This window comes from Aegilops tauschii, chromosome 3 (assembly GCF_002575655.3).
Source record: "Aegilops tauschii subsp. strangulata cultivar AL8/78 chromosome 3, Aet v6.0, whole genome shotgun sequence".
Taxonomy (NCBI): domain Eukaryota; kingdom Viridiplantae; phylum Streptophyta; class Magnoliopsida; order Poales; family Poaceae; genus Aegilops; species Aegilops tauschii.
Genome location: NC_053037.3, coordinates 165,046,410 through 165,118,498, shown reverse-complemented (window position 1 = coordinate 165,118,498; position 72,089 = coordinate 165,046,410). Strand labels below are relative to the sequence as shown.

General features: G+C 43.4%; 2 protein-coding genes across 54 annotated transcripts; both read left to right on the top strand.

The window, feature by feature from the left end:
* The first annotated feature begins 31,551 nt into the window (after positions 1-31,551).
* Positions 31,552-37,527, top strand: LOC109749518 (uncharacterized). Of its 50 annotated transcripts, none has more exons than XR_012204580.1 (13): positions 31,559-32,161; positions 32,252-32,398; positions 32,867-32,892; positions 33,351-33,432; positions 33,631-33,681; positions 33,764-33,793; positions 34,042-34,233; positions 34,327-34,406; positions 35,033-35,116; positions 35,653-35,766; positions 36,311-36,399; positions 36,483-36,542; positions 36,793-37,527. XR_012204580.1 is itself a non-coding variant. In XM_073510221.1 (12 exons), exons 9-12 carry the CDS (start codon positions 35,747-35,749, stop codon positions 37,188-37,190), a joined length of 249 nt encoding a protein of 82 aa, XP_073366322.1. In that variant the 5' UTR covers positions 31,559-32,161; positions 32,252-32,398; positions 32,867-32,892; positions 33,344-33,432; positions 33,631-33,681; positions 34,042-34,233; positions 34,327-34,406; positions 35,033-35,116; positions 35,653-35,746; the 3' UTR covers positions 37,191-37,527. The 50 variants fall into 49 exon arrangements, 9 of the variants coding, with proteins under 9 accessions (XP_073366322.1, XP_073366327.1, XP_073366324.1 ...); XR_002229666.4 differs by having other exon boundaries at positions 33,351-33,466; XR_012204588.1 differs by having other exon boundaries at positions 33,344-33,432; positions 37,060-37,527.
* Positions 37,528-42,927: 5,400 nt separating this feature from the next.
* LOC109749521 (nuclear pore complex protein NUP98A) lies at positions 42,928-50,358 on the top strand. 4 transcript variants are annotated; one of them, XM_020308468.4, is made up of 6 exons: positions 42,928-43,502; positions 46,987-48,113; positions 48,243-48,315; positions 48,578-48,638; positions 49,032-49,170; positions 49,297-50,358. In XM_020308468.4, exons 1-6 carry the CDS (start codon positions 43,100-43,102, stop codon positions 50,221-50,223), a joined length of 2,730 nt encoding a protein of 909 aa, XP_020164057.1. In that variant the 5' UTR covers positions 42,928-43,099; the 3' UTR covers positions 50,224-50,358. The 4 variants fall into 4 exon arrangements, with proteins under 4 accessions (XP_020164057.1, XP_040259664.1, XP_040259663.1 ...); XM_040403730.3 differs by having other exon boundaries at positions 42,987-43,502; positions 48,276-48,315; positions 48,587-48,638; XM_040403729.3 differs by having other exon boundaries at positions 42,987-43,502; positions 48,276-48,315.
* Positions 50,359-72,089: the final 21,731 nt, after the last annotated feature.

Sequence of the window (72,089 nt, the reverse complement as noted above, 5' to 3'; positions counted from 1 at the left end):
ACCGCGATCTTCACCAACACCTCCGCCATCTTCACCAACATCTCCATCACCTTCCCCCCTCTATCTACAGCAGTTCACTCTCCCGCAACCCGCTGTACCCTCTACTTGAACATGGTGCTTTATGCTTCATATTATTATCCAATGATGTGTTTCCATCCTATGATGTCTGAGTAGATTTTCGTTGCCCTATCGGTGGTTGATGAATTGCTATGATTGATTTAATTTGCTTTTGGTTATGTTGCTATCCTTTGGTGCCCATCATATGAGCGCGTGCGTGGATCACACCATAGGGTTAGTTGTATGTTGATAGGACTATGTATTGGAGGGCAAGAGTGACAGAAGCTTCTACCTAGCATAGAAATTGATGCATACGGGATTGAAGGGGGGCCAATATATCTTAATGCTATGGTTGGGTTTTACCTTAATGAACATTAATAGTTGCGGACGCTTGCTAATAGTTCCAATCATAAGTGCATAGAATTCCAAGTCAGGGATGACATGCTAGCAGTGGCCTCTCCCACATAAAACTTACTATCGGTCTAGTAAAGTAGTCAATTTCTTAGGGACAATTTCGCAACTCCTACCACCACCTTTCCACACTCGCTATATTTACTTTATTGTGTCTTTATCTAAACATACCCTAGTTTTTATTTACGCACTCTTTATTATCTTGCAAACCTATCCAACAACACCTACAAAGTACTTCTAGTTTCATACCTGTTCTAGGTAAAGCAAACGCTAAGCGTGCGTAGAGTTGTATCGATGGTCGATAGAACTTGAGGGAATATTTGTTCTACCTTTAGCTCCTCGTTGGGTTCGACACTCTTACTTATCGAAAGAGGCTACAATTGATCCCCTATACTTGTGGGTTATCAGAGGGTTATACATGGAGTGCCCATCTCTGCGATTGATGCGAAGAAATTCCTCTTCCTCCCCTTTGAACAGCTCGACCAATATCTTGGCCAGAGCTGCGGGGGTATCCGGACCTTTCCGACCACAGCGGGAGGCGTCATCCTCCCCATTGTAGTGCCACATTGGGAGCCCTCTATATTGAAGTGGCTGAACCCCTCGCGCTATGGAGGTTGCCATTACCTCAACTATTGTTAATCCGGATTGGGCGAGCGTCTTTATCTTGCCCATGAGCTGACAAACTTCCGCACTATCGTCCTCTTCACGACTTCGGGGACGCCAACTGTGGCGTTTCTTCAGCGGAACGCTAGCAAATTCGGGAAGACCCTTTCGAACTGGGTCAGGGAGTGCGACGTCCTCAATGTAGAACCATTTGGAAGGCCATTCTTCAGATGCCTTCCTTGGTCTGCCGGGCAGGTATCCGGTATTGGCGATGCGCCATACTTCGGCTCCGCCCACTTCAAATATTGACCCCTCGTGGTTACGCGGGACAAGGCAAAACAACTTTCTCCACAGTTCAAAATGGGCCTCGACACCCAGAAATAGTTCGCATAAAGCGACATAGCCCGCAATGTCCAGGATGGAGGCGGGAGTAAAATTATGCAGCTGGAGGCCATAGTATTACAAAAGCCCCCGGAGGAACAGATGGACTGGAAATCCGACGCCCCTTAGCAGATAGGGGACGAAACACACTCGCTCCCCCCGAATGGATTGGGGAAGTCCTCCGCCTGGGTCTCGCCATTAAAGGAGGCCAGCCCTGCTCGAACCGGGACCAGATCCGCAGGGGGGAGAAATCCCTGCGTTTGCAACTTCAGCAATTGACTGTGGGACACAGAGCACCTCTCCCACTCGCCTTTCTCTGGGTCGGAACGGGAGGAGGAGCTGGGAATGCTAGCCATGATAGAATGGTCTTTCCTAGCGGTCTCTGAGGATTTTCTCCGCGTGGTGCCGAATGGATCTAAGATCCAATCTCTTAAATAGACACTCTTTATGGTCGGGGTGTTATTTGCAAAAAATACCCTGACCTTCCGCATTCGTTCGACACGTGGAAGCTGAAGTCATTGATACACGGAAGCCGAGGAGGGCGACATTGAATGGAAGGCCGAATACATTACTTAAAGGTCATCGGAGGAGGAACCCGCCTTGCAATGCCGAAGACAATCTATGAGCCGAACACCTCGTCATTGAAGACTGGTTCGGGGGCTACTGAGGGAGTCCTGGACTAAGGGGTCCTCGGGCGTCCGGCCTGTTAACCATGGGCCGAACTGATGGGCTGTGAAGATATCAAGACCAAAGACTGCACCCGTGTCCGGATAGGACTCGCCTTGGCGTGGAAGGCAGGCTTGGCGACCGAATATGTAGATTCCTTTCTTTGTAACCGACCTTGTGTAACCCTAGATCCTCCCAGTGTCTATATAAACCGGAGGACTTAGTCCGGAGAGAGACTCATAACCATAGTCATACAGGCTAGACTTCTAGGGTTTAGCCATCACGATCTCGTGGTAGATCAACTCTTGTAATACTCATATTCATTAAGATCAATCAAGCAGGAAGTAGGGTATTACCTCCATAGAGAGGGCCCGAACCTGGGTAAACATCGTGTCCCCTGTCTCCTGTTACCATCGACCTTAGACGCACAGTTCAGGACCCCCTACCCGAGATCCGCCGGTTTTGACACCGACAGGGGGCATTGGAGCCCTCTGGAGCTTCGTCTTGGTTGCGCAGACGCTTGGAGCCCGTGTCACGGCTGGGATTGGAACGGTGAACAGGGGCACCAGAGCCACCACCTAAGACACAAAACACAAAAACACGCACGAGAAGCGAGAAGGATCAATGCAAAGACCACAACAAAATAGGTGAAACAAGTAGAACTCGTACTTGAGAATTGCCACAAGAGAGATTTGACAACAACGGCAGTACCGCATGGCTGCGCGGTACTAAAATTTTAGTGCTGCTCCTAGTCACGGTAGTACCGTGCCAGGGTGGCATGCTAGTACCGTGTCTCGGAGTGGCAGTAAAATTTTAGTGCCGCGCCTTGCGCGGTAGTACCGTACGAGTGGTAGTACCACACCATAGATGCGGTAGTACCGCACGGTGTCAAATCCGAATCCTCAACTGGATCTGAGCACAACCGTGACAACGAAGCGGTACTACGGTTGATCAAATCTACCATGGGGCAACATACCAAGTACAATCTCTACGCATTACTACTCTCCTACATCCTACTCTTGCAAAGATTTGGCCTAAAATCTCAAGAACAACATGCATCTCCCCAAAAACCTAGAAGCAAAAGAATGAACCAAAGAGGGAGGGATTTGGGGAGAAACCTTGTTCCATGGCAAGAGGAAGTGGTGGGGAACGATCCCACCGGTCGGAATCCGAGGAGAGCGGCCAGAGATGGAGATCCGACGAGGTCTCCGGCGCCGTTCTTGGGCAGGAGAGAGAGACGACGTGGGGAGAAAGAGTGAATGGGTATGGGGGAGATGGAACTTCCCCTGCCCGCTCTTAACCCCCACGTGCTCTCGACTGCGCGGTAGTACCGCGTGTCATCGCGGTAGTACCGCCTGGGCAGAAGTACCGCACCGAGGGCGGTAGTACCGCTCCCCTAGGCGGCAGTAAAAAATTACTACCGTGCTGGGTGCGGTAGTACCGTGCGCAGCTCCTGCAGTAGTACCGTGGCAAGCCGCGGTAGTATCGTGTGCCCAAGAAAATGCAAGTTTCAAAACAGAGAAAACCAAAGGGCCTTTGCACAGCAACCTTCAAGCGAAGGACGCACCAAAACGCTGACACACAAGACAACACACACAAGCTCGGCACGAAGAAAGAGAGGCAAGAGATAACGAGGACTAAACATTCAACACAACCTCTCCAAAGAGAGAGCGGTGGCCGAAGCCACCTATGTTTGAGTCAATTGGTATGGCACCGCGAAGAATTATCCTTGGGCCCATGACCAAAACTCGTCTTTGAAGCAAAAGTACCATCAACAATGGCTAATGTGAAAGAGTTGATCAATTTATGCATAATGGGGGGAGGGAGAGTTCATTGAGAGAACAACACTCCCCCTATGTCCATGCCTACACCTAAACAAGATAACAAGTTGAGTATGGTGGGGTGTGCAAGGGTTCAAGCAACATTGCTCGAATCAATGGTATTTAGCTCATGCCTTAACTCTCGAAATATTGCTTCATCCAAGGGCTTCGTGAAAATATCTGCAAGGTTATCATGAGTGTTGACGTAGTTGAGCTCGATCTCCCGTTGCCTAATGTGATTCCGGATGAAGTGATACCGAATCTCAATATGCTTCGTCTTGAAGTGTTGCACCGGGTTGAGAGAAATCTTGATGGCACTTTCATTGTCACACCAAAGAGGCACTTTGTCACAAATGACACCGTAATCCTTTAAAGTTTACCTCATCCATAGAAGTTGTGCACAACAACTACCGGCCGCCACATACTCCGCCTAGGTGGATGAGAGAGACACACAACTTTGCTTCTTAGAAGACCAACTTACCAAAGAGCAACCAAGGAATTGGCACCCTCCGGAAGTGGACTTCCTATCCACTTTGTCTCCCGCCCAATCTGAGTCCGAATATCCTGCAAGCTTGAAGTTTGCTCCTCTTGGATACCATAAGCCAAAGTTTGGGGTATGAGCCAAATATTGAAAGATTCGTTTGACCGCCACAAAGTGGCTTTCCTTAGGTGCGGCTTGAAACCGTGCACAAATTCCCACACTCAACATGATATCCGGTCTAGATGCACAAAGGTAAATCAAGGAGCCAATCATGGAGCGATATACCTTTTGATCCACCGCTTTACCATTGGGATCTATGTCAAGTTGGCATTTGACGGGCATTGGAATGGAAGCCGGCTTGACATCACTTAGCTTGAATCTCTTGAGCATGTCTTGAGTATATTTTGCTTGGTTGATGAAGGTTCCTTCTCTTCTTTGCTTGACTTCGAACCCGAGAAAGAACTTCAATTCTCCCATCGAAGACATCTTGAACTTTGAGGTCATGAGAGCAGCAAATTCCTCATTGAAAGCTTTGTTAGGGGAACCAAAGATAATATCATCAACATATAGTTGGCACACAAACAACTCCCCTTTGACCTTCTTAGTAAAAAGAGTGGGGTCGATTTTCCCAACTTCAAAACCACGATCTTGCAACAACTCGGTAAGGTGGTCATACCACGCACGTGGGGCTTGTTTAAGGCCATAGAGTGCCTTATCGAGTTGATACACATGATCGAGGAAGTAGGGATCCTCGAACCCGGAGGGTTGCTTGACATACACCAACTCATTAATAGGACCATTAAGAAAAGCACTCTTCACATCCATTTGTTGCAACTTAAAGTTATGATGAGAAGCATAAGCAATCAACAAACGAATGGATTCAAGGCGAGCAACGGGAGCAAAGGTTTCACCGTAGTCGATACCCTCGACTTGGGAGTAGCCTTGTGCTACCAATCTTGCCTTATTGCGAACGATGGTCCCATGAGCATCTTGCTTGTTCTTGAATAGCCACTTGGTTCCAATGACATTGTGGTTCCCCGTTGGTCTTAGCACCAATCTCCACACCTTGTTGTACTCGAAGTTGTTGAGTTCTTCATGCATGGCATTGAGCCAATCCGGATCTTCGAGCGCCTCATAGACCTTTTGGGGTTCAAGACAAGAGACAAACGCGTGACACAATAGTTTGCCAATTGTCTACGAGTGCTTACCCCCTTTTGAATGCTTCCAAGCACATTCTTCATGAGATGACCCTTGGTGGAGAGCTTGGATGCAATCTTGGCGGCACGACGCTCCAATTCCTCCTCGGGGGTGAGATGAGGAGCGGTCACTTGATCATCTTGAGCATCGTCTTGAGCTTGTTCTTGATCTTGAGCTTGCTCGGAGGAGAGAACTTGACCTTGGGCATCACTTGGTGATTCAACACCGTCTTGAGATTGATCTTGCCCTTGGTCTTGTTCTTGATGTAGAGGGCCTTCACTTTGTTCTTCGGAAGCGTGTGGGTCTTGGGTTGGTGATGGCTCCACTTGAGTGGAGCATTGTCCTTCTCCTTCGGCCACAAGGGGTTCCTCAATGGGTAGGATAAAACCAACTCCCATTCTTGTTATGGCTTGGGGAGGAATTTCATCACCTACATCACAAGTGCCACTTTGCTCCACTTGGGAGCCATTATTCATCAAACTCCATGTTACACGTCTCCTCAATAAGTCCCGTGGATTTATTGAGGACACGGTAAGCATGAGAGTTTGTGGCATAACCAACAAATATGCCCTCTTGAGATCTAGCCTCAAATTTAGACAAACGAGCATGTTTCTTGAGAATGAAACACTTACACCCGAACACCTGAAAGTACTTGAGGTTGGGCTTGTTACCGGCGAGTATCTCATATGGAGTCTTGTTCAAGCCTTTGCGGAGATAGAGCCGATTTGATGCATGACACACGGTGTTGATGGCTTTGGCCCAAAAGTTGTATGGAGACTTGAACTCCGCCATCATGGTCCTTGTCGCATCCATCAACGCCCGGTTCTTCCTCTCCGCTACACTATTTTATTGAGGGGTGTATGGTGCGGAATATTGATGCTTGATCCCCACATCACTAAGAAACTCATCCAAGGTGTAGTTCTTGAACTCGGTGCCATTGTCACTTCTTATAGTCAAGATCTTTGCATTGTGTTGACGTTGGGCTTCATTTGCAAAGTCAATGACGGTTTGTTGGGTCTCGCACTTCCTCTTGAAGAAGTATACCCAAGTGTATCTTGAATAATCATCCACAATCACCAAGCAATACTTTCTACCCCCAAGACTATCAAAGCATGGAGGCCCAAAGAGATCCATGTGGAGGAGCTCCAAAGGCCTCTTCGAGTAAATGATAGTCGTGGGAGGGTGAGCCTTTTCATGTAGCTTTCCTTCGATACAAGCACTGCAAGCACGATCTTTAGCAAAACTAACATTTGTTAGTCCACGGACATGGTTCCCCTTGAGAAGACTTTGCAAAGATCTCATATTGACATGGGCTAAACGGCGATGCCAAAGCCATCCCACGTCAACTTTAGCCATTAGGCATGTCGCGGTCTTAGTGTGTCGCTCCGAAAAGTTAATCACATAGAGACCGTTCTCGACATGCCCAACAAAGGCTACTTTAAGAGTCTTGCTCCAAAAGAGGGCCACGGTATCAATATCAAAGAAAGTGGCAAAGCCCATGAGTGCAAGTTGACGAACGGAAAGTAAATTGTATGCAAGGGACTCAACAATCATGACCTTCTCGATCGTGAGATCATGAGAAATGACAACCTTGCCAAGTCCCAATACCTTAGAGGACGAGGCATAACCCCACTTGACATTGGTGGGCATAGATGGAAACTTGTGAACGTCCACCACCAAGTCCTTGCTTCCGGTCATATGATTTGTAGCTCCACTATCGAGCAACCATGATCCCCCACCGGAAGCAAACACCTACAAGAGATCAATGCTTGGTTTTAGGTACCCATTTTGTAATGGGTCCTTTGATGTTAGTGACAAGGGTCTTAGGAACCCAAATAGACCATTCAATGTACTCATAAGGAGAACCAACAAATTTTGCATAAACATGCCCATCACTAGCATGGCACAACACATAAGAAGGGTTAAAGTCGCCGGCTTTGTTGGAAGGGGTGGCATTGCCCTTCTTGACACCACCACCCTTCACATTGTTCTTCTTCTCCTTGGAAGCACCCTCTCCCCTTCACAAAAGTTTGCTTGAGAGGAGGAGGTCGTTTGGTCTTGTCATTCTTCTTATTGTTCTTGGACACGGGTGCGAACCCAATCCCTTCCTTGGCCACAACTTCCTTTTGATTGCTCAAAAGGTTGTTGAGGTTCTTCTCACCTTGTATGCACGACACAAGGCCTTTCTCAAGTTGCTTCTTCAACTTTGCATTCTCCTCAAATAGATGCACATGCTCACAACATGGGTTAGTAGCATTTGCATTATCAATTAAAACCATGTGAGGAAAAGTGGCTTTCTCCTTGGTTAGCTTCACTTGGAGTTGATCATGAGACTCCTTGAGGTTAGCATGAACACCTTTCAAGGCCTTGTGAGCCCTATCCAGTATATCAAACTCCTCCCTAAGTTTAGCAAGATCAACCCCAAGCTTGGCCTTCTCGGAGTTTAGGACACGAGATACAACAAGAGCATGATCAAGATCTTTCTTTAATTTGGCATGGTCATCGTTGTATGACTCCTCAAGAGCCAAACGAAGGCCACGCTCTTCCTCAAGAGCATTGGAAAGATCCGAAATCTCATCGGCATAGTCACGACTATGCCCCTCCATCTTAGAGATGGTATCTTCGCGAGCCTCGATCATGTCATTGGCTTCACCAAGTTGTTCCAAGAGAGCAACGAAGTGCTTCTTGGATTTACCCATGAGTTTACTCATAAAAGACTCAAATTCATTCTCCTCCACATTAGACCCCTCATGTTCATCAATGCAATACGTCAAGGAAGGATTATTAATGATGGTAGTTTTGATGTTGGGAGTTACCTTGTTGGTGGCTTTAGCCATGAGGCACTTGGCGGTGATGTTCTCATTGGGTGAGTCGAAGAGAGACACCTGTGGAGTTGTCACATTGGCAACGGAGGCCATGGCAACCGACTCACCATCTTCATCATCATCATCCTCATGGTACTCTTCTTGTGCCACCAACCCCTTGGGAGGAGTCTTCTTGATGAAGTTGCTCTTGTTGGGGAAAGACTTGGCCTTGTCCTTTCGGATGAGCTTGCCACCATTGTCTTCCCTCTTCTCATAAGGACATTCCGCAACAAAGTGGCTCACATTGCCACAATTATAGCAAGTCCTCACTCGTTGCTTGACCTTTGCGCCACTTGAGTTGTTCTTGTTGAAGTTGGGCCTTGTGTTCTTCTTGCTCCAAAATTGCCTTGAAGCAAGAGCCATGTGTTCATGATAAGCATACTTTGTATCTTCGGGATTGCTCTCCTCTTCTTCCTCTTCTTCCTCTTCTTCCACACTAACCTTAGCCTTCAAGGCAAGGTTGGGCTTCTTTGCTCTTTGAGAGCGTAACACCGCATTGTCGGCGGTCTTGTCCAAGATGCTCATAGCCACAAACTCATCCAACACTTCACTTGAGGACAAGGTGTGGAAGTCCGGCCTTTGACAAATGATGGAGGACATGGCCTTGTGGTAAGGCATCATGGCCTTGAGGAATTTTCGCTTGATCCAATTGTCATCCGTATCCTTGCTCCCATGATCTTGGAGTGAGACCGCGAGAGTAGTTAATCTCCGATAAAGCTCACGAGGTTCTTCATCTTCTTTCATTGCAAACTCATCGGCTTCATCTTGCACCACTTCATAGTTGGAGTGTTGAATGCTTGCGCTTCCCCGATAGAGGGACACAACGTGGCGCCATGCATCCTTGGCCACGGTGAAGGGTCGGGGATGAGCAAGATCTTCGGGTGGAATTGCATCTTGGATGATGAAGAGAGCATTCTCATTGAATTGATTATCCGCGGCTTCTCTAGGGGTGAAGTTGCTTCGGTCATGCGGATAAAAACCTTCTTCAATGATTCTCCAAAGGTTAGTATTAACATGGTTCAAATGACGCTTAAAACGATAAACCCAAGAATCAAAGTCCTCATTTTTCACAATCTTAGGGGGAGGAGCGGCATGATTCAAGTGAGTGGAAGGAATCGGTCCACCATAAGTAAGTGGAGGTTCCACATGGGCAAAGATGCCGTTGCCGTTTTTACCACTAGTAGAAGGAGCCTTTTCACTGGTAGCTTCCCCCTTGTCGGAGTTAGCATCCGTCACCTTGTTAGTGGGATCACCCACTTTCAACGGTGCAGTGGATAGTTTAAGCCCTTCTAAGAATTTGTTAAACATGCTTTCAACCTCGATCGTCATGGAGGTTTTCAATGTTTCCAAAGCCACATTGAATTCCTCGCGAGAGACCGCGGTTCCCCCATCGGCCATAGACGAGATTGGATTCACACCAGATTGCTCCTCACCATCGTCTACGGTGTCAACCATACTCTTCGGACGGCAAAGTCCTTAATAAAGAGACGAGGCTCTGATACCAATTCAAAGGATCGATACAGTTGACTAGAGGGGGGTGAATAGGCAACTAACAATTTTTAGCTTTTCTTTACCAAATTAAACTTTGCATCAAACTAGGTTGTCTAGATATGCAACTAGGTGAGCAACCTATATGATGCAACAACAACAAGCACACACGCAAGCAAGGGATATAACACAAATAAGCTTGCACAAGTAAATGCACGAGATAACCAAGAGTGGAGCCGGTGAAGACGAGGATGTGTTACCGAAGTTCCTTCCTTTTGAGGGGAAGTACGTCTCCGTTGGAGCGGCGTGGAGGCACAATGCTCCCCAAGAAGCCACTAGGGCCACCGTATTCTCCTCACGCCCTCACACAATGCGAGATGCCGTGATTCCACTATTGGTGCCCTTGGAGGCGACAACCGGACCTTTACAAACAAGGTTGGGGCAATCTCCACAACTTAATTGGAGGCTCCCAACGACACCACGAAGCTTCACCACAATGGAATATGGCTCCGCGGTGACCTCAACCGTCTAGGGTGCTCAAACACCCAAGAGTAACAAGATCCGCAAGGGATTAGTGGGGGGAATCAAATTTCTCTTGGTGGAAGTGTAGATCAGGGCTTTCTCAACCAATCCCTAGAAAATCAACAAGTTTGATTGGCTAGGGAGAGAGATCGGGCGAAAATGGAGCTTGGAGCAACAATGGAGCTTGGGGATAGAAGAGGTAGTCAACACGGAGATGAAGACACCCCTTATATAGTGGAGGAACAAATCCAACCGTTATCCACCAACTCAGCCTACGTAGCACGGTACTACTGCGCCGGGGACGCGGTACTACCGCAAGGGCACACGGTACTACCGTAGGACCCCACGGTACTACCACCCGTGCAGCAGAGACCAGAACAGCCCAGATGCAATGAAGTAGAGGGTGGTAGAACCGCTGGCGCGGTACTACCGCTCCCCCTTGCGGTACTACCGCAAGGCAGGGATAGTCCAGATTTTGGGAAGGCACGGACATATAAAAATACATCCGTGGCAACTTCCGCTGAGTTGGGATCTATGCAAAAATCCGACACGGTAGTACTGCAAGCCAGGAGCGGTACTATCGCGCGGGGTGCGGATGTAAAAAATTACATCCGCTCCTACTGCCGCGCAAGCTGCTGAGCCTGGCCAGCGCACACGGTACTAACGCGCACCAGGCGCGGTACTACCGCGTAGGGCACGGATGTAAAAAATTACATCCGCCCCTACTACCGCAATAGCAGCAGCGCCTGGCCTGAGGCCACAGTACTACCGCTCCAAGAAAGCGGTACTACCGTGGGCACTTGCAGTACTGCCGCGCCGGAGGCCTGTACTACCGCAAGGGCCTGCGGTACTACCGCTCCAAGGAGCAGTACTACCGCATGCCCCAGTTCAGCAAACACGACCTTTCACATAGACAAGAAAAGATGGCGGATGCTCCAAAGTGCCAAAGGAAAGGCGGTGCAAATGGAGTAGACGTGTACGTGATGATTCCACCCAAACCTTTCCAAAGCGGACCCCTTCTTAATAGTACGGCTTTCCTACGACTCAAATCCACCGAAAGGAAACATAGAGAAACGCCGTCTTCAATAGTCTTCGAGGGGCACCAAATCGTCTTGTACCTAGTGATGAAATGTCTGAAATACTCAGAGCACACAATTAGTCCGCAAAAGCATTGTCATCAATCACCAAAACAACTAAGGGATAAATATGCCCTTACACCTGCTGCAGATGCTACTGATGATGTTAAGAACGTCTGGCAGAGCAAAGCTGATGACTACTCGATAGTTTAGTGTGCCATGCTTTCCGGCTTAGAACCAAGACTTCAACGACGTTTTGAACGTCATGGAGCGTATGATATGTTCCAGGAGTTGAAGTTAATATTTCAAGCAAATGCCCGGATTGAGAGATATGAAGCTCCAATAAGTTCTATAGCTGCAAAATGGAGGAGAATAGTTCTGTCAGTGAACATATACTCAGAATGTCTGGGTACCACAACCACTTGACTCAACTAGGAGTTAATCTTCCTGATGATAGTGTCATTGACAGAGTTCTTCAATCACTGACACCAAGCTACAAAAGCTTCGTGATGAACTATAATATGCAAGGGATGGATAAGACAATTCCCGAGCTCTTCACGACGCTAAAAGCTGCAGAGGTAGAAATCAAGAAGGAGCATCAAGTGTTGATGGTCAACAAGACCACCAGTTTCAAGAAGAAGGACAAAGGGAAGAAAGGGAACTTCAAGAAGAATGGCAAGCAAGTTTCTGCTCAAGTGAAGAAGCCCAAGTCTAGACCTAAGCCCGAGATTGAGTGCTTCTACTTCAAAGGGACTGGTCACTGGAAGCGGAACTGCCCCAAGTATTTGGCGGATAAGAAGGATGGAAAAGTGAAAGGTATATTTGATATACATGTTATTTATGTGTACTTAACTAATGCTCGCGGCAGCGCCTGGGTATTTGATACTGGTTCTGTTGCTCATATTTGCAACTCGAAACAGGGGCTACGGATTAAGCGAAGATTGGGTAAGGACGCGGTGACGATGCGTGTGGGAAATGGTGCCGAAGTTGATGTGAACGCGGTCGGCACGCTACCTCTACATCCACCTTCGGGATTAGTTTTAGACCTGAATAATTGTTATTTGGTGCCAGCGTTGAGCATGAACATTATATCTGGATCTTGTTTGATGCGATATGGTTATTCATTTAAATCAGAGAATAATGGTTGTTCTATTTATATGAGTAATATCTTTTATGGTCATGCACCCTTGATGAGTGGTCTATTTTTGTTGAATCTCGATAGTAGTGATACACATATTCATAGTATTGAAGCCAAAAGATATAAGTTCAATAATGATAGTGCAACTTATTTGTGGCACTGCAGTTTAGGTCATATTGGTGTAAAGCGCATGAAGAAACTCCATGCTGATGGGCTTTTGGAATCACTTGATTATGAATCACTTGATACTTGCGAACCATGCCTCATGGGCAAGATGACTAAGACTCCGTTCTCCGGAACTATGGAGCGAGCAACATACTTGTTGGAAATAATACATACTGATGTATGCGGTCCAATGAGTGTTGACGCTTGCGGCGAGTGTCGTTATTTTTTGGCCTTCACAGATGATTTAAGCATATATGGGTATATCTACTTGATGAAACATAAGTCTGAAACATTTGAAAAGTTCAAAGAATTTCAGAGTGAAGTGGAAAATCATCGTAACAAGAAAATAAAGTTTCGACGATCTAATCGTGGAGGAGAATATTTGAGTTACGAGTTTGGTCTTCATTTGAAACAATGTAAAATAGTTTCGCAACTCACGCCACCTGGAACACCACAGCGTAATGGTGTGTCCGAACGTCGTAACCGCACTTTATTAGATATGGTGCGATCTATGATGTCTTTTACACATTTACCGCTATCGTTTTGGGGTTATGCTTTAGAGACGGCTGCATTAATTTACGTTAAATAGGGCACCATCTAAATCCGTTGAGACGACACCTTATGAACTGTGGTTTGGCAAGAAATCCAAGTTGTCGTTTCTGAAAGTTTGGGGCTGCGATGCTTATGTGAAAAGGCTTCAACCTGATAAGCTCGAACCCAAATCGGAGAAATGTGTCTTCATAGGATACCCAAAGGAGACTGTTGGGTACACCTTCTATCACAGATCTGAAGGCAAGATATTCGTTGCTAAGAATGGATCCTTTCTAGAGAAGTAGTTTCTCTCGGAAGAAGTGAGTGGGAGGAAAGTAGAACTTGATGAGGTAATTGTACCTACTCCCGAATTGGAAAGTTGTTCATCACAGAAATCAGTTCCAATGATTACTACACCAATTAGTGAGGAAGCTAATGATAGTGATCATGAAACTTCAGATCAAGTTATTGCTGAACCTCGTAGGTCTACCAGAGTAAGATCCGCACCAGAGTGTTACGGTAATCCTGTTCTGGACATCATGTTACTAGACCATAATGAACCTACGAGCTATGAGGAAGCGATGATGAGCCCAGATTCCGCGAAATAGCTTGAGGCCATGAAATCTGAGATGGGATCCATGTATGAGAACAAAGTGTGGACTTTGGTTGACTTGCCCGATGATCGGCAAGCCATAGAGAATAAATGGATCTTCAAGAAGAAGACTGACGCTGACGGTAATGTTACTGTCTTCAAAGCTTGACTTGTTACGAAAGGTTTTCGACAAGTTAAAGGAGTTAACTATGATGAGACTTTCTCACCTGTAGCGATGCTTAAGTCTTTCCGAATCATGTTAGCAATTGCTGCATTTTATGATTATGAAATTTGGCAAATGGATGTCAAAACTACATTCCTGAATGGATTTCTGGAAGAAGAGTTGTATATGATGAAACTAGAAGGTTTTGTCGATCCAAAGGATGCTAACAAAGTGTGCAAGCTCCAGTGATCCATTTATGGACTGGTGCAAGCCTCTCAGAGTTGGAATAAACGTTTTGATAGTGTGATCAAAGCATATGGTTTTATACAGACTTTTGGAGAAGCCTGTATTTACAAGAAAGTGAGAGGGAGCTCTGTAGCATTTCTAATATTATATGTGGATGACATATTGTTGATTGGAAATGATATAGAATTTCTGGATAGCATAAAAGGATACTTGAATAAAAGTTTTTCAACGAAAGACCTCGGTGAAGCTGCTTATATATTGGGCATCAAGATCTATAGAGATAGATCAAGACGCTTAATTGGACTTTCACAAAGCACATACCTTGATAACATTTTGAAGAAGTTCAAAATGGACCAGTCAAAGAAAGGGTTCTTGCCTGTATTACAAGGTATGAAGTTGAGTGAGACTCAATGCCCGACCACTACAGAAGATAGAGAGAAAATGAAAGTCATTCCCTATGCTTCAGCCATAGGTTCTATCATGTATGCAATGCTGTGTACCAGACCTGATGTGTGCCTTGCTATAAGTATAGTAGGGAGGTACCAAAGTAATCCAGGAGTGGATCACAGCGGTCAAGAACATGCTGAAATACCTGAAAAGGACTAAGGATATGTTTCTCGTTTATGGAGGTGACAAAGAGCTCATCGTAAATGGTTACGTCGATGCAAGCTTTGACACTGATCCGGATGACTCTAAGTCGCAAACAGGATACGTGTTTATATTGAACGGTGGAGCAGTCAGTTGGTGCAGTTCTAAGCAGAGCGTCGTGGCGGGATCTACGTGTGAAGCGGAATACATAGCTGCTTCGGAAGCAGCAAATGAAGGAGTCTGGATGAAGGAGTTCATATCCGATCTAGGTGTCATACCTAGTGCATCGGGTCCAATGAAAATATTTTGTGACAATACTGGAGCAATTGCCTTAGCGAAGGAATCCAGATTTCACAAGAGAACCAAGCACATCAAGAGAAGCTTCAATACCTAGTGCATAGAGATTTGCAAGATACAACGGATCTGAATGTTGCAGACCCGTTGACTAAGCCTCTCTCACGAGCAAAACATGATCAGCACCAAGACTCCATGAGTGTTAGAATCATTACAATGTAATCTAGATTATTGACTCTAGTGCAAGTGGGAGACTGAAGGAAATATGCCCTAGAGGCAATAATAAAGTTGTTATTTATATTTCCTTATATCATGATAAATGTTTATTATTCATGCTAGAATTGTATTAACCGGAAACTTAGTACATGTGTGAATACATAGACAAACAGAGTGTCACTAGTATGCCTCTACTTTGACTAGCTCGTTAATCAAAGATGGTTAAGTTTCCTAGCCATTGACATGTGTTGTCATTTGATGAACGGGATCACATCATTAGAGAATGATGTCATTGACTTGACCCATCCGTTAGCTTAGCACTATGATCGTTTAGTTTATTGCTATTGCTTTCTTCATGACTTATACATGTTCCTATGACTATGAGATTATGCAACTCCCAAATACCGGAGGAACACTTAGTGTGCTATCAAATGTCACAACGTAACTGGGTGATTATAAAGATGCTCTACAGGTGTCTCCATGGTGTTTGTTGGGTTGGCATAGATCGAGATTAGGATTTATCACTCCGTGTTTCAGAGAGGTATCTCTCGGCCCTCTCGGTAATGCACATCACTATAAGCCTTGCAAGCAATGTGACTAATGAGTTAGTTGCGGGATGATGCATTACGGAACGAGTAAAGAGACTTGCCGGTAACGAGATTGAACTAGGTATTGAGATACCCACGATCGAATCTCGGGCAAGTAACATACCGATGACAAAGGGAACAACGTATGTTGTTATGCGGTTTGACCGATAAAGACCTTCATAGAATATGTAGGAACCAATATGAGCATCCAGGTTCTGCTATTGGTTATTGACCGGAAGTGAGTCTCGGTCATGTCTACATAGTTCTCGAACCCGTAGGGCCCGCACGCTTAACGTTCGGTGACGATCGGTATTATGAGTTTATGTGTTTTGATGTATCGAAGGTAGTTCAGAGTCCCGGATGTGATCACGGACATAACGAGGAGTCTCGAAATGGTCGAGACATAAAGATTGATATATTGGACGACTATATTCGGACACCGGAAATGTTCCAAAGAGGTTTCGGATAAAATCGGAGTGCCGAAGGGTTACCGGAACCCCCCCCCCCCCCGGGAAGTTATTGGGCCCTTGCTACCTCTTGAGCAATGCGTTGGTTTTCCCTTGAAGAGGAAAGGGTGATGCAGCAAAGTAGCATAAGTATTTCCCTCGGTTTTTGAGAACCAAGGTATCAATCCAGTAGGAGGCCACGCACGAGTCCCTCGCACCTACACAAACAAATAAATCCTCGCAACCAACGCAATAAAGGGGTTGTCAATCCCTTCACGGTCACTTACGAGAGTGAGATCTGATAGATATGATAAGATAATATTTTTGGTATTTTTATGATAAAGATGCAAAGTAAAGAAAGCAACATAAAGACGGCGCCAGAAATAGCTAAGTGCTGAAAGATTAATATGATGGAAAATAGACCCGGGGGCCATAGGTTTCACTAGTGGCTTCTCTCATGAGCATAAGTATTACGGTGGGTGAACAAATTACTGTTGAGCAATTGATAGAACTGAGCATAATTATGAGAATATCTAGGTATGATCATGTATATAGGCATCACGTCCGAGACAAGTAGATCGACTCCTGCCTGCATCTACTACTATTACTCCACACATCGACCGCTATCCAGCATGCACCTAGAGTATTAAGTTCAAAAGAACAGAGTAACGCTTTAAGTAAGATGACATGATGTAGAGGGATAAACTCATGCAATATGATATAAACCCCATCTTGTTATCCTCGATGGCAACAATACAATACGTGCCTTGCTGCCCCTACTGTCACTGGGAAAGGACACCGCAAGATTGAACCCAAAGCTAAGCACTTCTCCCATTGCAAGAAAGATCAATCTAGTAGGCCAAACCAAGCTGATAATTCGAAAGGACTTGCAAAGATAACCAATCATACATAAAAGAATTCAGAGAAGATTCAAATATTGTTCATAGATAAACTTGATCATAAACCCACAATTCATCGGTCTCAACAAACACACCGCAAAAGAAGATTACATCGAATAGATCTCCACAAGTGAGGGGGAGAACATTGTATTGAGATCCAAAAAGAGGGAAGAAGCCATCTAGCTAATAACTATGGACCCGAAGGTCTGAGGTAAACTACTCACACATCATCGGAGAAGCTATGGTGTTGATGTAGAAGCCCTCCGTGATCGATTCCCCCTCCGGCGGAGCTCCGAAAAAGGCCCCAAGATGGGATCTGACGGGTATAGAAGGTTGCGGCAGTGGAATCAGGTTTTTGGCTCCGTATCTGGTAGTTTGGGGGTACGTAGGTATATATAGGAGGAAGAAGTACGTCGGTGGAGCAACATGGGGCCCACGAGGGTGGAGGGCGCGCCCCCTACCTTGTGCCTTCCTGGTTGATGTCTTGACGTAGGGTCCAAGTCCTCTGGATCATGTTCGTTCCGAAAATCACGTTCCCGAAGGTTTCATTCCGTTTGGACTCCGTTTGATATTCTTTTTCTGTGAAACTCTGAAATAGGTAAAAAAACAGCAATTCTGGGCTGGGCCTCCGGTTAATAGGTTGGTCTCAAAAATAATATAAAAGTGTATAATAAAGCCCAATAATGTCCAAAACAGAATATAATATAGCATGGAACAAACAAAAATTATAGATACGTTGGAGACGTATCAAGCATCCCCAAGCTTAATTCCTGCTCGTCCTCGAGTAGGTAAATGATAAAAACAGAATTTTTGATGTGGAATGCTACTTGGCATAATTTCAATGTAATTCTCTTAATTGTGGTATGAATATTCAGATATGAAAGATTCAAGACAAAAGTTTAATATTGACATAAAAATAATAATACTTCAAGCATACTAACTAAGAAATTATGTCTTCTCAAAATAACATGGCCAAAGAAAGTTATCCCTACAAAATCATATAGTCTGGCTATGCTCTATCTTCACCACACAAAATATTTAAATCATGCACAACCCCCGATGACAAGCCAAGCAATTGTTTCATACTTTTGATGTTCTCTAACTTTTTCAATCTTCACGCAATACATGAGCGTGAGCCATGGACATAGCACTATATGTGGAATAGAATGGTGGTTGTGGAGAAGACAAAAAAGGAGAAGATAGTCTCACATAAACTAGGCGTATCAACGGGCTATGAAGATGCCCATTAATAGATATCAATGTGAGTGAGTAGGGATTGCCATGCAATGGATGCACTAGAGCTATAAGTATATGAAAGCTCAACAAAAGAAACTAAGTGGGTGTGCATTCAACTCGCTTGCTCACGAAGACCTAGGGCATTTTGAGGAAGCCCATCATTGGAATATACAAGCCAAGTTCTATAATGAAAAATTCCCACTAGTATATGAAAGTGATATCATAGGAGACTCTCTATCATGAATATCATGGTGCTACTTTGAAGCACAAGTGTGGTAAAAGGATAGTAACATTGTCCCTTCTCTCTTTTTCACTCATTTTTTTGGGCCCCCTTTTTTTATGGCCTATTTTTCCCCTTTTTTATTTTTCGTCCGGAGTCTCATCCCGACTTGTGGGGGAATCATAGTCTCCATCATCCTTTCCTCACTTGGGACAATGCTCTAAAAATGATGATCATCACACTTTTATTTACTTACAACTCAACAATTACAACTCAATACTTAGAACAAAATATGACTCTATGTGAATGCCTCCGGCGGTATACCGGGATATGCAATGAATCAAGAGTGACATGTATGAAAGAATTAGGACTGGTGGCTTTGCCACAAATACGATGTCAACTACATGATCATGCAAAGCAATATGACAATGATGGAGCGTGTCATAATAAACGGACGGTGGTAAGTTGCATGGCAATATATCTCAGAATGGCTATGGAAATGCCATGATAGGTAGGTATGGTGGCTGTTTTGAGGAAGGTATATGGTGGGTGTATGATACCGGGGAAAAGTGCGCGGTATTAGAGAGGCTAGCAATGGTGGAAGGAAGAAAGTGCGTATAATCCATGGACTCAACATTAGTCATAAAGAACTCATATACTTATTGCAAAAATCTACAAGTTATCAAAGCAAAGTATTACGCGCATGCTCCTAGGGGGATAGATTGGTAGGAAAAGAACATCGCTTGTCCCCGACCGCCACTCATAAGGAAGACAGTCAATAAATAAATCATGCTCCGACTTCATCACATAACGGCTCACCATACGTGCATGCTACGGGAATCACAAACTTTAACACAAGTATTTCTCAAATTCAAAACTACTCAACTAGCATGACTCTAATATCACCATCTTCATATCTCAAAACAATTATCTAGTATCAAACTTCTCATAATATTCAACACACTCAATTTTTTTTTACTAATCTTGAATGCCTATCATAGTTAAAGCAATTTATCATGCTGTTTTGTAGGACTCTCAAAATAATCTAAGTGAAGCATGAGAGAAAAATATTTTCTATAAAACAAAACCACCACCGTGCTCTAAAAGATATAAGTGAAGTACTAGAGCAAAAACTATATAACTCAAAAGATATAAGTGAAGCACATAGAGTATTCTAACAATTTCTGAATCATGTGTGTCTCTCTCAAAAGGTGTGTACAGCAAGGATGATTGTGGTAAACTAAAAAATAAAGACTCAAATAATACAAGACGCTCCAAGCAAAACACATATCATGTGGTGAATAAAAATATAGCTCCAAGTAAAGTTACCGATGAAAGTAGACGAAAGAGGGGATGCCTTCCGGGGCATCCCCAAGCTTTGGCTTTTAGGTATCCTTATATTATCTTGGGGTGCCATGGGCATCCCCAAGCTTAGGATCTTGCCACTCCTTGTTCCATAATCCATCAAATCTTTTACCCAAAACTTGAAAACTTCACAACACAAAACTTAACAGAAAATCTCGTGAGCTCCGTTAGCGAAAGAAAACAAAACACTACTTCAAGGTACTGTAATGAACTCATTCTTTATTTTTATTGGTGTTAAACGTACTGTATTCCAACTTCTCTATGGTTTATAAACTATTTTATTAGCCATAGGTTCATCAAAATAAGCAAACAACACACGAAAAACAGAATCTGTCAAAAACAGAACAGTCTGTAGTAATCTGTAACTAACGCAAACTTCCAGAACTCCAAAAATTCAGCCATAATAGGAAGATCTAGAAAATTTATTTATTGATCATCTGAAATTGGAATCAATATTTTATCACATTCTGGTGATTTTTAACAATTATTTTCGTGAACAGAAAGTTTCTGGAATTTTCAGCAAGATCAAATAACTATCATCCAATAAGATCCTATAGGTTTAACTTGGCACAAACACTAATTAAAACATAAAAACACATCTAACCAGAGGCTAGATCAAATATTTATTCCTAAACAGAAGCAAAAAGCAAAAAAACTAAAAATAAAATTGGGTTGCCTCCCAACAAGCGCTATCGTTTAACGCCCCTAGCTAGGCATAATAGCAAGGATAGATCTAGGTATTGCCATCTTTGGTAGGCAATCCATAAGTGGCTCTCATAATAGATTCATAAGGTAATTTTATTTTCTTTCTAGGGAAGTGTTCCATGCCTTTCCTTAACGGAAATTGGAATCTAATATTCCCTTCCTTCATATCAATAATTGCACCAACCGTTCTAAGGAAAGGTCTACCAAGAATAATAGGACATGAAGGATTGCAATCTATATCAAGAACAATAAAATCTAAGGGCACGTAGTTCCTATTTGCAATAATAAGAACATCATTAATCCTTCCCATAGGTTTCTTAATGGTGGAATCCGCAAGGTGTAAGTTTAAAGAACAATCATCAAATTCACGGAATCCTAGCAAATCGCACAAAGTTTTTGGGATCGTGGAAACACTAGCACCCAAATCACACAAAGCATAGCATTCATGATCTTTAATTTTAATTTAATAGTAGGTCCCCACTCATCATAAAGTTTTCTAGGGATAGATACTTCCAACTCAAGTTTTTCTTCATAAGATTGCATCAAAGCATCAACGATATGTTTAGTAAAAGCTTTATGTTGACTATAAGCATGTGGAGAATTTAGCACGGATTGCAACAAGGAAATACAATCTATCAAAGAGCAACTATCATAATTAAATTCCTTGAAATCCAAAATAGTGGGTTCATTAATATCTAGAGTTTTGATCTCTTCAATCCCACTTTTACCATTTTTTGCATCAAGATCTAAAAACTCCGAATTTTTGGAACGCCTTCTAGGTAAAGGTGGATCATATTCAGTCCCATCATTATCAAGATTCATATTGCTAAACAAAGATTTAATAGGGGACACATCAATAACTTTTAGATCTTCATCTTTATTTTCATAGAAATTAGAAGAACACGCTTTCACAAAGCAATCTTTCTTAGCACGCATCCTAGCGGTTCTTTCTTTGCACTCATCAATCAAAATTCTCATGGCTTTGAGAGACTCATTGATATCAGGCTTAGGTGGAATAGATCTAAGTTTCAAAGAATCAACATCAAGAGAAATTCTATCAATGTTCCTAGCCAATTCATCAACTTCAAGCAATTTTTCTTCAAGCAAAGCATTGAAATTCTTTTGTGAATTCATAAACTCCTTAACACTAGTCTCAAATTCAGAGGGAATCTTATTAAAATTTCCATAAGAATTGTTGTAGGAATTACCATAATTATTAGAGGAATTACTAGGATATGGCCTTGGATTAAAGTTTCCTCTATACGCGTTGTTACCAAAATTATTCCTACCAACAAAATTCACATCCATAGATTCATTATTATTCTCAATCAAAGTAGACAAAGGCATATCATTAGGATCATAAGAAACACTTTTATTAGCAAATAATTTCATAAGCTCATCCATCTTTCCACTCAAAACATTAATTTCTTCTATCGCATGCACTTTCTTATTAGTAGATCTTTCAGTGTGCCATTGAGAATAATTAACCATAATATTATCTAGGAGTTTAGTTGCTTCTCCTAAAGTGATTTCCATAAAAGTGCCTCCCGCGGCCGAAACTAAAAGATTTCTAGAAGCAAAATTCAATCCGGCATAAAAATTTTGTATAATCATCCATAAATTCAAACCATGTGTAGGGCGATTACGTATCATTAATTTCATGCTCTCCCAAGCTTGTGCAACATGTTCATGATCAAGTTGCTTAAAATTCATAATATCATTTCTAAGGGAGATGATCTTAGCGGGAGGAAAATACTTAGAGATAAAAGCATCTTTGCACTTATTCCAAGAATCAATACTATTTTTAGGCAAGGACAAAAACCAAGCTTTAGCACGATCTCTAAGCAAAAAAGGAAATAGCTTCAATTTAACAATATCATTGTCAGCATCTTTCTTCTTTTGCATATCACACAAATCAACGAAGCTATTTAGATGGGTAGCGGCATCTTCACTAGGAAGGTCGGCGAATTGTTCTTCCATGACAAGATTCAACAAAGAAGTATTAATTTCACAAGATTCAGTATCGGTAAGAGGAGCAATCGGAGTGCTAAGGAAATCATTGTTGTTGGTATTGGTAAAGTCACACAATTTGGTATTATCTTGAGCCATCGTGACAAGCAATCCAACACACGAGCAAACAAGAAGCAAGCGAAAAAGAGGCGAACGGAAAAGAGAGGGCGATTAAAACGGCAAGGGTGAAGTGGGGGAGAGGAAAACGAGAGGCAAATGGCATATAATATAATGCGGGAGATAAGGATTTGTGATGGGTACTTGGTATGTTGACTTTTGCATAGACTCCCCGGCAACGGCGCCAGAAATGACTAGTTGCTGGGAGTCAAATCTTCACTTGACTTCGCGTAAGCCTCCCCGGCAACGGCGCCAGAAATCCTTCTTGCTACCTCTTGAGCACTGCGTTGGTTTTCCCTTGAAGAGGAAAGGGTGATGCAACAAAGTAGCGTAAGTATTTCCCTCAGTTTTTTAGAACCAAGGTATCAATCCAGTAGGAGGTCACGCACGAGACCCTCGCACCTACACAAACAAATAAATCCTCGCAACCAACGCAATAAAGGGGTTGTCAATCCCTTCATGGTCACTTACGAGAGTGAGATCTAATAGATATGATAAGATAATATTTTTGGTATTTTTATGATAAAGATGCAAAGTAAAGAAAACAAAATAAAGACGGTGCCAGAAATAGCTAAGTGCTGAAAGATTAATATGATGGAAAATAGACCCGGGGGCCATAGGTTTCACTAGTGGCTTCTCTCATGAGCATAAGTATTACGGTGGGTGAACAAATTACTGTTGAGCAATTGATAGAATTGAGCATAGTTATGAGAATATCTAGGTATGATCATGTATATAGGCATCACGTCCGAGACAAGTAGACCGACTCCTGCCTGCATCTACTACTATTACTCCACACATCGACCGCTAGCCAGCATGCATCTAGAGTATTAAGTTCAAAAGAATAGAGTAACGCTTTAAGTAAGATGACATGATGTAGAGGGATAAACTCATGCAATATGATATAAACCCCATCTTGTTATCCTCGATGGCAACAATACAATACGTGCCTTGCTGCCCCTACTGTCACTGGGAAAGGACACCGCAAGATTGAACCCAAAGCTAAGCACTTCTCCCATTGCAAGAAAGATCAATCTAGTAGGCCAAACCAAACTGATAATTCGAGGAGACTTGCAAAGATAACCAATCATACATAAAAGAATTCACAGAAGAATCAAATATTGTTCATAGATAAACTTGATCATAAACCCACAATTCATCGGTCTCAACAAACACACCGCAAAAGAAGGTTACATCGAATAGATCTCCACAAGAGAAGGGGAGAACATTGTATTGAGATCCAAAAAGAGAGAAGAAGCCATCTAGCTAATAACTATGGACCCGAAGCTCTGAGGTAAACTACTCACACATCATCGGAGAAGCTATGGTGTTGATGTAGCAGCCCTCTGTGATCGATTCCCCCTCCGGCGGAGCTCCGGAAATGGCCCCAAGATGGGATCTCACGGGTACAGAAGGTTGCGGCGGTGGAATTAGGTTTTTGGCTCCGTATCTGGTAGTTTGGGGGTACGTAGGTATATATAGGAGGAAGAAGTACGTCGATGGAGCAATGTGGGGCCCACGAGGGTGGAGGGCGCGCCCAGGGGGTAGGCGCGCCCCCTACCTCGTGCCTTCCTGGTTGATGTCTTGACGTAGGGTCCAAGTCCTCTGGATCACGTTCGTTCCGAAAATCACGTTCCCGAAGGTTTCATTCCGTTTGGACTCCGTTTGATATTCTTTTTCTGCGAAACTCTGAAATAGGTAAAAAACAGCAATTCTGGGTTGGGCCTCCGGTTAATAGGTTAGTCCCAAAAATAATATAAAAGTGTATAATAAAGCCCAATAATGTCCAAAACAGAATATAATATAACATGGAACAATAAAAAATTATAGATACGTTGGAGACGTATCAGCCCTTAGTGGGCTTTAGGGGAGAGAGAGGGCAGCAGCCAGGAGGTAGCCCCCCCCCCAAGGGAGTCCGAATTGGACTAGGGGAAGGGGACGCGGCCCCTCTTTCCCTCTCCCTCCCCCTCTCCTTCCTTCTCCTCCTAGTTGGACTAGGAAAGGAGGAATCCTACTCCTACTAGGAGGAGGATTCCTCCCCCCTTGGCGTGCCCATGATGGCCGGACGGCCTCCCCTTGCTCCTTTATATACGGGGGCAAGGGGCACCCTAGGACACACAAGTTGACAGTTGTCTTAGCCGTGTGCGGTGGCCCCCTCCACAGATTTCCACCTCGGTCACATCGTTGTAGTGCTTAGGCGAAGCCCTGCGTCGGTAACTTCATCATCACCGTCATCACGCTGTCGTGCTGACGAAACTCTCCCTCGACCTCAGCTGGATCTATAGTTCGTGGGACGTCACCGAGCTGAACGTGTGCAGATCGCGGAGGTGCCGTAACTTCGGTGCTAGGATCGGTCGGATCGTGAAGACGTTCGACTACATCAACCGCGTTGTCATAACGCTTCCGCTTTCGGTCTACGAGGGTACGTGGACAACACTCTCCCCTCTCGTTGCTATGCATCACCTAGATGGATCTTGCGTGTGCGTAGGATTTTTTTTGAAATTACTGCGTTCCCCAACAATTAGAGCCCCTTTGTCAACGTCGTTAGCAATCTAATCTGCCTTTCATGTCCATGTGGGCCTTTGAGGCGCGGCAGACCCCCCCCCCCCACCCCCACCAACCGGAGGGATCTCGTCCTTGCTTTAGATAGTTTTATCGTCTTGGCTGGGGCGGTGACATCCCAGAGTTAGAATAATGTATTTCATGTCATATTCCCACTCCGAAGGTGAGCTAGCGGCGAGAGAGGATGTGTGGAAGTGTGTCTGCGGTGGATCTTCTTGGATCCGGTCAGTGCTGGTCTCCGGTGGATCTTCATGGATCCGATCGGCATTCATCTCCAGTGGATCTGTCTGGATTCGGTCGACCCTTTGTTTTCATTGGTGTGCTTACAATTATGGCTCTTCCAGTCTATACTTCTCATCGTCAGGGGCGGTTAATGTTCTTGTGCGTCGGTTCTTTCAGGTTTTAACACAACAACTCCTCAATTATCTACTACAATAAAGATTGCACGGCTTCGATAAGGGAGGGGTGATGACGGCGGCGCCTACATATCATCCCACTGCATGAAGCCATTGCTACGTGGTCCAAGGATCTAGTCATAATTTTTGTTACCTCTGAGAATCTTTGTACTACCATTGTTACACTTTTATGGAAAGTTTGGAGGATTTTTTCCGCAAAACGATAATCTAGAATGAAAACTCATATATTCGAATTCAAGCGAGGGCCTGGTTAGTGTCAACTAAACTCATCTTTTATTAGCCTCTAGCCCTCTACCATATGGATCATCCCAATGCCTCAACTTTTTTCAACGGCTTGAACTCGAAAGAATAACCTAGCTAGCGCCTTCAATCCAGACGGGGTGGGGTCAAACCGTTGTTTATTGCTGCCAGCTCCGGCTCGTTGATCCAACCCCCATGATCGTGAGGAGCACGAGGCCGCATAACGGGCGCTGCCTGCCAGTCTGCCACGCAGAAACGCTAAACAAAAGTAGTTTTTCCGAGACGATCAGGGAGAGGGAGAGACGACGCGCAGGCGCAGGTGTGTGTGAGAGAGAGTGAGGCGAGCAATCTACGGGAGGCGTACCGGAGGAGCGGCTGGTGCCTGGTCAGTAGTTGTATTATTAAAATGGCTCGTAGTGGACACCCAGATTTTGGCGACTCGCCCGAGCAGAGACGGAGCCTGTCGTTGGTGCTTAAACCAAAGTTCAATCCAGGTACAGGGCGAGACCAACACACAAACACACTGCGGGTGCATCTCTTTGACAGCCCCATCTAAATTAGCCAGAGATAAATCCACGGCTCTCGTAAGTTTCTCTTGGACTGCAAAATCATAATTTGACCCGTGGTAAGCCTAGCGTGTCATGATTTTTTTACGGGAGAAAATACTTGTATTACTCATTCATAATGTTCTTACACTCATCAATGACTATCTGCAACACCTCTGGGGGCCTGACCCTACCCAAATCATAGTCCGGCGCTCCCTCCTACCAAAGTTTGCTAAACTATCGCTAGTTTTATTCTGCGAACGAGAAACATAAGTAATACAAGTAGATCGAAGGCTTAACAAATATCTAATCTCATTGACCAAAGAAGCATAAACCGAACGATCCACGTTGGCACTAGCAATCATGGAAACCGCCATAAGCGAGTCCATCTCAATGATCACCGGCAGCTCGCTTCTCTGTATGGCAAAAGACAGTCCCTCCATGCATGTGCATAACTCCGCCTCCAGAGCGTCTCTACATGCGAACAAGGCTCGACATGACGAGAAAATGATATCACCTGTAGAGTTACGCAGAATCATACCTGCCCCCGCCAATTCAGTAGCAACATAAGACCCGTCAGCATTCAGTTTTACAAAGCCTTGCATTGGAGGTGTCCACCTTGGTTCAGCAGAATTTCTCACCCTTGGTTCAGTCGGCATATATGAGATTACTTCCTTCCCTTTCGCCGGATCAGCATGTGTGTTCAACTTTATATATAGTAAAGATTCCCGATAACTCTGAAGGAATCTAACCGATGCCTCCAATGGTGGTGCTGGCTTATCGTGAGTCACTTCGTTTCTAACATGCCATGCTTTCCAGAAAGTCATAAGCATCATGCATCGCTCCAACTCGCTCAACGGATCTAGTGCCCGGAGCAGCCATTCTTTCCCACAATGAGCTACAGCAGACAAACATGGTAACCGCCACACTTTGACCATCGCCAGGTACAAATCCCGGCCAAATTGACAGCGTAGGAAAGGATGGTAATTGTCCTCCTTCTCCACTGCACATACAGGGCATCTACTCGTGGTCTCTAAACCAATTTTGTTTTTATTTTTCCAAGTGGGTAGAGCAATAGTTGCCAGACGCCATGCAAAATTTCGCACTGTGGGAGGCACACCACAGTTCCATATAAATTTCCAGCATGTTCTCCTTCCCGACGGCATCGAACTTGATGATACTGTATTGCTTCGGTTAGATTCATCAAATGCCAGGTTGTATGCACTTTTGACAGTAAACATACCCAGCTTACCGGGCGCCCAGACTAGCACATCTTCCTGTGATCTGGGAGAAGCCTGGATCTTTCTTATCTCCTCTACGTCCGCCGGCACGAAGTATCTCGCGAGTAGCTCATTTTTTCATGATTCATTATCATTTAATAAATCTGAGACAAATCAGATACGGCATAAACCCTGTGCTCAAATGGGTTTATAAGAAAATGGTCGAGGAATCCAATTGTCCCGCCAAACTCTTATGCTACTTCCATTGCCCACTCTCCAGATCAAACCTTTCTTCAACAAATCCAGTTCATGGCTAATAGCCTGCCAAGATGACGATGCATTACCACTAAATACAGTATCCTCCGGTTTCCCTTCTGGGTAATATCTCGCCTTAAGGACTTGCACACACAAACTTTCGGGTCTAGTCAAAAGTCTCCATGCTTGGCGAGCTAGTAAGGCCTGGTTAAACATTCTGAAATCGCGAAAACCTACTCCTCCCATATCTTTTGGTAGCAGGAGCTGGTTCCAACCTTTCCAGTGCACTTTCTTTTTTCCTTTCTCTGAACCCCAATAAAAAATTCTCACCATTCTTGTCAAATCATCCCAGACAGAGAACGGAAGCTTGAACACACCCATGATATAGGTCGGAAGGACCTGCGCCACCGACTTAATAAGAACCTCTCTCCCAGGTTGCGCCAAGAAACCGTCACCCCACTGAATTAAACGTTTGGTGAGACTCGTCTGATGGTTTTGAAACCTTCCTTTCGACATGCGTCCATCTGGGATTGGGAGGCCCAAATATTTCTCCTCAAAAACTGAACTAGTAACCTCAAGAGCATCCCGTACTTGTCCTTGTATAACTGCTGGACAAGCCTTTCCGAAGAGCATTGAGCATTTACTGTAATTGAGACTTTGCCCTGTAGCTAGTTCATAAGAGACCAGTGCTTCTTTCACCTTCTCTGGCTGACTCCTAGTGGCCTCAAAGAACAACAAAGTATCATCCGCAAACAACAGGTGAGATATACCCGGAGCTCTTCTACACACTTTTACCGGTGTGATCTGTCCCGAAGAAACTTTATTTTTTAGAATTGTTGAAAGACCATCCGCCACAAATAGGAATAAGAGCGGTGAAAGTGGGTCACCTTGCCGCATCCCCCGCGATGGTGCAAATGAATCCAAGAGGGTCCCGTTTAATTTGACAGAGTACTCCATTGACGTGACACATGACATGATCCAATCAACCCACCGGCGAGAAAAACCCAACTTTTGCATCACCTGCTTCAAGAAGATCCAGTCCACCCTATCATAAGCCTTGGAGAGGTCAAGCTTATATGCACAAAAACTTTTTGTGGGATCCTTTTCCTGCTTGATGTAATGAATACATTCAAAAGCCACAAGTGCATTATCTGTGATCATTCTACCAGGAATACAGACACTTTGCTCCATAGATATTTAATCATCCATTAAAGGTCTTAAACGATTCACCAAGCACTTGGATATTATCTTATAAATTACATTACAGAGACTTATGGGCCTGTAATCAGACAACTTGACAGTGTTAGCAATTTTTGGAATCAAAACAATAGAGGTAGAATTCACCCCCTCCGGCATGATGCCCGTCACAAAAAAATCCTTAACCGCTGCCACAACTCCCTCCGTGAGAGTACCCCAATTGCGCTGAAAAAACCGAGCAAGAAATCCATCCGGCCCCAGGGCCTTCAAGGGGCCGATTTGGAACATAGCATCAGAGACCTCCTTCTCCGTAAAAGGTGCACATAGCTTTATATTATCAGCTTCGGAGACTTTTGCATCAATCAAGTTTATCACATGGGATGCAACCAAAGACGGATCAACAGAAAAAAGATCTTGAAAATATTCATTTGCCAAGTTACTCAATGAAACAAAATCTGAATGGACCACCCCAATGCTATCCGTCAATTCTCTGATTTTGTTTTTCCTAGCTCTCCACACCGCCTTACTTTGGAAGAATTTCGTATTTCTGTCTCCCTTTAAGCCAAGAGATTCCTGATCTCTGAAGCCACATCATCTCCTCCTGATAGAGGAGCTCATTCATCTTATCTGTTACTCTTCTAATATCTTGCTGGTCAATATTCATGATCATAAATTCCTCGAGCTGAGAACGGGACTTGGCTAGCTCTCTAGTTACATTGCCAAACTTTTTACTCCAAGCGCCGAGTGACAACATAGTTTTTGCTAGAGCCTCCCGGAGTTGCGCCATATTTTGAACAGAACCAAGAGCTACCCAAGCTTCGTTAATTACATCCGGGAGGGCTGGGTCTCTCTCCCAAAACAGTTCATACCTTCGCAGCTTACATCCCACAGGTCCCGGATCCGGCGAACCTTTGATTAATAAGGCCACATGATCTGAACAAGGCGAAGGCACATGAGTCACAGCAGCAAAAGCAAACATATTCCTCCATGAACTAGTAGCAACTGCTCTGTCGAGCCGGACCTTCACATTACCAGCCCCACTCCTCTTATTATCATAAGTAAAAGGGGCACCAATAAGCCCTAAATCAACTAGTCCACATACCTCCAAGACATCCCTGAAGGCCACCATCTGGACCTCTGCTCTTGGTGTATCATGATCTTTTTTTAAAAAGTATAATATTTGTAGCACTATATGTGGACTATGGGCATCTCCAACGCCAACCCGCAAACCTCTCACATGCACTCGGACCGCGCTGTCTGGACAGCAGAAGCCATCCAACGCGCACTTGTATCGGTGCGCGACGCGGTCCGGACACGATTTCTCCCGCAAATCGGAGACAAACATGGGGTGCTTTTTACGGGAGTCTGGACCAATCCCATGCCCGCTTCTGACACCCTTGGCCCACCAAAACCCATCCTCCCTCGCCCGCCTGCGTTCCCATCCAGCGCCAGCTCCCCACATTCATGCCGCTGTAGATTGCGCCCCTCAACATCGAAAACGGCTCAGGGCGGACGCGACCTCTCACTGACTCTGCTATTGAAGTGGCGCGTCGGCCGAGGGCGCCGCCCGCGACGCGTCTTCGGTGTCTACGCCTGTTCAATGCCGGAAACACGTGATTGGACGAGACGGGACAAATATACCACACCCGACATCCATCCGCATGCCGCCATTTGTAGCATCATACATGGACTAAACGTATATGCATGTGAGAATACTTCTGTTGTAGAAATATAAAACCAAGGTGGTTGAGTTTATTGTTTTTCAAAAGGTTGATTTTCAGTCATCCGACTAGTCTAACATATAAAGCCTGCTAGAGAGTACCCGCCGATCTGGAGGCATCGAGCGCGCACTGCGTTTTTTGACCGCGCGATCGAGTTACTCAGGCGGTAACGGTGTTTTTTGGTCGCTGGCGTCTGGCTAGCCGTCCATTTTTTTTCACGTCCGTGGCCACTTCAGCAGAGGATGACGGGTGGGGTCGTTAGACTGTGAGGGCTAGCAACCAGAGGCTGGGTTTTCTGTACGCTACGTGAAGGTTGGCGGGGCGTGGGCAGTTTCTGATTGGCTGGCAACCGCGTGAACCCTAGCCCCAATCCACAGCCCCCACGCCCCTCTCTCTCCCTTCCCAATCCACAGCCCCCATGCTCCTCCCTCCTCCCTCCCTCACCCGCCGCCACGCTCCCTCCCACCTCCTCCTCCTCCTTCTCCGCCCTAGAAGCCCAGCCGCCAACTGCTACTCCTCCACCGCCTCGCCTCTTCCTCCTCCTCGCCTTTCAATCGCTCGCACGCAGGTCACCCGACAACAGGGGCGGTCAGGAAGGCTTCCCAGCCTGATGGAGGAGCACGCCGCCTGTCCCGATCCGCGTCCGTCCCGACGCAGCCAGGCGGATCTTTCTCGGGAGGCAGCGAGAGTTGCAGGCGCAGCGGTCGGCGTGCATGCGCTGCTCAGCTGGGTCGTCGTGGCCTCCTGGGCGCGGCCATGGTCGGCAACGCCTCCTGGTGGCCCATCAACGCGGCGCAGTTCGTGTACGTCGTCAGCGGCTCCTTCCCGGAGGCGTGGACGGGGTTCTCGCGCAAGGCGTTCGCCAGTCTCTGCGGGTTCGTCAGGCTCTCCCTCGTCTAATTAGTACCTACAGGCGCTCTGGTTCGTACTTCCGTTGCTTCCTGGTGTATTTCGTATCTACAGGCGAAATTCTCTCGTCACCCATCAACACTTCTGTTTTCTTCTGAGTAGGAGTGATTTTTGTGCTGCAACTTAGAGATCTGTTACTACACAACAGTAATCGACGCCACGGCCGAGCAAGAGGATTCCGTTGCTGTGCACGACTTGGTCGGGTGGTAGTCATTTTCTCCGCCTTGGACAGCACCAGCTGAGCTATAGGTTGGTCGGATCTGTTGTATGAGGCAGTAATGAATAAGAACAATATCAGCCTTTTAATGTGCAGGTTTATGACTGCATTACAGATCTTGGTGGCTGGCTGTACATGCCATTTCAGTAGTTCAATTATGCATTACCCGCAATTAGTCAAGTGATTAGTTATTACCTGTAGTATCTGGACCTTATTTGGTTTGGTCAATTTAGTCATTCATCATCCATTTTTCTAAATTATTGGTATTTTTAATATGTCATTTGTGTCAGCACACTAATGTCACATCTTGTAATTGTTTATCTACCAGGAAATCATATTATTAAGATGTCTCTGTTACTAATGGATAATGAGTAAAAACTTCATTTATGAATATTATATGCAAAAACGTCTTCCTTTGTGCTGCCCTTGTGTCTTAGAAATTCACAGGGAGGAAGCTCTAGGATAGAGGGTTTGACTTTTCTTTTCTGTTTTTTTTGTAGGATGATGTGATTAATTTTTCCTGCAGGTATGTCGTCATTCCTTCATTCACCATACGCAAATCCTGGTCTTCAATTTATTTTAATTTCCATGAGTGACCTGGCATTACTGTGATGCTATGCAAGCTTGGAGCGTAGAGTGAGTCAAATATGTAGTAGATGCACTAATTTGGCTCATTGCCTCGCTTCACCATTGTGTAGATGCAAAACATTTTTCCCTTGTGCTGAATGTTTGCCACTGTTTTCCATTTTGCTCATTCTGATCTAACCAAACGGACCCCATCGATTTGAGGTTGTCATGCATGTAATGCTTGGATATGCCCTTATTTGTATCTAAATATATGGATGGTTGCTGTTTTTTTATCATTTTCATCTATATATTTCACTTGACTAGCCATTAGCGTTGTGGGTTGCTATCGAATGAACAGTTTTTTTATTTGCATTGTTTGTCATTCTCGTGCTTATTGTTTTTTGTTTCAGTTTGTAGGGATTGTATGCTCCACCGTCTAAAATAAATCTAGCCAACAGGTGGTTGAGAGGCATTTTGTGGTGCCACTATTTTCTTTCAGGTTTAGGCACTTTGACTCCACTAACTTTAGCCAGGTTTGTATCATCAAATTGCACGCTGCCTTTCATTGGTGTATTTGCAAGCTATAGAGAATTGCCGATCAACATGTTCAAAGTTTTATCCTCTTATATTTTGCTGCCAGTTTCTATGTTCACTTCAGTAATGTGTAATTTGGTGTTCTTTTATATCTTCTGTACAGATGCTATTCAGTACAACCTTCATGTGCACCTTGACTTACATGGATAATCTTGTACGTAATTCCCTCTTTTTTTTATTGATGTGTGGTTTTATCTGTGTGATTAATTCCATCTCTTTTTACTTTTTCATGTTAGGTACTACATGTACTTTTTGTGATTTCAAGGGTAAATTACTAGCCAATTTTGGTACTAGCCAAATCAAAGATTTATGTCCTAAAAAGGATTTACTCAGCTTCATGCAATTGAATTGTTATCGCATATTTACGAGCAAGCTCATATTTATATCTCCATGATCTCTTAACAGCGAGAAAAGGGCTTACTGCTCCCTTCTAAACTCATATATTTATTGATAAGTGCTCCAGTTTCTGTATCTATTTCTTGTGGTTTATGTATCTATTTCTCTCTCGAGCTAGCTGAGTGGTCAACACCGAGGAAGATGGGGAAGACAGAGCCAGCAAGGAAGATGGCTCAGCCCTGCCGACGATGCCCACCGGCTACTTCCGTTTGTCGCCATCGTAGGAGGGGCGCACCATCGAGGAGCAGCAGGGGAGGAGATGAGGATACACCGCTGGACTCCCTCTTCACTTTATGGTCGCATCTTCCCCGTGAGCTCCTTCTTCCATTCCCTTGCTTCCCTACCGTGCTCCACCTGTGTACTTTTGATTTGGTTGTGAAATTGTACTCCATGGTGCTTGTAGGTCTGTGTACAATTTATTCCACTGCTCGACTCAGTGTCCGTCTCAACAAAACCTAACATGTCGGTGCGAAATTCTGCTATGTATGCTTCTCCTCCCATCAACTCCTTATGATTATTCTATAGATATATTTTTCTCATTTTTACTGATGCCCTTTTCTTGCCATGTTTTTGGCTGTTCCTTCCTACAGCCAGCTTGACCATTTGCTTTGGAAGGAGTAATTCAACTCAGAAAAAACAAATGATTTGCGAATATTTTTGTTTTTCCTACAATCTCTTTAGGTCGATCATTCTTTTTTTTTCCTGTCATTTTTTCTTTGCTTTGGCAGTGTATTTGGGTTATTTCTTTCTCTGGAGCTTGGGCATACTGGTTGTCTTGTTGACTCTTTTACTAGCAATCTTTCCTTTTCAGTATATGGGAGAGATTACTAGCTCACACATATAGTTTAGTTATTAAGTTTCTAAATAAGTTCAGCCTCAGAGTACATATTTTGTATCTATTGCTTATTTAATCCATTGAGATCTATTCTCTCCGGTTCATACAGTATGTTTGCATTTAACTTGGAAATTGCATGCTTACTTCAAAATTGGAATGTGACTTTTACTTGCTGATAGATTCAGTTATGGTGTGGTTGCCTACTACTCGAAATTATTTTATATCGTATCGTAAATTTCAAGAACCGTATCACAACAGATCATCGGCATTGTAGGTTCAGTGGACATGTATGCTTAATATCCCCTCACTGGACAAGATTGGATTTTAGTGTATACAAGCCCTCCTGTCAGCTGCTCAGGTAGTTCTTCTTCCTCATTATCAATGAATAATTAAGTTGGTTACAAAATATGCTTGAACACAGAGATTGCCTGGCAGACTAAAATAAATAGGAGCTTTTGATTGAACCCTTCAAGCAATAGTGTAGTTAATATGTTAATTATTAGATTATGTTACTAGAGTATTAGAAGAATTTTTTTGATTTGTATTTATAGGATTCTGTGATATTTGATGCAAAAATTGATGGCCAGGCATTATACTGCGCATAAGTAAAATTTCCAGTTTTTTCTTTTTGTAGTCAGTACCAGAACCTATAAAGAATGTTAGCTTTTGATTGGACCCTTGCTGATTCATTTCGACCATAGTACATAAACCCAGGTTGTTACAACACCACTTTGTAGTTTTGTTGCTCAGTAGAAAGTCGCTTAGTATTTTTTTTGAGGATCAATAGAAAGTCGCTTAGCTGACGTTACAACATGAGGTCTGCTGAACTTTCCCTGACATGCCTTTGGTTCCTACACGTTGTTGCATTTGTCTGATAGTGTCATGTCTCTCTAGACACAGGTGAATGCACTGGACTTTTTGAGATCGAGGCCGGGCGTCCATTGACAACCTGCCCAAGGTCTGGATTCACCGAGGAGTACAACCGGACATGTGGTCGGCTGCCTGCTGGTCTGGAAACTACACAATATCTCTGAAACCCACTATCCTCTAATGCATGAATCTCTATGCTCAATTGGGCTACAACTAATTTATCATCGTTTCATCTTATTCTGTAATGCAAACATCCTGTTTTTTCATCGAGAGAAAGAACATTAAGAAAAAAGTTTCTCATTCTATTGTAGCAATAGCGACTGTACGAATAGCGGTACTGTGTTTGGACGTTTGTTCTTGTGGCTTCCTGGCCATGGGCGCTTTACTGCTTTGTTCCAAAAAAAACCTGATATGTTTATTCTGCTGGTACAACTACTCTTTGGCTGGGACATTTTGGCTTGGAATAACATAAATGAACCTAAAATTTCTTAATATTTTATATCACTTTTTGTATTGATGTTTGTGCCCACCATCTGGATGCTTTGAAAGTATTTACCCAGCTTTCTTTTGATTTGAGTTGTCTTTATGTCAAGGACTATTACATAGCATTAAGAAAGGACATAGTTAACCAGAATAACAACTGCGGCATTTCCTTGCTGAAAATCTATAATGTTATTTACAGTGGTGATGATGGCGGGTCTTCCGAATCGCTTCCTCAGCCTAACAATGCAGCCTACAAACTAACTGTTATCAACATCAGTAATGATGCTGGTAAGCACACCATGACAGATTTACTTTTAAAACCCACTGCTTATACTCAGGTTTTAAACCTCTTACTGTTTATAACTCTATAGGCCCTTCGCACCGTCGCTTGAATGCCAAGGAAAACAAGAAAAAGGAGCATGCATTGCATGGTACAAAACCATCTACCATTACCATTGTCATGCCATTATACCGGATTTTATTTGCCTTCCTATTCATACTAATCTTTCAAACCCTCTTCATGATTATCGTCATACAACACGTACAACTAAATTTATAAAACCAAAGAAGGCTGAACACAAGGCCTACATAACCCGTACGATCAAACAATGTTTTCATTTGCCCTACTAATACCAGTAAATGCATATGCTTACACCAACCATTTTATATACCATTGCATAGGGGCACCCGGCACTATATACTTTCTAAGCTTTGATGGTCATTGATGGGGAAACAAAGTGAGGCTATACAAGAAGCGGCTCACACGTTTGCCACTCAAAGAATGCCAAGGCCCTATACACATCACCTGCAATTATATATACAATTCTTCTTAGTGTTGTTACCTTTCATTTCCAATATTTCTTTTCTCAGTGTTGTTACCTTTCATTTGCAGTATTTCTTGGTCAGTTGTATTTACCCAAAGCTTTATGACTTGCCAATAAAATCTAGAGATGGAAATCCCTACATCAAAGCTCGTCTAATCAAAGGAGTCGATAACAGGGCAACAATTACGAGAGGCTGGGCAGGCTTCTTCCCCGCAGCTAATACGAAGGAAAGAAAAATATATGCCTTCACCTTGAAGTGCAACTACAAGCGCCTGCGTCTCACCGTGCACGACCTCTGAGCATCGTATTCAGTCTACTAAACTGCTTAATTAGCCTATGAAGTTCTGTGTGTATAGCTTCACCATAAGAACCTGTTTGCTTTTGGCACTGGACTCTTTGGTCATCATGTTCAGTCTACTAAACTACCTAAATAGCCTATGAAGCTCTGTGTGTATAGCTTCACCCTAAGAACCTGTTTGCTTTTGGCACCACTCTCTGCTTTTGGCACTACTCTCTGATATGTATAAATTTGGAATCCATGATGCTATGTTTGATCCATGTAATATATATATATATTCCAACTGCGTCTAAACCCTACTGTTTAATGCAAATATTTTCTTATATTTAGGTGACAAGCTTTCTGCTTCTATGACCAATATAGATAAGGGATCCATTTACATTCCCCTATGTATGATCGTCCATCAATATCCCAAAAGACCTAAAAGGGAAATTAATACATGGTGAAATCCAAGTTAACACTATTATTGTATCCACCATCATATCCACAATTGCTTACTTCCTTTTCCAAACATTTATGTTTTTCGTCTGAAAATCAATTTAAGTCATCCTACTATTTGTCATACAATCTACATTGCATTATCTTTCCATCTACATATCCTACTTACTCACTACTAACATAGCTTCTAACTGGGTTCTTGCGCCATTGGCGCAACCGGGTCATCTAGTTGATTGAAAAGACAGATGGCAACTCATATCCCTAGCTTTGATGGTTAGGTTCGGAACCGGCCCATCATAGTTCTACATTTTGTTTCGAAGTTGAATATATGAATTTCTTGTGCCAGCTTTGATCCTTCCCAAGTTCCAATATGGTTCCCAGGCGTGCAGTGTGCTCTACGCAGTACGCTCTGACCATACAACATAAAGTTAGAGCAACTCTCGCAGACCCCGCAAAAACCGCAAACCCGTAAAATTCCGGCGAGTATACAGGCTTGGCTTGATTTTTTGGCCAGAACAGAACCCGTATACTCGCCAGACCCGTAAAAATATTTACCGCGGCCCGCAAACCGCCCGCCCCGACCAGTATATCTACGGGTTCGCGGTGCGTTTGCGGGTCGAAACCCTATCCCCGCGCCAACGCCGAGCTCTGCAATTCCTCACTCTCCTCCGCACATTTCTCGCCGCCGGCGAGCCCCTTCCGCCTCCAGCCGTCATGTGGGGCCGCATGTGCAGCTCCAGACGCGGCTCCGGGAGCATATCCGGTGGCGGCAGCGACCCCGAGCGCGAGCGGCGCGTCCGGTCGGACAGCGCGAGGAAGTGGACCAACCGCGGCCTCTCGCCGTCGCCGAGCTTCCGCGTCCGGGAGACGGACGAATACAACCGTCGGCACGGCCGTACGCCGTCCTCGGCCGCGGGCGGCGAGATCTTCGTACGCCGGGAGCTCCTCCTCTTGCGGCGCGGGCCTTCTCCCCGTGAAGAGGGAGTGGTCGGAGGAGCTGGAGGAGACCGAGTTCGTCCCCGTCAAGCAGGAGCCCGAGGAGCTCGGCAACCGCGGAGTCATCGGGCCGGAGGACTTCGTTGTCGATGTCGACGCGGTCGCGGCAGCCATTGCCGAGTGGAGCTTGCGTGAGGAGGCGGAGCGTTGGTGCCACCATGAGGAGCTCGAAGACCTCGTGTTCCAGCAGGCGTTCGCGGCCAACCTCGCCGCCAAGGAGAAGGACGACGAGTGGCGGCGCAATCCGCGAGGAGCAGAGGGAGAAGTACATCGACCTTGGCAGCTCCGTCGAGGAGGATTGAGCTCCTCCACGGCGTCGTCCATGGCCGCGAGCTCGCCGTCGTGAGATCCCCACCCCCTCTAGTACTAGTATTGATGTAGTATGTAGTATGAACTAGTGTTTGTAGTGTTTGATCATGTAATATATGTAGTATGTGATGAACTACTCCTCGAATCTGTTTTTTTAAATTATGCAATTTCATCTTCGGTTTTTGATCGGCCATGCTTGTTTTCGACCCGTAAACGAGATTTTTGTCAAACGGTAAAAGTGATTTGCGTGTCAGGATTTTGCGGGGTCTGCTAATTTGCTCTTATACCCTATCCTTTGTCTTTCCTGGGGGGATTTTGAAACCTTAACCAACTGCAGCAGGCCGAAGTAATCCATCCTTGGATTGCAAGTCCAAAAAAGTGCCATTTGGATGGAGAGAGGCCGATCCATCTTCGATCTGCCGACGATTGCTTCTGGGGACCTGTCGGGGTAATTGCAATGAGGCCGGCATGTTTAGCGCAGCGGTCGGCTGTTGAAGACGACAACTGATTAATCAGAGTATAATTTTCGTCTAAGTAACCAACGAGGAATTAAAGAAATCGAAGTCACTGGTTCGAATTAGTTTAAGGGCACTATCACATCTTTTTCTCCTCTTCTTTTGTTCTTTCTGACTATCGTTCTCGCTGTATTCTTCCCGCGAGATATAGCAGGTGTCGATGAGTTAGAGCGGATTATGTGGAGCCTAATTGAATTGCAATGGTACGTGTGGAGTCGTGGTTGTTGGAGAATTTGGTCGGCAACCTACTGCCGCCGTCTCGGTCTCGGTCTTTCGCCTGTACTAATCAACAAGGCAACCGAAGAAATTGATCTACGTCTTCTCAAAAGCTAATCATCCAGTTGATGTGCTGAAAAGCCTGAAACTGTGCCTAGCAGAAAGGACTGCTTTTTTAGGACGTGCGGCACTAGTGCCAGCACAAACAAGTTATCCGGAACAGCGTCGCGGAAAGCATGAAGCTGTGGCTAGCAAAAAGAAAAGAAAAAGAACGTCCAGCACTAATTGATGCAGATGCTAATTAATTAATCTATATGTACAACAATGACGTCGGGTGGCTGGAGGAACTACACCTGGCGTCCAGGAAGAGAATAGGATAAAAGAGTATCTATAATCATCGCTTATAATTTAGAGAAGTACTATATGGCATTCTAGAAGAGTATATTTGCTCCTCTTAAAACTTCTAACCAAACCCCTAAACTTAACACTTCACAAAAACTGAACACAAATTCGATGCAAATTTGATCAAACTAGTCCCTCAAACTCGATTCAACCACTAGCATAAACTATTTTACATATAACACTAAAAGAAATCTAAACCAAATATTACATAAGAACTAAACAAACTTAGTCATCACTATCAGTCTTGTGTGCGCGCACGGGTCGATCCGGACGACCAGCTCCTCATGGTTGTCCTCCACCGCTTGCTCACCACGGCGGAGACCAACACGCAGCGTCTCCATCGCAAGAAAGGCGCTCCGGCTCGCCATCGAGCTGTCAGAGCGCGAGGCGGTGGAGGATGTGGCGGCCAAAGCCAAGGCCGCCCGGCTGGTGAAGGAGCAGGCGCACGTGGTCCGTCGGATGGCCGGCATCATCACCTCCTCCGACGTCTTCGATGGGTGTGACGACGATGACTTTGTTCCTCCCGCTGTCGATGACTACACAGAGAGATACAGCCGCACCGGCGACCGCAAGAGGAAGGATCCAACATGGAATGGTGATTTCCTCCGCCCTTCTTTGTATCTGTTTACCTTTAGTTTTTTATTACAAATCTAATCATGTCCTGTCCTGTGTGGTGATGAACTAAGATATCTTTTGGTTGTATGGTCCATTTGCTAATATGGACTATGTCCATTTGTTGTTAAGTGTGTTGATCTACGTAGTTGCTAGTACACTGCATGTGCAACATGATTTTGAGGGGCCGGTATGAGGGGGACGGCTGCGGAGACAACTAAATGACGGGTGACCGATCACTATTCACGAACACATCCGCAAACGTTTGGGGGTGGGGGGAGGGGGTGGATTAGCTAGGTCCGACTGTAGATGCACCACGGGACGCTAGAAAACAAAGAAAAAAAATAAGAGAAAAGACATCACCTATTTTAGAGTTCCATGTTTGTTTCTTTTCTTGAGAACCCGCCAGGGAGAGCTCCTATAGAGCGCCTTTGGCGCCAGCTAAGCTAGCTGGCGCCCACACGTGAAAGCTTATGGGCTGGCCCAGCTGCATTTTAGTTAAATGGCGACTGGTGGGCTAGCGACCATTGACTGTAAAGAGTTGATTGTTGACTTTGCCTAAAAAAAGTTGATTGTTGACTTTGCCGAAATGAGGGAAAATCACAAAAATGAAAAAGTTCACTTTTTTGAAAAAGAGTTCAAAAAATTTGGAAAAATTTTATGCAGCATATAGAAAAGTTTGTGAATGTGAGAAAATTTCACAAATTTGAAGACTTGGAAAAATTCATATGTTGAAAAAAGTTTGCAAAAATGAAAAGGTTGATGAATTTGAAAAAAGTTCGCAAAATATTTTAAATAAGCTTGTAATTTGGAAAAACTCACAAAAATGTAAAAAGTTTCCAACATTTGAAAAAAGTTCATGACTTTGATAAATATAAAAATAGAAAAGAAGGAGAAAAATAGTGCAACTTTTTCAAATTTCCTGGAAAAAACCTCAGGGGAAACCGCTCGAAAAAATCTGGTGGAACCTTTTAGAAAGTTCCTAAAATAGTTTTTTTTGACTGAGAAAAAAAAAGTGGACTGGTCGACTTGGAAGCGCGATATGTTGCAATCGAGGAAGAAATAAATCTAAACAGGCCAAGCCTAAGATGGAAAGGGGGTTTGCACCAGTTTGCCGAAATCAATAATTGAGGAGTACTCCTTCCATAGATCACTCCCATCTCCCCAGGTTGTTACAAGTGGCGTGCTACATGTGCGCCACTTTGTCGCAACCTGGGAGTTTTCCCTTTTTTCGTATATCCGTTTATTCAAAACATTTTATTTCTTAAACCGTGCGTCCAAATCTTAAACCGTTTTCATTGTTGGATTCTTCACGATGAGATCTTCAAAACTAGATACCATGTTGATAGGTTTTGATAAACTTTTTCTCACAAAAAATGGACGAAATACTGAACCGGGAGCATATTATTTCCCTTTGGGGAAGCCGTTTCTGAGAGGCACGACCGTGTGTCTCGCGGAAGCAAAACTGTGCCTCTCACAGAAAAAAAGAGAAAATGCGTTTTTTTCGTTTCTGAGAGGCACGACCGTGTCTCTCGTGAAAGCAAATCCGTGTCTCTCACGGAAAAAAGAAAACACAGTTTTTTCCTGTTTTTGATAGCCGTGCCTCTCGCGGAAGCAAAACCATACTTCTCACGAAAAAAAAGAGAAAACGTATTTTTTCCGTTTACAAGAGGCACGACCGTGCCTTTCGCGAAAGCAAAACCGCGCCTCTCAAGGATGAGAAAAAAGAGAAAACATTTTTTTTCTTTTTCAAGATGCACGGCCGTGCCTCCGGCGAAAGCAAATCCACGCCTCTCGCGGAAGCAAAACCATGCCTCTCACAAAAAAACATTTTTTTTTGTAAAACATTTTTTTTTCATTTTTTTGTCAAGAAGCTAAGAAAGACCGGTGAAAAATAAAAAAAAGATTTTTTTTCTAAAAAGCCAAAAGCGGATAATTTTTTTTCAGAGAGAGCGCTTAGAGCGCAACACGTGGTGATGACTGAGAGCGCGCCAAGTGACATGCTCTCAGCCCATTCCATGTGATCATTGGGAGGCTCCCAAAGAAGCGCTTCTCAACTGCTCTCCCAGTTTGCGGGCTGTAAATGGCAGTGAAGACGCTGAATAGGATTTGGGCCGCCAGGGTGCGTGTGCGGGTAAAGCTATAGGCCCACCCAGGCCTAGCGCACGTATCGAAACACCGCTCAACCATCTCGGCCTGGCCCAAGTAACAAGGTTAGGGCTTCGCTCGTTGAAATTACGCAACAATTATAGCCCTATTTTCCTCGGCCCGTCTGGTGAGATCGAGAGACTACCGACAGAGGAAGAAGAAACACGCCGCCGTCGATCCCCATCCCCTCCCCCTCCCCCCCCCCCCGCCGCCGCCATAATCGAGCAGCCATGTTCGGCTCCACCAATCCGTTCGGGCAGTCGTCCGCTAGCGCTTTTGGGCAGACCTCCAGCAACCACTTCGGGGCCCAATCGGGGTTCGGCCAGACCACCACCACCACCAACAATCCCTTCGGCAGCCCGACCACCGCCTTCGGGGCGCAGACGGGGACGACCTCGCCTTTTGGCGCCACGTCCTCCACCGCCGGCGCGTTTGGCCAGCCATCCGCTCCGGCGTTCGGGGCTACATCCACCCCGGCGTTTGGGGCCGCGCCAACTGGCGGATTTGGCCAGCCATCCACGCCGGCGTTCGGCACCCCGTCGTCCTCTCCGTTCGGGAGCTCCACGCCAGCCTTTGGTGCGTCGCCAGCCCCCGCGTTTGGCGCGGGCGCCACATCCTCCGGCTTTGGCAGCGGTTCGTGCTCTGCTCGCAATCTCGGCATTTATCTTCTACCACTATGAAAACATTTTATTATTCATTATATTTTGTTGATTACTGGATCTTTACTTGCCATGCACATGCGCAGCTTTTCATTGCTAACCTTGCCGAAATCTATCTCAGTTATACCTCGTTTCTTGAAAGGTTAGAACAAAGCTATGCTGAAGCAACCTTTTAGGCTTTGTTATCTGGCTGATTCGCAAAAAAGAAAAAAGGTTTTCTTATCTGGCACTGAAGCTTGATGCTTACTTTGGAATTTCTCTGTCCAACTATCGAAAATCATAACTATGGCTGGTAGTTCCAAAGGTAGCAAATCCCCCTATCTCTCGTTATTCCTCCTAATGCTCCTTTGTAATTAACAGCGTGTTTGTTTGGAGGGAGTTGCCGATGGGGAATGGGAGTTTAAGGTCTATGGAAGTTAAGTTCCTTTGATTGGCTCAGGTACATGGGAGTTAGGATGGGAAGAGTAAGGGGAATTAAGAGATCCAACTCCCTTGAATCTCTTCCCTGGGAGGACCAGGTAATTAAGCGTGGTAGTGGGAATTGACGTAAAAAGAAAAAATGTTTGCTCACGTCTTGTTGTTTAACGGCTGATGAAGCGCTCATTTTTCTTATCCAAACTCCCGTACCGTCAACAATTCTCAGGCCTGTAACTACCTACAGAATTCCCATCGATTATTACTACCACACACCAAACATGGGAATGGGACTAATAATCTACTTCCCAAGTCTAATTTCTTCAAAAACTCCCCCTCGTAAACTCCCATGCCCAATACCTCAAGCTGCCAAACATGCTGTAAGGGGCTGTTTGGACGGTGGCTGGGAGTTGCCCCACCAAAAAAATCGACGTTGACTAGTAGGATGGGCTCCTGCTTGGATGGAGGCCAAATCTTCTCAGTGACGCCAATATTTTGGCTAGCAGTTTTGATTTCATGCCCGCTTGCTGGCAAAATGAAGGCGGATGATTCCCTCTCCAAAATATTGGTGCGCTTTGATTTGGTAGGGCGACGCGGGCCGAATCAGAAAAGCCGTTAAGCCACGTCATTTTAAAATGGTAACCAGACGCGGGTCGACGTTGTAATGCTGCAGGGCAAGCTTCCCTTCCTATGCAGTCCTGAATCGTGAAGGCAAAGCAATTATAAGCCATTTGTATCAAGTGCCATGCCTAACGGCCCACTTGTGCACACGTCTGCAACTCTGCATGCACATCTCTCTGTTCTGAAACTGGCTCCTAACGCCTATTCGTAATTAACCATGTCATTTTAAAACGGTAATTAGAAGCAGATCGGCGTTAGCGTTATACTCCCTCCGTTCCTAAATACTCCTTAGAGATTCCAATAAGGGACTACATACGGAGCAAAATGAGTGAATCTACACTCTAAAATATGTCTATATACATCTGTATGTAGTCCATAGTGTAATCTCTAAAAAGACTTATATTTAGGAACGGAGGGAGTACTATGGTGCAAGCAGCCAAGCACCCCTTTCTATAGTCCTGACTCATGAAGGCAAACCAATTATAAGCCATTCATATAAACCATCCCTAACTGCCCGATTGTGGACACATTTGCATGCACATTTAATACATATTAAAACCTCTAGATTTAATCTACTTGCTTAAAAAGGGAGTCAAACCATTTTGTACCGAGAGATGGTCCATACGGAAGTACACAACAATCCTTCTAAACATCACAACCGTTCTTATATTTATAAAGATCTAATTAATGTAATGCTTCGAGTAGATACTTTTCAGCTTAAAAGGATTGAAGTTCATATATAACTATAGTATTGAAAAACTGCAGTATTTTAGTCTATAGGTACCAGATACCATAGTTTTGACATATCAAAGTATTTTGTAGTATTGGGAATACTGTGACAGTGTGTGGCTGGTGCATGTTTACAACGATGTAAATTAGCAAGCTAGCCGGTTCATAGCAGTTGCAAACATGCACGATATTTGCTGGCCAGTGGTTGCAAACTGAACAGCCATGCATAAACAGACCCGGCCGCATGCTATGCATCAGCGGCGGCGGCAGCAGAGCGGCGCGGCTTGGAAGCGGACGGCGTCGCTCTGGCCTGGCTGCGGCTTGTCCGACAGCGGCGAGCATGAGCTGTCAGGAGCAGCACATGCGCGGCGAGCAAGGCCGCGACATGGCAGCGCGACACACGTATGGTGTGGCTATGATCGCACACAACGGCGTGCACAGGCTCATCCAGCAGTCTGTTGGGAGTTAGCGTTGCAGCCAGCAGCATGTGCGACCATGGCATGAGGTGGCCAGGGGGCTGACCTGATGCACAGCGCCTACGTGGAGAGGAGGAGTGCAAGTAGGGTAGGAAGGACACCATTTTTCTTTCCATTGCCTTCTCTTGGCTTGTGCCATGGCCGACGATCTTCAGGGCGGCGGCGACAGCTTGGGAGCGAGGAAGGCGATAACGAACAGTCTCGTTTTCTTTGCGTGCTATGTTTTTGAAATAGAAGTCAAGGGTTCTTTTTTTAATGCAGAGAAAATACCACAGTTTTGACAATACGACAGTTTGTTGGGGTTGCCAAACAGCTCACAGTAATTAAAGCCATGGTATTTAATAAACTGTATAGTATTCTCATAATACGTAGAAAAAACTGAGCTATCAAACGGGGCCTAACTGTATAGTTTCGTGAATGATGTGAATAAAGAGAGTATAATTTCATGAAAGCATCATCTACAGAAAGATAGATTTGTATGATTTGAAGGACTACACAAATCTAATAACTTTTATTTTTGTTGATAGCAAGGGCAAGCATCATAAGCAAAAAACCTGTAGCAGTTAACGTGCATGCAGGTATAGGTGCATGAACTAAAGCGGGAACAAAGTTGTTCGAAAAATGGAGTTCCCTAATTCTCTAAAACACATACATTTCCATAAGCATATTTGTATGAACCACATTACAAGATTGCCTTTCACACAGTTTGCCAGTATTAAATACATGCATTTGGAACACTATACATGTCTATATGATGTCTTCTGTATTATACTTCATACTTTAATAGGTAGTATTAACATCGATACATTACCCGCAGCGACCACGTGCACGACACTAGTTCTTTTTAGGGGTTCGTAAACGACACTAGTTGTGAGTATTTTATTCAAACATGCTTTATATGAGATACAGCAGAAGTCATTTGGTAGTTATATTTGTTTTGGCAGCATGTATTCATATTTTCATGTAATGTTTAAGTTTAATGTCGCATTTCACATTTGTTCCACTAAAACAGTTTTTGTTCTTATAATTTTATCTTTAGACCTACTCCCTCCGTTCCGAATTACTTGTCTTGGATTTATCTAGATACATCCGTACCTAGATTCATTTTAGTGCTAGATACATCCGTATCTAGACAAATCTAAGACAAGTAATTCAGAACGGAGGGAGTACAATTTTTTGGTGTGTGATGTAATGCCCTCTACTCTATAAATTTTGCAGGATCTTTGTTTGGACAAAAGCCAAGTTTTGGTGGTTTTGGATCATCTCCTAGCCAGTCTAGTCCTTTCGGTAGCACATTTCAGCAAACACAGCCAACATTTGGCAACAGCACTTTCGGCGCCACAACTACACCGGCCTTTGGCACCACGACGACGCCATCCTTTGGTGCCACGACCACCCCAGCGTTTGGCTCAACATCAACATCCCTATTTGGGGCTTCCAGCACACCAGCATTTGGCTCCACACCCTTCGGTTCAACCACGACTCCTGGTTTTGGATCCTCAGGAACCACAACATTTGGTGCGAGCAGTGCTCCAGCTTTTGGAGCTTCAAGCACGCCAGCAAATGCTTTTAGTTTTGGTTCTTCCCCATCCTTTGGACAAACAGCATCTGCAGCCGGAAGCACTCCGTTCGGAACAACTCCTTCGCCTTTTGGGGCACAAACTTCTCCATTTGGCTCGCAGACAGCAGCACCAGCATTTGGGCAAGCTTCATTTGGAAATCAATCTGGAGGAACCAGAGTACAGCCTTATGTGCAGACACCAGATCCTGACAGTGCTACAAGTGGTACTCAGCCTGCTGCAAAACTTAATTCCATATCAGCCATGCCTGCATACAAAGAGAAGAGTCATGAAGAGTTGAGGTGGGAGGATTACCAGCGTGGAGACAAAGGTGGACCAAACTCTTCTGTAACTCCAGTGGCGAACAGCTTTCCAACTCCGTCGCCAAGTTTTCAAACAAATCCGCCGGCAAATCCATTTGCTAAGCCCTCTACAGGTGGTTTTGGTGCCACTCCGAACCCATTTTCGTCGCCCACAGTTACCCCATTTGGACAAACAAGCAGCTCTGCATTTTCAGCAAATACCTCACCATCTCTATTTGCGAATACTACTCCTTCATTATTCAGCACGCCATCGACAACCCCAAATCTTTTCAATAATAGCTTATCCATTAGTAATAATACTCAATCAGCTGGGCTGTTTCAGTCTTCCCCTGCAATAGCGCCATTTAGCCAGTCGTTTAGCCAGCAATCAAGCACCCCAGTTTTCTCCACTGGTATATTCAACACACCGAACCCTGGAATGACCGGAGGGCTGTTTGGCAACACATCTTCACCTTTTCTAACAGTAAGCATCCTATTCCTGTGCAATTATCATATTTGGGCCTGTACTTATCATATTATTATTCCTGTCATGTAATCCTCAACATTGTTTTCGCACGAATAACATGTTGATCCTCACTCCTTGTATTTTTAGTCAACATTTCAACAATCTGCTCCTGTTCAGCAGACTCCAAGCTTATTCTCATTCCAACCTCAAACCCAACCAGGTTAGTGTTTCTGTCTCCTTACCATTTAGAGGCTGCTTGGCTTGGTGCCAAAAGTTGTCAGCCAATATGCAGGCAAGCCAAAAAAAAGGGTATCTTGCCTGCCTATCAGAACTTGGAAATTTTTTGACAAGTTCTGGAGTTAACAAATATGGGCTAGTCAATTTTTGACTGCCAACTGAGCATGCTCTCAGTGCTTATGTTTCATTAATGATTTTGTTTTTAACTTTTTTTCTGCGTATGCATGCCTGCATGGATACTGAAGCTTCTACAGGTGGATTCACTGGTTTTTCCAACACGATGAATCTGGCTCCATTTGGACAGCAGTATGACTCTTTCCATTTACTTCGTCAGAAGTACATTTATTCTTTACTTCTTTTTTCTTTAGTGATTTGAATGAACTACTGGTAAGGTGATGGTAAATGATAATGCTGATATTAATCTGGAGATTGGTCGTGTAGTTTGTAGATAGAAGAATCTACTCGATGGTTCTTTCAGCTTTTATCTGATAACTTTGAAGTTTGAACTATTGTGTGTTTGTTTGTCTCCACAGTGGAAACACGTTGTTTTGACTTGGTTCATAAATTTAACCTCATAAACGAGTATTAGGCAACATCTGTTATTGCTTCATCCCCACTTAGAATATACTTTTTGAACTTAAGCAAATAGTTTTTCTTTGGACTTGTAAATTTTAATGACCTGTTGCATATTTGATGCAGAACCACCAGCCAGTCCAATATGGTTATGCAGCCGACTCTTGTTTCAAATCCCTTCGGGACACTTCCAGCAATGCCTCAGATGTCCATTGGGAATGGTGGATCCGCACCCTCTATCCAGTATGGCATATCAAGTTTGCCGGTTAGTTTTTACTATCTTTTAGTATTTGCAATAGTTTCTGTAGATTGAAGGGCAGTAGAGATGGGCACGATGGGTACTTAATAGCAGTTTGTATTTCTGAGGTTAAAGCATTTTGCTGCCCTGCAGGTTGCTGAGAAGCCTCTTCCAAGCAGAACAGTATCCATGGTGGTTCCTAGGCATTTGTCGCAGAGAAGGATAAAACTGCTGCCACGAAAATATAATCAGACATCTGATGGAAAGGTTCCGTTTTTTGCCGATGATGAAGAATCTCCTGCAACACCAAAAGCGGATGCCTTTTTTATCCCTAGAGAGAACCCGAGGAGTCTGATAATCCGTCCAACTGACCAGTGGCGTTCACGTAGTGCTGCTGACAGGCAATCAGTACTGAGAGATTCAACTGATCTTGACAAACATAACGATGCTTTGGTTGGGAAGGAGCGCGGCAAGGCTGTTGTGTCACCGGCTCGGTCTGGTTCAGTGGAAAATGGCACCTACCGTGATGACCACCACCAGGCATTACCTGAGGCGCATGCGAATGGTTCTTCTGTTGAGAAGCTCATACCTAAGCTATCCCAGGCAGATTACTTCACGGAGCCTAGTTTAGAGGAGCTTGCCGCCAAAGAACGTGCTGAATCAGGCTACTGCAGTCGGGTGAGAGACTTTGTTGTTGGACGTCAAGGCTATGGCAGCATCAAATTCTTGGGAGAAACTGATGTAAGGGGCCTTGATCTGGAATCGATCGTGGAATTCAATAACCGTGAGGTGATTGTGTACAAGGACGATAACGAAAAGCCCCTGGTTGGTGAGGGCCTGAACAAAGCTGCCGTGGTGACTCTTTTGAACATCAAGTGTGTTAACAGGAAGACAGGCGAGGCGTACACGGAGGGTCCAAGGGTAGACAAGTACAAGGAGATGCTGGTGAAAAAGGCTGAGGAGCAGGGCGTGGAGTTCATCTCGTTTGACGCTGCAAAGGGTGAGTGGAAGTTCAAGGTGAAGCACTTCAGCTCCTATGGTTTTGCTGAAGCTGAAGTAGGCCTGGTCGATTCCCTGTAGCTCGGTCGATGGAAGTTGTAACTGATATTGGAGGACGCTTGTTATGACGCTTTTTTTTTTCTGAATTATATGACTTTCGTTCGTTTCTATGTTTTGTATACAAATCTTGTTTGCGTAATGCACAACGTTGCACTAGTTTAGCGTGTGTGTGGATTGGATATCGATTTGCTGGTCGTTTCTTGTCGGCTGTAGGTTTATGTACGCTTTTGAAAGTCTGTCAAAATCGTGTTGTGATCTGTACCAAAAAGAAGAGCAAACTAAAACAGATCTAGGAGCAAGTTCTAAAATAACTACAAAGAAGATTATAGAAGACTTAGCTACTGGTTACGTTTGTGTCTGCGTCATATCTATAACTTTTGATTGTTTCATGCCATTATGTCAATATTATTTTTGAGAGTAACATATTGATCCATTGCTAGTTTCTGTTTTTTTGCATATTTTTGTATTTTGCAAAAATATCATATCAAACGCAAAAATATCATATCAAACAAAGTCCAAATGCGATAAAACTTTATGGAGTTTTTTTTTGAAATATACAGGAATTTTTAGCACATGAATCAACGCATACAGAGGCCCACGGCCTCCACAAGACAACAAGGCGCACCAGGGCATGGCAGGATGTCTTTCTGAACACCTCGTAAGTTGGTTGGAGCTCTTCTTCGGCCGCAAGGAAGTTTATATCGTGGGGCAATCGTGTTAAAATTTCAGCCCGATTAGAGTTACGGATCTTCGGATATTTAAGAAACGGTTTTCGTCTAGAAACAGAGACGCGAAACAGAGATAGAGAGAGATCTCCAATCTTGGAGGGGCTCCTGCCCTTCGGGAGCCATGGCGGCCATGGGCCAGAGGGGAAACCCTGCTCCCATCTAGGGGGGAGGCCAAGGAAGAAGAAGGAGGGGGTTCTCTCCCCCTCTCTCCCGGGGGCGCCGGAGCGCCGTCGAGGGAACCATCATGACGGCGCCACACCAACAACTTCGTCGCCGTCACCACGAATTCTCTCCCTCTCCTTACAGCGGTGTAACCTCACTTTTTCCGCTGTAATTTCTACTTAAACATGGTGCTTTATACTATATATTATTATCCAATGATGTGTAGCCATCCTATGATGTTTGAGTAGATTTCTTTTGTCCTACGGTTATTTATGGTATGGTGTGATTGATACGAGTTGTATGTTGATATGGTGTTGTCCTATGGTGCCTTCCGTGTGGGATTACTGTTGTAGGGTGTTGCAATATGTTCCTGATTCGCTTATGGTGGGTTGCGGGGGTGACTGCAGCCTAAATCTGATTAAGAGAATTGTTGCGTATGAGATTAAAGGGGACTTTACACTTAATACTATGGTTGGGTTTTACCTTAATGATCTTTATTAGTTGCGATACTTGCTAGAGGTCCAATCATAAGTGCATATGATCCAAGTATGGAAAGTGTGTTAGCTTACGCTTCTCCCTCATTGCATATGAGAAGTATCTATCATGTTATATTCAATTGCTATGGATAATCTTTCTCATCGTTCTATAAAAACTCTCTACTAAACTAATTAACTTTTATTATCTCGCAAAGTACTTCTAGTTTTATTCTTGAAAATTAGTTTTATACTTGTTTTAGGTAAAGCAAATGTTGGTGTGCGTAAGGTTGTATCGGTGGTTAATAGAAATTGAGAGAATATTAATTCTACCTTTAACTCTTCGTTGTGTTTGACAGTCCTACTTATCGATAAAGGCTACAAACGATCCCTATACTTATGAAATATCAAGACCTTTTTCTGACGCTGTTGCCGGGGAGCAATATTATGGAGTGAATATTCCTGTGTGCGCTTGTTGGCTTTATCTCTAAGTTTTATTTTCTGTTTTAAGTTGTTTTATATCTTTAGTTATGGATATGGAATACGAACACCAAAAAAATTAGTTGTACTTGCTACTCATAGAGATGGAGAACCTACTAAAATCCTCCATGTTAGTTATGTGGAAAATATTAATACTACTTTGATAATTCAGATAAATCCCCATTACAAAACAGTATAACTGAGCCACCTAAGAGGCTTCACAACGCTTTGGCTTCGCTGGCCGTCCGATCGGACTCATCAACGCTTTAGATCGCTCGCTCCTCCAACGCATGTCGCGGCCTTTTCACTTTGCAATCCCGAGCGTTCCAGCAATTCCAACGTGGACAGGCTGCTGCAGCGCAAATCTACCTCGAGGCCTTCTCAGAAATCGGGCCGAGACGACTTCAGGACCCACACATGATCTCTCTCTCTCCCCCCCCCTCTCTCTCTCTCTCTCTCTCTCTCTCTCTCGACTGCACCTTCCTCCCCCTCTAAACCCTAATCCCAACTCTGGCAATAGCGGCAGAGGCTAGAAGCACCGAGATGGCCGACGAGAACAACTACGTTGACAAGAACGACTCTAGAAATGGCGCGTGACGGGCTTGGTGATGGTGGATAGAAGTGTCGACAGCTACGCCAAAAATCCGACCTTCACGACGACTGACTTTTGCTCCCCTTATACCATGGGGCTTCCTCGCTCACTGTCCCTGTCACAGTGAGGCGATTGCATTAGCGATGGTGGGCGTGAGAATACAATCCACAATCATGGAGTCTACATCTGAAAGGTCACCATGATGGCAAATCACGCTGTCCATGTACACATTCCTCGACTTCTTGACTTCTCTTGATTTCTTACCAATTCCTAAACTATGCCTCTTGATATTTCTACCAATTTGTAAAACATGTTGGCAATGCCAAGAAGAATTGTGAGTGAATGTCTACAAGGACGTTCGAGCGAGTGAGAGATGCGTCACAGTGGCAGTGGTGAAGGACATAGATCTTGTTAGCTTGAGCTCCTTGGCCGACAACATCAGGTTAAGGTACCACCAATGGGCGCCACTCCACTACATTAACATCCCGACTGCCTCTACAACGACTCTAACAGTAGCAAGTCATGCTCCATTGTTCTGCCTTTTTTTTGCGAATCACACTGTTCTACTAAACCAAGTTAAGGAAAATGGTCTTCACCTTCCACATTTGCATCATCTATATCTTGGTTCGGTTCAGGGGACTGCAGAAGGCCGAGGAGGACAACATGGGTTGCATGTCGTTGTCTCCATCAACAAATACACGTCCCAACTCCTCACCTAAGGTTCATGTCACCTACTTGTTCCTGAGAACATGCTGCTCAATTAAATCTCCAAAGTCCATAACTTTCACGATTAACTATTGCCTAATTATCTGCCATACCGATGATGACTTTGCTTTCGTATACTACAGATAACCTCATGCCAACACTCATGTTCCCCTCACACGTCATGCAAAGAGGTCCACAAGGTATTATAACACTACACAACTAACTTAATACCAAAATCCAATTGTTTCATGTGCAACTTCTGCGAAATGCGATGAGTTTTGCTACCAAATGTCATTGCTTGTAGTGTCCTTTTTTGTGGTGTAATCAGGATTACTAATGTTTGACAGATCTGCAACCCCGAGAATTTTGAGAACTGCAGAGGCTGGGGGTTTAACCTCCTTTTGAATTATTATTTGTGAGAAGGAACCTTATTGGAGTGGACAATACTGATTTACAGACGCTTGTGGATTATATTGTTAGATGTTACAATACGCATGATGTATCATCATTATGTGGATGTTGGAATTTGAAGGTGATGCATTATTGCATCGACGGTAACCGGTATATGCCACTAATTAGCTTTTCGACTTAGTATTTTTACTCACGAATTACTACTTTATATTATTGTTAATTCATGTTACATCATGTGCATGATGCAATGACATCGTACATTGGCATAGAAGTAGGAATATATTGTGGCTCTAACCGTTTCTATGTATTGATCGAGTTATCTCGTTTTTGCTCCCCATGGTGGAAGGAGTTGGATCTTTCCGTTCCTAAAACTGCATATATTATTCATTTTCCGTACTTGTACGGTGCTAATCTCGATGATTTCTATAATTCTTATCTTAATATGGACAACCGCGGTAACGCGTGCCTTTACGTTCTAGTTCAGCTTGATAATGGGAGACACATTGGATCACCGGGAATATTTAGGGATTGTCGCTTGTCTAAAAAAGGGAAACACTTACGGGATTAAATTAAAGTTTGTGTTAGCATGCTTGGAATTTATGCTTAAGATATGATTATACTTATTGCTCAATGATGGAGGCTCCACACCTTTCCTTTCAATGTGAATTTAATGAAAATGAAACCTTGGCTTCTTATGCTAATGATGTATATGATTACTATGATGTGGAACAAATAGACGAATTTGTTACTTTTAAGCGTGCTTATGAAATTGAATCTTTGTTTGAAAAGTATAAAAACTATGATGATGCTCTTTACAGATCTGAAAATTATGTCATACTTAAATATTGTTATGAAAATTATAAATACAATGTCGATATTAATGAATTTATTGAGAAAGTCTTTGCTGTCCAAGAAGAGACTAATATTTTGCAGGAATCTATGGAAGAAGAAAGTGCTAAAATTGCGAGCTCAATAGATGAAAATAATGAGGAGAAAAGCAAAGAATAAAAGGAGGAAGAGCGGACTAGCTACCCGTGCCCATCTTCTAACGAGAGTAACTCTTTATCTCATACATTGTTTAATTTCCCTTCGTGCTCATTGAAGGATGATTTCTATGATCCCTTAGATTTGTTTGAAATATCCCTTTTTGATGAACTTGATGCTTGCTATGCTTATGGCCGAGATGCCAATATGAATGATGCTTATGAAGATAAACTTGCTATAATTCCATATGTTAAGAATGGAATTGTTGTTATTGCACCCACACATGATAGTCCTATTATATTTTTGAATTCTCCCAACTACACACTTTACGCCACGCCGACTCTCCGTCGTGGAATTAGACCAAGGGGAAAAGTTTGCGCTTATTAAGGATTATATTGATGGGTTGCGTTTTACCATTAGACATGATGATTTTGATGGACATGATATGCATGTGCTTGCTGCTCCTACTTGCAATTATTATGAGAAAGGAACCACATCTCCACCTCTTTATGTTTCTAATGCGATAAAATTGCAAGAAATTGTTTATGCCATGTATCAGCCTTTATTATGTGTGCATGAATTGTTCTTTATGACATGTCGATGCATATGAAGAGAGTTAGAATCTGTTGTTCTATGACATATGTTGCTATGTGCTCACTACTAAATTATAAATCATTGTTAATTAAAATTGGCTTTGATATACCTTGGGATCCTAGTGGATCGATTACTTGAGCACATTATGCCTAGCTTAATGGCTTTAAAGAAAGCGCTGTCTGGGAGACAACCTGGAAGTTTTAGAGAGTCATTTTATTTGTTATGTGCTTTTTAAAAGTCTAAAAACAAAAAAGTATAGATGTGAACCTAAAAAAATTCAAAAATAAAAGTGAAAGTGAGACAGATGAGCATTGTGGAAGTGGGGGCTAGCCTTGAACCTTGTTCATGCCCATGAAAACTTTGTGAACCTCACTCACAGAAACTCTTCAAGAAAAATAATTATCCCCTTGTACAAATCCATTGTATTATAAAAATAATGTGCCAAGATTTACCTTTAGGGTGTTTAAATTTCCTGTTTGGTATGTGCTGTGCAGAAATAGAAACTTTGATTGTAGTGTTTGAATTTACATTTTTTACTAGAACGTCAAAAGTTTCTAAAACTTTTACACAATACTGATTTGCAAATTGTTTATTACTCCCAATTTTTTTCAGAATTTTTGGAGTTACGTAAGTATATGTACGATCTCATCTTTACAGACTGTCCTGTTTTCACAGATTACTGTAGTAATTTTTTTTATCTTCTTATGTTTGCAATTTTGCCAAGATGTATTGATGTGGGAACATTAGAATTGTGTTAGCATATAGCAGGTAAGTTTAGATTATAATTATACAATATTGTTACAGCAAGACATGATTAGATTTGATGTTATATGTACTAACCCCTCTAATAAAAGTTCAGTTAAGTTTTGTGTGGATAAAGTGTTCGAAGATCGAGGAAGTATCAATATGAGAAGAATAAAGAGAGGCAAGAGTTCAAGCTTGGGGATGCCCAAGGAACCCCAACTAAATATTCAAGAAGACTCAAGAGTCTAAGCTTGGGGATGCCCCAGAAAGCATGCCATCTTTTTCCTCAACAATTATCGGTATGTCTCGATTTTTGTTTTCTTCATATGATATGCGTAAATTCTTGGAGCATCGTGTGCTTTTTATTTTTCTTCTAGTAATACACCATGCTAGTATGATATAGTCCTCGGTTGATTTGTAGAATACTCTTTGCACTTCACTTATATCTTTTGAGTGTGGCTTTATAGAATGTTGCATGTGCTTGACTTATATCTTTTGAAGTTTGGATGCTCGTTTCTCTACACTTGGAACACCATTATTTGTAGAATGCTCTTTCACTTCACTTATATTTGTTAGAGCTTGGCCGAGGTGTTTGTAGAAATAAATTAAACTCTCATGCTTCACTTATATCTATTTAGAGAGTTAACAAGAGTTGATCATTCACATGGTCAGTCATAAAACCTCCATAAAACTTGTAGATCACTGAATATTATAAGTTTGATTCTTTGCAATAGTTTTGCGATATTGAGGTGGTAATATGGGGGCATGCTAGTAAAAGAATTAAAGTTGAGTATTAATAATGTTGTTCAGGAAAGTGGGTCCTCACGCATGTAAAGTGGTGGCCGCTGACATTAGAAGTGAGGTCGGAGCATAATTTATCATTGATTGAGTCTTTGTATTGTCCGGATCAGGGGTGCACGATGGTTAGATCCTCCCAACCTCCCCCTAGGGGCATGCGAGTAGTACTTTGATTCGAGGGCTTCTAAACTCTCACAATAAGTATATGGGTTCTTTATGACAAATGTGAGTTCGTGGACTTAAGCACTCCCACATATTCATATTTTGCTAGCTTCTTTGGTATTGTGCATTGCCTGTTCTCACCTCGAGACTTGGTGCAAACTTCGTCGGTGCATCCAAATCCCGTGATATGATACGCTCTACCACACATAAGGCTAATTATATCCTTCCTCAAAACAGCCAACATACCTACCTATTATGGCATTTCCATAGCCATTCCTAGATATATTGCCATGCAACTTCCATCATTACTATCTATATGACTTGAGCATTTCTTGTCATATTGCTTTGCATGATCATAAGATAGCTAGCATCCTATTTTCATGGCCCTTTGTTGATATCTGTGTTGATTTTGAACAAAAGTTTAATGCCAATTGAGTTGAGTGGGAAGAAGATCAATACCCCAAGACGAAGTTTGTTCCTCAACAAGAGAAGTATGACCCCACTTCTTTCAAGGGAACACAAGCTCAAGATGATCTTCCACCACAAGACCACAAGCTAAAAGGCAAGGACAAGCTTCAAGAAGAGATTGATTCATTTGAAGAATCTCTGAAGGCCTTGGTCAAGTGGGTTCCCAAGACTACATCAAGTTCTACTTCATCAAGTACGACTACAACTCCAAGGATTCCCATCAAGTTGATGTGGGTCCCAAAGAATAAGAACTAGAGAGTTCTTGAGGGTGACTCCACCAACATACTTCACTCATATTCATTTTGGCTAGAACAAGTGCAATCATCTTTCATATCTTGCACTAGTTCAAGGAGTCACAAACCCTCTTTTTGGTAAGACAAGGGACAAGGTAACCTAATGCTTTCATGGACATCATTATATGTGTATTTCATTCTATGTCTATGGATATCCTTGTGTGTTCCTTGTGGGACTAACCCATGTAGGTATTGAAAGTGCAACTCACTCAAATGGATTGCTCCAAATGATCTACATCAACATTGAGCATCCACATCTTCAACACCTACATGAAGTCATCATCAACAAAACCCAAGGTTAGTTCATCCCTCTAAGGGGGAATATCACATCTAGGGGGAGCTTTTCACTAAGAATTGAGCTAAAGCAACTCTAATGATGTGAACACAACAATGCTTTATGTAAAAGTGTTAACCCCACTTGTGCTTAAACAATGAGTATGACCTACGATCAAATGTTCTCATTTGACTCCTCAGTCAATATACTCATATATAGATGACCTAGTCATCGCCAACTGCTTGATAGATGCTAGAGTGTTTGTGCATGTTTTGCCACATATTTTATTTGCTATCTTATTGTGTGAGCATGTTGGTTGCATAATTTTCTCCATTCGAGGACATCCATTTGTTGCTTTGATTATTTGGTTTTTCTTTTTGCCAAATGGATGGACAAGAATGCCTAAGTACTCTCTCTAGCTATCTATGTTTTTTCTCATCTCAAACTCTATTCATGCTACATCACAAAGTTTGAACAAGTCAAATTCGGACCCTCCAGGTGAGGAGCACTCGGAGCCACCGATCCGTCAAGGGCTTAAACTTCCAAAATCTCTTAATGCATCTCAGTCAGACCAACTCACTCCTACTCGGTCTCACCGAATTCATTAAGTTGATCTAGGTTTTCATCTCGGTGCAACCGATTAGAACAATTCGGTCACACCGAGTTGCAGTAACTGCTAGCAGTTTTGCATCTCGGTGCCACCGAGTCGTTCCACTCGGTCACACCGACAGTGACTGGGTATATATACCGTGGGTTGAAAATTTGGAAATTTCTCCAAACCACTCGACTGTGCCTCCCAGCTTAGCCGCCCCCTTGGTCTTCGGATCGTTGCCATCGTTGTCAGTGCCTCCTGCCGCTAGTCTTCGTCACCGTCAACGGGAACCTCACCGCCGTTGCCGCCATATCAAGTTCGCCGCCAAGTTAGGGTATGGACTTGACCTCTTTGTGTGTTCTCTTGCTCTAATTCTTGCACAAAGATCATTGCCATTGTTCTTTCCACGAATGAGATCAATCTATCGACCGAAAGAATCCTTTAGAATAGATTTGATGCAAAAACTTAGGGTTAGGTTTCCGCCGAACTCATCTCGGACCGATTTGGCTCAGTCCATTGCTCAAGTACAACTTGGTCCGACCGAAGTGTACTGATCGGTGTGACCAAAATTACTTACTCTATGAAGCCCTAGCATCTCGGAGTCACCGAACTGCATTTCGGTCTGACCGAAACTGTGTGTTTAGACTCTGTTTGTGCTTCGGTGTCACCGAGTTTGTCAAATCGGTAGCTCCGAAATGCTTTCTGCAGAAAACTAAAGTTAGGTTTTTGTCTCAATATTTTTGCAAAATAGTTGTACTTTGTGATGCTCATCCACTCTATCTATACCCATCTATTCACAGGGTCAGTTTCAGATATGTCAGAGGGCGGTGACAGCCAGAACAGGTCTAAAGAGCAAGTGAATCTCAGTGATCGCACTAGTACCTCCAACAACAGTTATGATGAAGGTAGCAGAAGCACTCCAAGAAACTTGCCTAAGGCTGCTACTAGGCAAAGAAAGAAGAGAACTTCAGAATCTGAGGATAAGGATTTTTTTGTTGAGGAGGAGGTGACCTCCAAGAAGAAAGTGCTGAAGAAGGAGTATGCTGCTGCTACTGCCATCAAGCCTGGTATGCCAAAGAAAGCTCCTGCTAAGAGGAAGCCCATGTCAAAAGCCAGAGCCCCCACTCAAGAAACTATGAAGTTCACCTTGGAACAATCTGATGATGATGAGGCTTCTGGAAAGAAGAAGAAGAAGAAGAGGCAAGAACAACTACTGCTAAGGTGCTTGGAAAGCCTTCCATGATGGAAGATGAAGAAGAGGAGGAGGAGGAAGAGGCTGATGCACCTCCACCAAAGACTCAAAAGCTCATGGGGGATGCTATAAGGACTAGGGCTACTCCATCTAAGCCCAAGTCAGTCCCCAAGCCTCCAACTCAAGCTCAAGCTCCAAAACCTTCTGCACCCAAGAGATCCACCGGGAACATATCTGCTGTTGAGAAGAACAAGGCCCCAGGCCTGAAGTTCAAGAAGAAGAAGAGTCACAAGTGCTTAGAAAGCTGAAGCCAAAGATTCCAGATCATAGTGATGATCATCCAGTGGCTGAAAACATGAAGGAAAGGAAAGATGCTGGTCTAAGATTATGGAGACAGACTGAACCTTATGCCACTAGGAGAAGGACAACTGTAGATTATCGTTTCCACACCAAGGAACAACAAGACTTCTATGAGACAGTCTTGTTAGACAAGAAGCCCATTGTCAATGACATGAGGTGGGTTGCATTGGACATATATTGATGACAATGAGGAATACTTCCCAGGTGTGCATGAGAGCTTCAGGATGAATGAAGTGGACAAGTTTGTTGGTCAGAAGTTGACCAAGTGGAATGATAAAATGATAATGCAATTCTACTCAACTGCTCATTTCTATCCGGATGGAAGGATTGTCTGGACAACAGAGGGAACCAAATATCAGTCTACAATCTCTGAGTGGGCCAAGTTGATCAATGCCCCTGCTACTTCTTGAGTTTGTGTTGGTTTTTTCCTTGAAGAGGAAAGGGTGATGCAGCAAAGTAGAGATAAGTATTTCCCTCAGTTTGAGAACCAATGTATCAATCCAGTAGGAGAAAACGCACAAATCACCGAATACCTGCACAAACAATCAACAGCTTTCACCCAACGCGATAAAGGGGTTGTCAATCCCTTCACGGTTACTTGCGAAAGTGAGGTCTAATAGAGATAGATGAAAGTAACAAACGATAAAGTAAATACTTTTGGTATTTTTGGTTTATAGATGGGAAAGTAAAAGATTGCAAAATAGTAGATCGGAAACTTATATGATGGAAAATAGACCCGGGGGCCATAGGTTTCACTAGAGGCTTCTCTCATGATAGCAAATAGTATGATCCGTGATAAAATTACTCCGAGCCATTGATAGAAAAGCGCAAAGTTATGACGATATCTAAGGCAATGATTATGAAATATAGGCATCATGTTCGTGTCAAGTAGACCGAAACGATTCTGCATCTACTACTATTACTCCACACATCGACCGCTATCCAGCATGCATCTAGAGTATTAAGTTCATAAAGAACGGAGTAACGCATTAAGTAAGATGACATGATGTAGAGGAATTAACTCAAGCAATATGATGAAAATCCATCTTTTTATCCTCGATGGCAACAATACAATACGTGCCTTGCTGCCCCTAATGTCACTGGGAAAGGACATCGCAAGATTGAACCCAAAGCTAAGCACTTCTCCCATTGCAAGAAAAACCAATCTAGTTGGCCAAACCAAACCGATAGTTCGAAGAGAATTACAAAGATATCAAATCATGCATAAAAGAATTCAGAGAAGATTCAAATAATATTCATAGATAAGCTGATCATAAATCCACAATTCAACGGATCTCGGCAAACACAACGCAAAAAAGTATTACATTGAATAGATCTCCAAGAACATCAAGGAGAACATGGTATTGAGAATCAAAGAGAGAGAAGAAGCCATCTAGCTACTAGATATGGACCCGTAGGTCTGTGGTAAACTGCTCACGCTTCATCGGAAGGGCAATAGGGTTGATGTAGAAGCCCTCCGTGATCGAATCCCCCTCCGGCAGGGTGCCGAAAAAGGTCCCTAGATGGGATCTCACGGGTACAGAAGGTTGCGGCGGTGGAAAAGTGTTTTTGTGGACTCCGCTGGTGGTTTAGGAATATATGTGAATATATAGGTGAAAGAATTAGGTCGGGAGGGTCACAGGGGGCCCACAAGACAGGGGGGCGCGCCCTACCCCCTAGGCGCACCCTACCCCCTGGGCGCGCCCTCCACCCTTGTGGCCGCCTCGTGGCTCCTCCGACTTCATCTCCAAGTCTCCTGGGTGGCTTCTGGTCCAACAAAAATCATCACGAAGGTTTTATTCTGTTTGGACTCCGTTTGGTATTCCTTTTCTGCGAAACTCAAAAACAAGGAAAAAACAGAAATTGGCAATGGGCTCTAGGTTAATAAGTTAGTCCCAAACATAATATAAAATAGCATATTAATGCATATATACATCCAAAACAGGTAATATAATAGCATGGAACAATAAAAAATTATAGATACGTTGGAGAGGTATCAAGCATCCCCAAGCTTAATTCCTGCTTGTCCTCGAGTAGGTAAATGATAAAAATAGAATTTTTGATGTGGAATGCTACCTAACATATTTATCCATGTAATTTCTCTTTATTGTGGCATGAATGTTCAGATCCATAAGATTCAAAACAAAAGTTTAATATTGACATAACAATAATACTTCAAGCATACTAACAAGGCAATTATGTCTTCTCAAAATAACATGGCCAAAGAAAGCTTATCCCTACAAAATCATATAGTCTGGCTATGCTCCATCTTCATCACACAAAATATTAAAAATCATGCACAACCCCGATGACAAGCCAAGCAATTGTTTCATACTTTTGATGTTCTCAAACCTTTTCAACTTTCACGCAATACATGAGCGTGAGCCATGGACATAGCACTATAGGTGGAACAGAATATGGTGGTTGTGGAGAAGACAAAAAGAAGGAGATAGTCTCACATCAACTAGCCGTATCAACGGGCTATGGAGATGCCCATCAATAGATATCAATGTGAGTGAGTCGGGATTGCCATGCGACAGATGCACTAGAGCTATAAGTTTATGAAAGCTCAAAAAGAAACTAAGTGGGTGTGCATCCAACTTGCTTGCTCATGAAGACCTACGGCAATTTGAGGAAGCCCATCGTTGGAATATACAAGCCAAGTTCTATAATGAAAAATTCCCACTAGTATATGAAAGTGACAACATAGGAGACTCTCTATCATGGAGATCATGGTGCTAATTTGAAGCACAAGTGTGGAAAAAGGATAGTAACATAGCCCCTTCTCTCTTTTTCTCTCATTTTTTCTTTTCCTTTTTTTGGGCCTTCTTGTTTTTTGGCCTTTCTCTTTTTTATATTTCCTCACATGGGACAATGCTCTAATAATGAAGATAATCACCCTTTTATTTACTTACAACTCAAGAATTACAACTCGATACTTAGAACAAAATATGACTCTATATGAATGCCTCCGGCGGTGTACCGGGATGTGCAATGAATCAAGAGTGACATGTATGAAAGAATTATGAATGGTGGCTTTGCCACAAATACGATGTCAACTACATGATCATGCAAAGCAATATGACAATGATGATGCGTGTCATAATAAACGGAACGGTGGAAAGTTGCATGGAAATATATCTCAGAATGGCTATTGAAATGCCATAATAGATATGTATGGTGGCTATTCTGAGGAAGGTATATGGTGGGTGTATGGTACCGGCGAAAGTTGCGCGGTACTTGAGAGGCTAGGAATGGTGGAAGGGTGAGAGTGTGTATAATACATGGACTCAACATTAGTCAGAAAGAACTCACATACTTATTGCAAAAATCTATTAGTTATCGAAATGTAGTACTACACGCATGCTCCTAGGGGGATAGATTGGTAGGAAAAGACCATCGCTCGTCCTCGACTGCCACTCACAAGGAAGACAATAAAAAAATACCTCATGCTCCAACTTCGTTACATAACGGTTCACCATACGTGCATGCTACGGGAATCACAAACCTTAACACAAGTATTTATCAAATTCACAACTACTCACTAGCATGACTCTAATATCACCATCTTTATATCTCAAAACAATCATAAGGAATCAAACTTCTCACAGTATTCAATGCACTTTATATGAAAGTTTTTATTATATCCCTCTTGGATGCCTATCATATTAGGACTAAATTTATAACCAAAGCAAATTACCATGCTGTTTAAAGACTCTCAAAATAATATAAGTGAAGCATGAGAGTTCATTAATTTCTATAAAATAAATCCACTGTCGTGCTCTAAAAAGATATAAGTGAAGCACTAGAGCAAAATTGCCTATCTCAAAAGATATAAGTGAAGCACATAGTGTATTCTAATAAATCATGATTCATGTGTGTCCCTCTCAAAAGGTGTGTACAACAAGGATGATTATGGCAAACTAAAAAGCAAAGACTCAAATCATACAAGACACTCCAAGAAAAACACATATCATGTGGTGAATAAAAATATAGCCTCAAGTAAAGTTACCGATAGACGAAGACGAAAGAGGGGATGCCTTCCGGGGCATCCCCAAGCTTAGGCTCTTGGTTGTCCTTGAATATTACCTTAGGGTGCCTTGGGCATCCCCAAGCTTAGGCTCTTGCCACTCCTTATTCCATAGTCCATCAAATCCTTACCCAAAACTTGAAAACTTCACAACACAAAACTCAACAGAAAATCTCATAAACTCAGTTACTATAAGAAAATAAATCACCACTTTTGGTACTGTTGTCAACTCATTCTTTATTTATATTGGTGTAATATCTACTGTATTCCAACTTTTTCATGGTTCATACCCCCCGATACTACCCATAGATTCATCAAAATAAGCAAACAACACATAGAAAACAGAATCTGTCAAAAAGAGAAGAGTGTGTAGTAATCTGGATAGTTCGAATACTTCTGTAACTCCAAAAATGCTGAAATATTAGGACAACTGAGGAAATTTGTATCAATCTTTTGTAAAAAAATCAGAATTTTATCACGCTTTTATGATTTTTAAAAATTCTGGGACTGGGCACAAAAGTTGCTATTTATCAACTATCACCGTAAGCCATCCCAAAGGTCTTACTTGGCACAAACACTAATTAAAACACAAAACCACATCTAACTAGAGGCTAGATGAATTATTTATTGCAAAACAGAACCAAAAAGCAAAGAACAAAAATAAAATTGGGTTGCCTCCCAATAAGCACTATTGTTTAACGCCCTTAGCTAGGCATAAAAACACGAATAGATCTAGGTATTTTCATCTTCGGTATGCAATTCCTTTCTCATTAAATCCTCCAAAACTCGTCTTAACAAATCCATCCTTTCCTTTATTTCCCTTCTAGTAGATGAACTCAAATCATGAAAAGGACTTTGATTAGTTATTTTGACATTCATAAACCCGTAATCAAGATCATCACCATAGATGTCATCATAAACAATACGTATCTCGTTTCTAACGGGTTCCTCATCATCTTATTCAACCAATCCCTATTAAATCCTACATAAATTCCCCTAGTAATCCAATCAAATACCTTGAAGGTCTCGAGGTACAAAGCTTGCGAGATTTCTGAATAGGGAACTCTCCTCCTAAGATTTTCGCTATAAGATTGATAATCCCTAGATTCCAAACTATGCATAGTTTCTTTATCGTGGAGGATATCTTCAATTGGAGGATGTTCAACATCTTTTTTATAGAAAGCAAAAATATCCCTAGCTTCTTGTATTATAAAATCAAATTCAGCATAAGGATGATAGTGGCAATCTTTTTAGCCAAAGGATGATTAATATTTGGAAGCTCATAAAACACTTTTTGTAAGGCAGGATGGATGTGAACAAATTTTCTTTCTAGTTTCTCAACGAGCATAACAATGGCATCCGCATAACAGTTTGTATCGAGAAGAATAGATCTTTTATTAATAGGCATAGATCCCGTACAATCAAAGAATTCTTGAATAACACTTTTCACAATAATATTACCGTCCCCCACACGAAAAGTTTTTGCTTTGCAATTAGGTGGAGTTTCAGCTTCATGATCCAAAGAACAAGATTCAAGTTTTTCCTCAAGATTTTCAACGATAACTTCCCCTGATTCAGACATGGTGGCAACAAACCAATCTAGCAAACGAACAAACAAAAGGCAAATGACGAAGACGAACGGAAGACGGGCGAAGAAAAGGCAAATCTTTTCAAAAATCGTTTTAGAAGTGGGTAAGAGGAAAACGAGAGGCGAATGGCGAATAATGTAATGCAAGAGATGAGAGTTTATCATGGGTACTTGGTATGTATTGACTTGGTATAGATCTCCCCGGCAACAGTGCCAGAAATTCTTCCTGCTACTTCTTCAGCTTGCGTTGGTTTTTCCCTTGAAGAGGAAAGGGTGATGCAGCAAACTAGAGATAAGTATTTCCCTCAGTTTGAGAACGAAGGTATCAATCCAGTAGCAGACAACGCACAAATCACCGAACACTTGCACAAACAATCAAACAACTTGCACCCAACGCGATAAAGGAGTTGTCAATCCGTTCACGGTTACTTGCAAAAGTGAGATGTGATAGAGATAGATGAAAGTAACAAACGATAAAGTAAACATTTTTCGTATTTTTGGTTTATAGATCGGAAAGTAAAAGATTGCAAAATAGTAGATCGGAAACTTATATGATGGAAAATAGACCCCGGGGCCATAGGTTTCACTAGAGGCTTCTCTCATGATAGCAAATAGTACGGTGGGTGAACAAATTACTGCCGAGCAATTGATAGAAAAACGCAAAGTTATGACGATATCTTAGGCAATGATTATGAAATATAGGCATCACGTCCGTGTCAAGTAGACCGAAACGATTCTGCATCTACTACTATTAGTCCACACATCAACCGCTATCCAGCATGCATCTAGAGTATTAAGTTCATAAAGAACGAAGTAACTCATACGTCTCCAACGTATCTATAATTTTTTATTGTTCCATGCTATTATATTATCTATCTTGGATGTTTTATATGCATTTATATGCTATTTTATATGATTTTTGGGACTAACCTATTAACCTAGAGCCCAGTGCCAGTTTATGTTTTTTCCTTGTTTTTGAGTTTCGTAGAAAAGGAATATATAACAGAGTCCAGAAGAAGCCCCCGAAGCAAAAGAGTTGGGCCAGAAGAGCCACGAGGCCTCCACAAGGGTGGAGGGCGCGCCCTCCGTCCTTGTGGGCTCCTCGTGGACCCCCCGGACGTGAAACTGATGCCAAAAATTCCTATAAATATAGGAACCCCCGAAAATAAACCTAGATCGGGAGTTCTGCCGCTGCAAGCCTCTGTAGCCACCAAAAACCAATCGGGGCCCTCTTCCGGCACCCCGCCGGAGGGAGAAATCATCACCGGTGGCCATCTTAATCATCCCGACGCTCTCCATGGCAAGGAGGGAATAGTTCACCCTCGGGGCTGAGGGTATGTACCAATAGCTACGTGTTTGATCTCTCTCTCTCTCTCTCGTGTTCTTGATTTGGCACGATCTTGATGTACCGCGAGCTTTGCTATTATAGTTGGATCTTATGATGTTTCTCCCCTCTACCTGAAGGAAATATGCCCTAGAGGCAATAATAAAGTTATTATTTTATTTCCTTATATCATGATAAATGTTTATTATTCATGCTAGAATTGTATTAACCGAAAACTTGATACATGTGTGCATACATAGACAAAACAAAGTGTCCCTAGTATGCCTCTACTAGACTAGCTCGTTAATCAAAGATGGTTAAGTTTCCTGACCATAGACATGTATTGTCATTTGATGAATGGGATCACATCATTAGAGAATGATGTGATGGACAAGACCCATCTGTTAGCTTAGCATAATGATCGTTTAGTTTTATTGCTATTGCTTTCTTCATGACTTATACATGTTCCTCTAACTATGAGATTGTGAAACTCCCGAATACCGGAGGAACACCTTGTGTGCCATCAAACGTCACAACGTAACTGGGTGATTATAAAGATGCTCTACAGCTGTCTCCGATGGTTTTTGTTGAGTTGGCATAGATCGAGATTAGGATTTGTCACTCCAAGTATCGGAGAGGTATCTCTGGGCCCTCTCGGTAATGCACAACACTATAAGCCTTACAAGCAATGTGACTAATGAGTTAGTTACAGGATGACGCATTACGGAACGAGTAAAGAGACTTGCCGGTAACAAGATTGGACTAGGTATGATGATACCTACGATTGAATCTCGGGCAAGTAACATACCAATGACAAAGGGTACAATGTATGTTATTATGCGGTTTGACTGATAAAGATCTTCGTAGAATATGTAGGAGCCAATATGAGCCTATTGTTTCCACTATTGGTTATTGACCGTAGATGTGTCTCGGTCATGTCTACATAGTTCTCGAACCCGTAGGGTCCGCACGCTTAACGTTCGATGATGATTTGTACTATGAGTTATGTGATTTAATGACCAAAGATTGTTCAGAGTCCCGGATGAGATCACAGACATGACGAGGGGTCTCTAAATGGTCGAGAGGTAAAGATTCATATATTGAAAGGCTATATTCGGACATCGGAAAGGTTCCGAGTGATTCGGGTATTTTTCGGAGTAACGGGGAGTTACGGGAATTCACCGGGAGAAGTAGTGGGCCTTATTGGGCCATACGGGAAAAGAGGAGGCAGGCCAAGGGGAGGTGGCGCCCCCCATGGGTCCGAATTGGACTAGGGGAAGGGGGCGGCGCCCCCCTTGCCCTTTCCTACTCCCTCTTTCCCTCTTTCCTTCTCTCCTACTCCGAAAAGAAAAGGGATTCCTACTAGGACTTGGAAGTCCTAGTAGGACTCCATACTCTTGGCGCGCCCCTAGGGGGTCGGCCTCTCTCCCTCCCTCCTTTACATACGTGGGCAGGGGGCACCCCAAAGGCACTCCAAGATTTGTCTTAGCCGTGTGCGGTGCCCCCCTCCACAGTTACACACCTCGGTCATATCGTCGTAGTGCTTAGGCGAAGCCCTGCGCCGGTAACATCATCATCACCGTCACCGCGCCGTCGTGCTGACGAAACTCTCCCTCATTCTCAACTAGATCAAGAGCTCGAGGGACGTCATCATGCTGAACGTGTGCTGAACACGGAGGTGCCGTACGTTCGGTACTTGGATCGGTTGGATCGTGAAGATGTTCGACTACATCAACCGCGTTACTAAACGCTTCCGCTTTCGGTCTACGAGGGTACGTGGACACACTCTCCCCGCTCGTTGCTATGCTTCTCCTAGATAGATCTTGCGTGATCGTAGGATTTTTTTTGAAATACTACGTTCCCCAACAGTGGCATCTGAGCCAGGTCTATGCGTAGATGTTATATGCACGAGTAGAACACAAAGAGTTATGGGCGATAATAGTCATACTGCTTACCACCAATGTCTTACTTTGATTCGGTGGTATTGTTGGATGAAGCGGCCCGAATCGACATTATATGACCACGTTCATGAGACTGGTTCTACCGACGTGCTTCGCACACAGGTGGCTAGCGGGTTTCAGTTTCTCCAACTTTAGTTGAATCGAGTTTGACTACGTCTGGTCCGTGTTGAAGGTTAAAACATCACACTTGACGAAAAATTGTTGTGTTTTTGATGCGTAGGTAAGAACAGTTCTTGCTAGAAGCCCATAGCAGCCACGTAAAATTGCAACAACAAAGTAGAGGACGTCTAACTTGTTTTTGCAGGGCATGTTGTGATGTGATATGGTCAAGACGTGAGGAGATATAAAATTGTTGTATGAGATGATCATGTTTTGTAACCATTATCGGCAACTGGCAGGAGCCTTATGGTTGTTGCTTTATTGTATGAATTGCAATCGCCATGTAATTGCTTTACTTTATCACTAAGCGGTAGCGATAGTCCTAGAAGCAATAGTTGGCGAGACGACAACGATGCTATGATGGAGATCAAGGTGTCAAGCCGGTGATGATGGAGATCATGACGGTGCTTTGGAGATGGAGATCAAAGGCACAAGATGATGATGGCCATATCATGTCACATATTTTGATTGCATGTGATGTTTATCTTTTATGCATCTTATTTTGCATAGTTTGGCGGTAGCCTTATAAGATGATCTCTCACTAAATTTCAAGGTATAAGTGTTCTCCCTGAGTATGCACCGTTGCTACAGTTCGTCGTGCAGAGACACCACGTGATGATCGGGTGTGATAAGCTCTACGTTCACATACAACGGGTGCAAGCCAGTTTTGCACGTGCAGAATAATCGGGTTAAACTTGACGAGCGTAGCATTTGCAGATATGGCCTCGGAACACTGAGACCGAAAGGTCGAACATGAATCATATAGTAGATATGATCAACATAGTGATGTTCACCATTGAAAACTACTCCATCTCACATGATGATCGGACATGGTTTCGTTGATTTGGATCACGTGATCATTTAGATGACTAGAGGGATGTCTATCTAAGTGGGAGTTCTTAAGTAATATGATTAATTGAACTTTAATTTATCATGAACTTAGTACTGATAGTATTTGCATATCTATGTTGTAGATCAATAGCTTGCGATGTAGCTCCCCGTTTATTTTTGATATGTTCCTAGAGAAAAACAAGTTGAAAGATGATAGTAGCAATGATGCGGACTAGGTCCGTGATCTGAGGATTATCCTCATTGCTGCACAGAAGAATTATGTCCTTGATGCACCTCTAGGTGACGGGCCTATTGCAGGAGCAGATACAGACGTTCTGAACGTTTGGCAAAGCTCGGTATGATGACTACTTGATAGTTTAGTGCGCCATGCTTTACGGCTTAAAACCGGGACTTCAAAAATGTTTTGAACACCACGGAGCATATACAATGTTCCAAGAGTTAAAAGGTATGAGACCTCTGACAAAGTACTTTGCCTACAAGATGGAGGAGAATAGCTCAGCTAGTGAACATATGCTCAGAATGTCTGGGTACTACCATCACTTGAACCAAGTGGGAGTTAATCTTCCAGATAAGATAGTGATTGACAGAGTTCTCTAGTCACTATCACCAAGTTACTGGAAATTCGTGATGAACTATAATATGTAAGGGATGACGAAAACAATTCCCGAGCTCTTCGCGATGCTGAAATCAGCGAAGGTAGAAATCAAGAAAAGCATCAAGTGTTGATGGTTGACAAGACCACTAGTTTCAAGTAAAAGGGCAAGGGAAAGAAAGGGAACTTCAATAAGAATGACAAGCAAGTTGCCACTCCCATGAAGAAGCCCAAAGCTAGACCCAAGCCTGAAACTGAGTGCTTCTACTGCAATGGAAATGGTCACTAGAAGCAGAACTGCCCCAAATACTTGGCGGATAAGAAGGATGTCAAAGTGAACAAAAGTATATATGATATAGATGTTGTTGATGTGTACTTTACTAGTGTTCATAGTAGCCCCTGGGTATTTGATACCGGTTCAGTTGCTATGATTAGTAACTCGAAACAGGAGTTACAAAATGAACAGAGACTAGTTGAGGGCTGATACGTCTCCAACGTATCTATAATTTATGAAGTATTCATGCTATTATATTATCTGTTTTGGATGTTTATGGGCTTTACTAAACACTTTTATATTATTATTGGGACTAACCTATTAACCGGAGGGCGGAGGCCCATCCCAAATTGTTGTTTTCTTGCCTATTTCAGTGTTTCAAAGAAAAGGAATATCAAACAGAGTCCAAACGGAATGAAACCTTCGGGAGAGTTATTTTTGGAACGGAAGCAATCCAGGAGACTTGGAGTAGACGTCAGGGAATCTTCGAGGAAGCCACGAGGCAGGGAGGCGCGCCCTACCCCCCTGGGCGCGCCCCCACCCTCGTGGCTCCCCTGACCGACTTCTTTCGCCTATATATATATCCATATACCCTAAAAACATCGGGGAACACAATAGATCGGGAGTTCCGCCGCCGCAAGCCTCTGTAGACACCAAAAACCAATCGGGACCCTGTTCCGGCACCCTGCCGGAGGGGGGGGGGGATCCCTCACTAGTGGCCATCTTCATCATCCCGGCGATCTCCATGACGAGGAGGGAGTAGTTCACCCTCGGGGCTGAGGGTATGTACCAGTAGCTATGTGTTTGATCTCTCTCTCTCGTGTTCTTGATTTGGCACGATCTTGATGTATCGTGAGCTTTGCTATTATAGTTGGATCTTATGATGTTTCTCCCCCTCTACTCTCTTGTAAGGGATTGAGTTTTCCCTTTGAAGTTATCTTATCAGATTGAGTCTTTAAGGATTTGAGAACACTTGATGTATGTCTTGCATGTGCTTATCTGTGGTGACAATGGGATATTCACGTGAGCTACTTGATGTATGTTTTGGTGATCAACTTGCGGGTTCCGTAACATTGTGAACTTATGCATAAGGGT

Coding starts and splice junctions, on each gene's coding strand:
- LOC109749518 (XM_073510221.1), top strand. CDS start 35,747: ATGTGGTCGGCTGCCTGCTG. Junction 35,767..36,310: donor ATGTGGTCGGCTGCCTGCTG/GTCTGGAAACTA, acceptor TGTTATTTACAG/TGGTGATGATGGCGGGTCTT. Junction 36,400..36,482: donor CAACATCAGTAATGATGCTG/GTAAGCACACCA, acceptor ATAACTCTATAG/GCCCTTCGCACCGTCGCTTG.
- LOC109749521 (XM_020308468.4), top strand. CDS start 43,100: ATGTTCGGCTCCACCAATCCGTTCGGGCAGTCGTCCGCTAGCGCTTTT. Junction 43,503..46,986: donor ATCCTCCGGCTTTGGCAGCG/GTTCGTGCTCTG, acceptor TAAATTTTGCAG/GATCTTTGTTTGGACAAAAG. Junction 48,316..48,577: donor CCAACCTCAAACCCAACCAG/GTTAGTGTTTCT, acceptor TGGATACTGAAG/CTTCTACAGGTGGATTCACT.